At 35.4% G+C, this 72,089-nt stretch overlaps 1 long non-coding RNA gene across 3 annotated transcripts; it reads right to left on the bottom strand.

The window, feature by feature from the left end:
- Positions 1 to 18,167: 18,167 nt before the first annotated feature.
- On the bottom strand, positions 18,168 to 61,206 carry LOC136791467 (uncharacterized). Of its 3 annotated transcripts, none has more exons than XR_010833628.1 (6): positions 60,940 to 61,206; positions 47,358 to 47,512; positions 40,855 to 40,971; positions 24,785 to 24,880; positions 22,791 to 22,913; positions 18,168 to 18,518 (listed from the first exon to the last, which is right to left on the bottom strand). It is a non-coding gene; the product is annotated as an uncharacterized lncRNA (long non-coding RNA). The 3 variants fall into 3 exon arrangements; XR_010833627.1 differs by lacking the exon at positions 60,940 to 61,206 and adding an exon at positions 54,970 to 55,760 and having other exon boundaries at positions 24,781 to 24,880; XR_010833626.1 differs by lacking the exon at positions 60,940 to 61,206 and adding an exon at positions 54,970 to 55,759.
- Positions 61,207 to 72,089: the final 10,883 nt, after the last annotated feature.

Below are 72,089 nucleotides of genomic sequence, written 5' to 3'. Positions count from 1 at the left end.
ATGCAGCTGAGGCTGCTGCTCTAGGGAGAAAGTGCTCCCTCCACACTGCTCAGGTGTGATTCGTAAACAAGGGCTTTGGGGGTTGTATTGGGATTATTTTCTAAATCACTTTGCAGGGCTGATTACATTTCTCTGAGCCACACTGCAAGCACTACTGCTCCTCAGGTTTCTACCAGTCATTCAGAGTGTGTTCTAAACTGTTTATATCAGAAGGATCTCATTTTGTGTGTTCTTCCCATATGCCTGATCTCCCTGGCTCTCTTACATTAAGTCCCTGTTTTGGGGCAGGAGTTGTCTAGTTTAATATCAGACTAGAAATTCAACAAGCTGACATTTACTCCCACTCCCAGACTAGTCATGAAATTCACAAGCTTAAACCCAAGCCTGAAATGCCTTACAGGACATCTCCCAGCACAGCAGGGTCTAACACTGCCTGCTACTTGCATTCAGCCTGTTTCCAGAAATGAGTTAGCCTTGTACTAATTTAAATTACACAACCCAATAGGTTTTCAAGAGTTGTATCAAATCCTGGTTAAATTCAAATAAGCTATACCCCCTTCTAACTCGGCCCACTTTTCACTCAGCCAGGTAATACAGCCAAATTTATCTAACAAACTCAACTCATGAGGTCAAGCTTATTATTATTATTAAAAACTTAATTTTCACTTCCTGGTTTTGTTTCCCTGATAATTAATGGTGTGGTAAACTATAGTAGAGGGATCAAGTTAGCCATCCAGATTACAAATAACTCCTAGAAAGAAAGAAAATAGAAGCTTAAAGCAGGTTTTCTAATAGGTATGAAAATACATGAAACAGAGGTTTTGAAGAAGAGTGAAGACTAACAAGTTTTATTTTCGCTCCTTAGCAATTTTTCAAAGATGTAAGAAGAATTTGTGCCTTTGCTGTGTCTCAATATAAAACCCTATTTCCTTTAACCCTCCCTGACAAGCTCTCAGATTGCAGACAGAGCCCCACCAGTACCGTGCTCCAACCCTGAGCAAGCTCTACTTAGCATCTGCTTCCTTACCCTCATCCTCTGGCTTCCTATCACAGCATCTGCTTGATCAGCTCCACAAAATGTCTTGACCTGTGTCCCATAACCCACTTTTATAGCTTCCCTCATGAGGCACACACCTGATCCCACAGCTGATCCCAGAGAAGAAACACCAGCTTGCTTAGAGCCAGGGCATCAATTCTAGTTTACAGTCTTAGCTTTCCTCACCTCTGAGGCTAAACTCCTTCTAAGTAACAGTAACTTTCACATTTTTCTTTTAGATTTTTAAAAATATATAAGTATACATATAGATATTAGTTTATGACTAGAATATTTTTTTTATTGCTTTCATAGTCAGAGATTCATATAGAGTTAAAATTAATAGTATGGATTTTTCTGAGCTTTCCTAAAACTGCCTTCCCAGTAGTAGCATTTACACAGGAAAACAACAACAGTTAAACTGTGATGTGAGTCACAAGGAAAAATCCTTAATTCTTACTATCATTATTCTCCTAATCATTCAATATTCATTTTTATATTACAGTAACACCTGCAAGATGCATTGCTAGGCAATATGTAACCACGGACAAAATGTAGGAAAGAGGCTTGTAAATCCATAATGACATATATTTCACTTCTGTAAGGGGCTGTAAATCTGGATGTCCATCTAGGAGTATCATTTGTAGATGCTGAAGAATGCTACCTTTACAATAATGTATTGAGCAATGGTACAAGGTGCTAGATGTCTCTGGGAATGTTTATACGTTGCATTTCAATGTACGGTGTATTCTTACAGGACCTGACTCATGCATCAAGACAACCAAAAGCCATGCTAGTACTATGCCAAATCTAATTATAAGTTTGGCTTGTCATTGTGCTAATGGGGTCAAAGCATGTTTGCTCAATACAGTGTTGGCATATTGCAGAACATGATCTTTATCTTTCGTGATTCTAAAGATCAATCTTTAAAAAATAATAATAAAAAATAATAAAAAATAAAATAAAATAAAATAAAATAAAATAAATAAAATGCTCTACTATTTTTATTGTCTTTTTTTTTTTAATTATCCTCAAAAAAATATTTGCTATGCTTCTTCTGCATTAGGTATGATTTCTTACATTCTTTACACTTAAAATTTTTGTGACAGTGCATTCATATCTGCCTACCATTATTTATAATCACCTGTGGCACTCCCCATAATAATCAAAAATCCTCTGTTGTGCTATTTGTAACAGAAGGAGACTGGATCTTTAAGAGAATTGTTTCTGAGTGCAGTCACAAGCTGTTACTCTAACAAGCAGCACACAGGTTTCCTTGCGCTTTTCAACAATTCCTCATGTCAGCTGGAATTACGTGCCCCACAAACTACCCTATTTAAATGTCCTATTTATAACTGCATGAGAATGTCTGAGTGCTCAGATCTGTAACATAAATTCACTGTTTGTCTTTGTTTCTTCTATTTCTGATTTTAAAAAATGTTTTTTCTTCAACACAGTTGTTTGCTGTCACCCATCAAACATTTTTACCAATTTATGTTACTTTCAGACATTTTTCATGGTAATGTTTTTCATCATTTCTCACAATCTTTCTTAATTAAAACAAGAAAAGCTTTTCCATTTTTATTTTCTATGGGCTTTTTTGTTCCCATATTTGATTTTTACCTTCCATTTTTACTGTATTTGTTCATGGTCTTGTTTTCTTTGGTCAGGGAATCCATAGTTCCTCATGGTCTAGGTTAGGCTATTTGTTTTCTTGGGATTTGCATTGCTTTTTGCCTTACCCTACATTTCCCAATATTGCATGGATCTTTTGAGCTCTTTGTTGTCACCATGATTTATTTGCTGTGTCCAAGATAAAGGCATGAGATGAATCTGCATTTCCACATCTTTTTAAAATCAACCAATCCATGTATATATCACTCTATCCATCTGGTTGAGAGCACCTACACCGTCCTCCCTAAGCTTTCTGCCATCAGCCTCTTCCCTCTTTTTCTTTTATTCATGTTGCCATTATTCAGATTAATACATTTCTTAGTGAAAAGCACCATTATTTATGTTTATAGGAGTATGACTTGAATGCTATCACAAAAGGATATTACAGTAAACATGAAGAAAAAGGTTTCTTATTCTCGGCCTTCACCAGTCCATGTGTAATCCTGCTTCTGCTCTCTGGAGGGAAGAGTGGCTTCCCTAAACCCTGAGTAGATGAGCAGAAACTGCTACAGAATTAACTGGAACCCTCCCACCCACAGAGAGGAGTAGGTACGTTTATACATTTCCTGAGTAAAATTGTGCCTGAGATTGTAATGATGCCCAGTGTACTTAAGTCTCTGACAAACACCTGCAAATAATAGGGAAGTCATACTATATTCTTATAGCAATATATTATTTTTTTTAAAAAAAAGAGCACTGGACTTCATTCTTTTATGAAGCAATTTTACTCTCCAGCTTCTGCTGCTGGAAGTTGAACTGAAGGATGGTCCTTCAGTAACGTGTAATAGCTTGGGAGTTACGGCTGCCACTTTGCCTCAGCTGGGAAGGACCGCAGATGAATCAGCACCAGCTTCCCCAGATGAAAATAGCTGTATGTCTTTTAAATTTTTAATGGAGATTAACACTTTGTCATTGCAGTGCATCACTCAGTGTAACGTGTTGAATAATGCTCCGTGTTGAATAAGGGAGCATAATGGCACGATGCACTGAAAAGATACAGTGACAAATCTCTGACATAAAGCGTGTCCTTGTTTGAACTGGTATTTGCCTTCCCAAAATAATGACAGACACATTCCAGTGATGGAGGCCATGGGATGGCTTTCCATTTATTTGCTAGTAGATGTATAAATCCAAAGAAGAAAGTTAATTAGACTCCCAGTGTGCAAGGCAGTGGAGTACACTCTGATTGCTAATTATTTTAATATAGGTAAACAGCTATTGACAGTACAAGTAATTTTCCTCCATCCACAGTTAAGAGGCTGGCAGGTATCAGTATAACAGCTCAGAGCAAACCTAAGGCAATCTAAATTATGGGTTTTAATCAATATGCAAATTGTTATTGTAAAATACATCAATGGTATTTTACTCCAGCTGGCCCATCATTCCTCAAGTATTGCAGGTATTAGTTCAGCTCTGGATGTTAGTCACTATTCTTTATCTTGACAGCCTATGTTTCTAAGTTGATATTACTTTTTTTTTTTTTTTAGCTACATGTTCTCTACTAAGAAAATCTTTTACTTTGTATAGTTGCTCTGGCCAACTTATTTTGCAAGATGCAACGTGTGTGTTGTGTCAGACTGATGTTCAGAAGCGCCTAACTGTATTTGTTTTCTTTTGGCATTGACTCCCAGAGGTAGACTGCTAGTTTTATAGCTCTAGGCTTTTGAAGAGTATTTTAGCTCATCTACCCCAGCATCTATTTGACCTTATATTTTTCAATTTTCTTAAATTACCTTAAAAATAAAATAAATTTAAAAAAAAGCTTATTACTTGAAATTTCATTTGTGCTTGCAATTGTGTAAAAATACTACACAATACCTTCAATTTTAGTAAGCATATTGCTTTTGCAGATTAATCAGCATTACATATGCTTTCACTTCAGTGAAATTAGATATAACAGTGATTTTTGTCAATGCTAACCCAAGTTCTTTTCTGTTTAGTTTATTTTTAAATGTTTCTTGGGAGTGCTTGCCATTTCTGATATCCTCAGATACATCCAGCAGAGGAAAACACATAGGTCCTCCAATATTGCTCCTTCCAGATGGCATCAAGACCTTGTATCTGTGGCCATGACCAAAAATTGTATGGCTTGGATCAGCTTTGGATTAAGAAAGGACAAAAAAAATATGGTTTTCTTGCAGTAATTAATATTTTCCCTTCTGCTAGATAGCTACAGCAATTGGCACAGGGTAGCTGGGCATATTTTTCAGATCCAGAGGCATCCAAACTGCTTGGTAAAGTCTGGGATAAATACAAAACCACTACAAAAGAGCATGAGGCAGAGAAAAAAAAAAAAAAAAGAATTAGCCTAATACAAGAAGAAATACAGTGTAAGAAGGCCACCCCAGAAGACAGAAGAAAATCCTTTCCATCAGCCTGAAAGCTCCTATTTTGTTTGGGTGGTTGTTCTGGGACAGCAACTGCTGATGCTGGAGGTGGCAGCAGGGAGGCATCTGGAATAATTAACCTAATGGCATCGTCCACTGGCCCTGAACACAGCAAGGCAGTGGATCAAGAAAACCCTATGAGATACCACCTTAGCTGTGGCTGACACCAGAGACAGCAGAGGAGATTCACAGCAGGACTGTGAGACTTGGCAGTCCTCTAAATTCCACAATTAACCTCTGACCCATTCAGTAAATTTTGTAAGTCGATATGTTTATTACCCAAACACTACCTATCTCAGCCCATTAAATGTTATTTAGCCAGGTTCTGTTTGGGTCTCCTATCATTTGTAGCATTGTGGTCATCCACCTGTGTCAGGTAGGTCCTCCTGTTAACCACTGCAGAAGGTGGTGGTGACTTTAGGCATGGTTTGCTTAAAGACACTGGTATCTTCCTTTCCTTTGAAACTTGCCACTGGCTGTGTTCATGAAAACATAGCACAACTTCCAGGCTTTGTAGTGAAAAACAAATTGAAAACATTTAAAAAAAAAATCCCCTTGAAATAATTTTTCATTAATGTTAATATGCACTTGTGGACCCCTGTTCTTCAGCAACTCTGAAAGTGCACCCAAGTTCACTGCAGACACAGAAGTCAGTCCGTTACCTCTGAAACACCCAGCATTCCTTGGGCAGTAAAAAAATAAGTAAGAATAACATTGTAAAAAGTTGCCACTCTTCAGCATAGTTCAGAGAGGCCAATTCCATAGGGGTCTTTGTACAGTTATTTTTATGCATTCATTGCTCGTTGACCAGGATAATCAAATAGAATATTCCATTTGCTTCCTGCTGTTTAAGTGCCTAATTCAAAGCTAATTGAAGCCAATGGCAGATATTCATAGATTTTAATGGACCAGTCATAATCTTATCTCTACCGTTGTTGTGTAAGTTATTGTATTTATCCTGATTACTTTTACCTTTACATACACGCATGCATTTATGCATATTTATAGTTTTTACATGCATAATCATCATCTCTAAGTTGAAGTATTTGAAAGTAGTTATTAAATTAAAATATATTTCATGACAGGTATTTACATTGACTTATGACTACAATAATAGCTTATATATAGGTTCTAATATAGTATTACTTACTCTGATTTCCAGTATAACAGTTATCACTAGAAAAACATAGCTAAATGACAAGGTTTCTTTGTTACTTCAGCTACATGGGCAGAACTTAAGCTATTAATGTGATTATACTAACAGCCTATACATATTTATGCCCTAATGGCATAACTTTTCAGCTACTGTGAATAGAATACACTATGAACAAAAAGCTAAAGTATATGAGATCCTTTATCTCATGGGAAAAAAAAAAATATAGATATATATATATATGAATAATGTTACCTAGGGGAAAAAATGTCAAAAGCTATATAGTTGTTTTTCTATATATTAAAGTGTTTTAATTTAAAAACTGTTTTTCCTCCCATTTGTATCCACAGGTATTAATGTATTTCCATCTCCTGGTTCTAAGGCATCCAGCCTTTTAATTTTTCAGAATTTAATGAGTATTAGCAAATTGAGATAGAGATTTAAATCAATATCTTCTATTATGGTTGATATCTCACAAGGAAGGATTCTGGAAGCATGATGTGAAATAAGATAACCAATGATAGACACTAATATAATTCATATTCTCTTCTGTTTTCTCTGCTACCAATACTTTTGAGCATTCCTGAACTCCTTATGGTGCTGCAAATTCTAATGTCACTTCTTGTGAATGTCTGAAACTTGTGTGAAAAATTACAGTCTGCCCTTCTACCTTTCTTAGCGGTTTCTTTTCCTATGCTTATCTTTTGAGAAATGTACATGCTATAAAAAGTTACTTACCCAATTTGTTGTGTTTTTATTGTCAAGAAGTTAATATTGAATGCCTGACACAAAGCAGTCAAAAGACAAATTCTAAAACAGTAGTAGTGTAGGCTCACTGACACTCTGCTTTCTCCTGTATTGAAGCATGGCACTGAAAAAAAAATAAAAATAAAAATGAGGATTTTCTTAATGTAATATCTTTATATAGTACCATATATACTAATGGAAAGTCCGTGTTTTCAGGTATAAGCAGCAGTGCAACAGTTCTTTGTGACATGCTGTACAGCTGGGACAACACACATTTCTGATTAATTCTGTTTTGTCATTGACTTCTGTTGGAGTAAAGACAGGTCAGTCCCAAGTGTTTGGAAAAATTTTGATTTTTTTTTCCCCTTTCCATATAGTTAATTCAGCATATAATTACAATTCCAGATACACAATATTTGGATACTTAATAGTGTATTAAGCAAGTTACATTTAATGTTTTGATATAATTTAATCTTGCTATGTGTCAATATTTAGTGCTTAATTAATAGCATATTTACTTCTCTTCCATACGTTGGTGTGCCAATTATGAGCTTAAACACTCCTCTCCAGTTCAATACTCACGGTGGAAATTAAATATACTAAACTGAATTTGTCTATGATGTAGCTCCATCAAATGAATTTACTTCAAGTATGTGTTTGATCTGCTATATAATGCTAATACAATTTGAAAGTAGTTTATAGATTGTAATTTCCTTCTGTGATTGTAATTGCTTCAATGGGTATTGCACATACCCAAGAAAGAGGGAAGTGCGTTAGCAGTGCTTTAGTCATAATCTCTACTTTGCTATACATGGATTATTTCAAGTTCATCACACATCAGGTACTATAAAAACTGAAATTTTACCTAAAGCACTTTTTTTTTTTTTATGAAATGGATTAGTTAATAGGTTTAGCCAGTTATTTTTCATCATTTGAGGAAGAATTTTGACAGATATACATTTAACTGAATTGTATTCTGTCTCATTTTCCCTTTCTCCATGAATCTCTTGTAACATGCAAAATAACTGGGTTATCTAAAGTCTGTAAATAATAAATATTTTATCCTTTTTGTTGTTGTTTTATTTTGTTTTGTTTTGTTTTTTCTTGAATTGGGATCATTGAACTTTACTTTTACAGGCATTTTTTTCTTCAGATTTTTTAGTTTTAATGAAATTCCACTGAATTTTCTTTCTCTTTATAAACATATATATTCATCCAGTAATATTAAAAGTGTATGCTTTTAAAGTGGTAGATTTTAGTGAAGAAAAAATATGTCAGTGCTCTATGATTTTATATAAAATTATTTATTACTATATGCTATTATACCTGCTCATACCTTACTGTTATATTACAATATTATATTATTCCACTGCATTACCCAGGGGTTTGAAGCTTCTTTGGGCAAAGTAATCATACTGCTAGCCATCCATTTCCCATTTCCACAGCACTACAACCTTATGCTGCTATTTCTCCAAGGTAAGCCATAAGGCAAATTGTTTAGAAGAGGTAAGAGATAGAAGAGGCAATAGATCCGTATCGTGGTCAAACACAACGCTCTCCTTGTGCCATATGCAAGTGCCATGCCCTCAGCGACCTTCTGGGGAAGTGGGACTGGGAAGGAGGGTACTACATATACAGGGTTTTGTGCAATCCTGGGTCTTAACACATCTGCTTTGCTCAGGATATGTTTCTTAGGGAAGAATAAGCATTTCATTGCAGTCCAAGTACACCTTTAACGGCTGGTCTGTGCTCTCACTTCTTTTCTGTTCTTTCTCCACACACTTTACCAAGTACTCTGTGAGTCAGGGAACACTAGGGGAAAAAAATCACACTCACCCACACAACAAAATTATGGAGCAGATCACGACAGAGATCACGACTGTTCTGCAATGGAGCTGGCGCTTCAAAAATTGTGACTCTTCTGTTTCCAGTGTTACTGTTTCCCAGCAGCTAACTGAACATTTCAGCAATTGTACTGAATCTTCAGACACAAGGAAAGTAATAACAGAGTAGAGTCAGAGAAAATCATTTACATAGCAGAAGAAAAATAAATAAATGGGATCTTCAGAAAGTGAAAAGAAATGATATATACAACAGCATGCCATTTAACAGGAAACATTTACTTCATTTTATCTTACAGCTTGATAAACATAAACTATATTACCAAGATAGAATTCAGTTGGACATAGAGTAAAGGGAATTCAAGTGAATCCCAAATGAAAGATAAGATCAAATTATTTTTGTCATACAATTTTTAAATGTCAGTACTTTAAATAAAATAATGTAATGACTTAAATAGCTCTTTCTATTAGGATTAGAGAAAGCTTGAACGTAGAAGAAGCAAAGGAAGATGTATAAACTAGGACAAGGGAAACATTGCCACAGTAGAACTATACTTCTGTAGTTCTAAAATAATAACGGAAATGTTAGTGTAAAGGACTGAATTTACTCTCATTAAACTCAGAGCTAATGCTGCCTTTAGTAAGACAAAACTGAGTATAGAAGTGCATCCCACTTAAATCCACAGTGATTTCAGTTATTTCTGTTCATCCATGTGCTTTTTAAAATCTTTTGCGTAAGGAGAAGTAAGATACCACCCAGTTTTGTTGCTACGGGTTATCGGTCTGTCCCATTCAGCGTACTGCTGCTCCTCACCATCCTTGTTGCTAATAGAAAACAATCTTTATTTTGCATAACAGATGTCTGGTTCCGCTCTAGTTAAGAAGGAAATATTTTCTTCAGAAAAACAACATCCTCATTCACCAAGTCCCATATTTGTTTAATAAATGTTTCTTTTCTCTCTGCTGTCTTCCAGCCAGTCTCCTTTGGAGACATGCAGAAAAAGCAACATTCGGTAAGAGCCCATCACCACAAATTAACACACCTCAAATGCTAAATATCAAGAATCAGGCATGCAGTTAATTGCTGACAGTTAATCCACAGAGGAAAATAACTCACAAAAGTTCAATCTAATCATGAATGTATTCAAGGAAATTATAATCTACTCATGATGATTCCATGTTGAGAAACAGACTCTGAGCTCACTGAGTGAATTATTCATTGTGAATTGTTTGTGAGTCCTACAACAGCCATATATTTTTCCTGGTATGCCACTGAAAGAAATGCATTTCCTTGCAAACACAAATGCAAATTGCAAATGCAATTGCAAAATTAGATAAGAATTACGTCATTTTCACTGCACTTGATCTCTGTGGCTTAAAAACAGACTGCTTTTCTACAGGCCAACATCAGAAAAAATACAGTAAAACTTTGGCCTATGGCTAAATGTTCATCTTCAATGAAAGACTGCCAGGATGGTCAGAAATGCAGCTCAAAACTATAGCTCTTAGTTCACCTATTAATCACAGAGAAATTGGATCAATGGATTTTCATTTCTCAGACCTTCCCAAAAGGTTTCCCTGTGACCAAAGATGTTCTACCTTACTTTATTATTTCCTCTCACACTTTGAACAGTCAACTTTATATTAAATTCCTGGAAAACTATCCATCAATATCAAGCCAAAAAGTAGATAGTACCTCTTTAGAAGACCCAGCAACATCTCTAAAGAAAAAAGGCTTGTTTTCAAAAAATTAGCATCTATTCTCGTGTTCTTAATTTCAGAGAAAGAAATCCCTTTGAACCAAAATTTTTCAAGACTTGCAGTAGTTGCTGAATAAGTGGACAACATCAACCAAGAGTGTTCAGGGTATCTTGAATGCCTGCTGTCTGGCACTACTTTCTGTCAGGTAGGGATTTCTGTCGAGTGCAGTGTTGTTCTTTTAGTTAGGATGTAAAGGAGGGTTTCTAACATGTATCATATATGAAAAAAAATATATATATATGGCATGATGAAGGAAATATCCTCTGTTAATGATAGATAATATGCCACTGAAGTATAAATGCAAGCTATATTTCTTCTGGTTTTGAATCAAAAAAAAAATACATTGAGGAGCAATAGAGAGTTCACAAAACATGCAGACAAGAAATACTCCTTTCTCTAGTTGGTCTCAGTTCTTTTTCTTTTTTTTTCTTTTTTTTTTTTCCAGAGGTTAGACGGGGGTTAAGGCAGCACAGAAGAAGCTTTCAGACAAACATTTTAATGACTAGCCATTTCCACTAAGATTTAAATCGTCTTTCTTTATCCCAGAGGAAAAATAAACTAATGTCACTTTTATGGTGGAAGCTACTTTGCTTTCTGATTATTCAGAGACATCACTTGGGATCAAGATCTAGTCCAAGGTTCATTTCAAAATAAAATAAAACAAAATAACCATCAAAACCCAAAAAAAGTACTGTCACACTAACTGGTTGAATTCAAAGGCCTCAAAAACATACATATGAAACAATTTTTCATTACCCATTCCTGCCTGTTTATTTGCAACTTTTGAACAAGAAAAAAAAAAAAAAAAAAAAAGAAACCTTCTAATATAATGTATGGTTTTCCCAGATTATTTCATTTCCGCTGTCTATTTCAGCAAGAAATAAGGCACTGCTAGTCCATTTTTTTCTAAAACAACAATTTTAAATACAAATGTATAAAATATTCCTAAGTAATAAGGAATGAAAAACATCTATTTCATTATTTACCCCTCTACTTTCCTTTTCTATACTGTGCAGTAAAGCAGACTTGAGAAAGGGTACCTAGTCTTGAGGTTAATTATAAATTAATTAAGATTTCTGTTAAAAAAAAAAAATGTAAAATGCTTTTTCACCTATGCATTATGAGAGACTTTCTAAACCTTTTCTCCGGATAAGTTTCTAGAAGGAAGTTTGGGAATTTTCTGGCATGCTCTTCCTGGCCCCTCACTAACTACATCTTACATAGATTGCTCAGCACAGCCGCTGGGGACCATTTCTGTCCCGCTTACTCATATGAAGTATTTCTGTACCTTGCTCATGTGGAATAGTCGTACTGACTCTAACAGGCTGAATTGTCAGAACAGTATTCAGAGTGAATAAACAGGATTGGACCATTAGTGCTTTCCCATCAGGCTGACACAACAGTATATGCTTAAATCTAAGAATGTAATCTTGATCTTCCTACTATGAAATTTTTTAAGTTACTGAGAAATGCCTTCCCAGGAAACTTGGCTTTCCAGAATAGCTTTTCTCTTCTTCTTAGGATAAATTTAAATGGTCCAAACCTGGCTTGGGACAGTGTGACTGGATGCCAAAGAGCAATCCTAAACAGAGAAAAAGCTGGAAACAGCCTGAGGTACCTTAAACAGTATCCATAAGCCAATTGCCATTGTTAAATAACAGGAGACATAGACACAGCAAGGATGTTGTCTCATTCTTCTTTGGCTTCAGCATGCTCTATACAGGAGAAAGGGATGCTCGTCTCCCCAGGGATAGGGGGTGGAGTGCTGTAACTAGGATTCTGAAAGTGGGAACTGTTCTTGTGGCTAGTCCAATTGATTTATGTTTAATATTACTTATATTTTTTCTAGTATATTATAAATTTACAGTGTGATATACGTGATATAATACAATATCAAATATAACATAAACTTAATATTTTATAATAAAATAAATAAAATATATAAACATGTAAGTACATAAAATCCTAGCAATAAATGAAACTCTGGCCTGAATCTCTTCCAGCCTTTTATGTAAAAGATTTAATATTAAGAGAATTTACATTAAATGCATGAAATATTTTGAGACAGCAGAAGTAAGCAAATCCCACCATGTTAAAACTAAGACAAAAGTGTTCATGGCCCTCTACTGAAGGAATAATTTTAATTTCAAGAAGTATACCATGCCCCCTCTGAAAATTTTCTCCAGAATGTTCAAAAGCATAATTGCATATCTTTTTTTTCACAAACTTGCTTTGTTCAAGATGATCAGTAAATGAAGTAAAAAACTAAGAAAACAGGAAGATTACATTTCTGTGATTAAGCTATTAAATAGAGACCAAGAAAAGCTACAAAAATTAGACTTCTGATGAGATGTATCACTCTGGAAATACTCGAGGCTGAAAAAAACATTAATTCTGTGCTTCATTTTAACCTGTTTAGTATTGAACATTTCACTATTCTTTTTTTTTCCACAAAATGTCTGATTCTTTCACCTTATTTTCAGTCTGAATGGAGTTAAATGTCCTTCGAGTTTTCATTTTTTAATTAATTTTCCATTCTGCTTAACAAAGTAATCTGTATACTTAGAAATTTGAATTAATAATGTTTTCTCTCAATGGCTTTACCTGCTAGTTACTGCATTACCTATCATCTCTCATTCAACTGGTAGAATAAGCTAATTACTTCATTTGTTTTATGTATGTACTGTAATTCCTTTTGTCATTTTTTCATTTATAAAAACATGAATTTAATTATTTCACCATGTTCCAGTCTTTTTTATAAATATATTTTATTCAAAATAGCTAAACTGTACTTACATAGGGATCAAAACCAGCTTTATCCATTCAGGCTAATATTGATAGGCCATATTTTAACATAGACAAGCTGTGTCTTTCAGGTAATTTGAGGAATCTTTCTATAAAAAAGTGCAATTTCATTTGTCGCTGGAAAATATAAAAAAGTATAAGTGAGCTGAACTTATCTATAGTGTTTCATTGCTCTTTTTGGTGAGTATTAATCTAGTAGGATAAATAATGAAACAGTGATAAAACTGCCTCATAATGCTGTTTAGTGGATACAACCCACATGTGATTAAATAGTAACATTAAACTCCTGGGCTCATGTCCTGATTTGTAATTATTGGTAATCCAGTAAAAACTATCTGTTACCTAGAACTAAAATTGAAGCAAAGATTTTTCTCTTCTGCTGCTTCATGATGTGATGAGTTTCTTCCTAAATATGAAAAAATTATAAGTTATTTCTTATATGTTTATTTTACAATGAATGCACTAGTACAGTCGAGTCAGTCATTGATCATTTTCATATTGGAGAATTTTAAATTAAGGTCATTCTTATAATGTTTGATGCATAATGAGATAATTGATAAAGGTGGTTAAAGGCGATAAAATTGCAGATGAATTAGGTTGTACTTAACAAGGAAAAAATATCTCAAAAGGTTATAATGAATTTGTCAGAAACATAGCTAAACCATGCATCTTGCTTCTTAGTACTTTGAAACCTTTACTTGCAACAAGAAGGTAAAGAAAAAGCAGGAGGGCCACTGATGGTAAAATTCTTTAATTTATACTGCCTTTACACACAATCTTTTCACCGTAGGCATTTAAGTAGTTCCATTAACTTTCTCAAGATAGCTCTCTCAGAAATTGTGCTGAAAAATAATACAAGAGTAAGAAAAAGATCTGACTAAATGGTCTGCTATGGGGGAATCTGAAAAGATTCTGAATTAATACATAATTACAATCAAAAATGTAAAAAGAAACTTTTGCATACAACAGAGATAACAATATCACTTTATTTCATCCAAAACTGTTGCTATTAAACATTATTAAAACTAGTACAGCTAATCAGCACCAAATTTGCATTAGAATACCTGCATTAATTCTTGATTTAATGTTATTCCAAATTTTATTATTACAGTTTGGCATCAATGGAACTTGCAATACACACACAGTCTTATGAAGTTTCTTTCAAGGCTTATTTGTCTATAAATTCAAATGGGGCTTACGTAAACACGGTTATCATTTTTGGGAAGAATGGAACTGAAAACAAAATACCTTGCTTTTGCTGCTTTCAAATATATTTAAACAGTGAACTGAATTGTCTAAATAAGACTTAAGTAAGAAAAGAATAATAAAAGGTATTGTATACTTTATAAAGTCAACATATAGGGCTACTTTGTGCTGCTCTGATACTGCAAAGTGACTGCAGACTTCTCTAAGCAATTAAGGGAAAATAACAAGGTGATGTCATGCCCATCCAGGTCTCAGCAGCAGGGTAACCTGGCTAATGCAGCAGCGCCTGGTAGATACCAATACAGAGTCATTTTGTCTTCTTCATTATGTACGAAATATGTCTAATCTACATAAAACTGGAAATACAAATAGATATATATTGTTCGGCAACAAAAAGCAAAGCTGGATTTTTCTGTACATCAAGGAAGTGCTGGATCTATTTCTCTCTCTCTCACACACACACATGCACCATATTGTCATTGGGGACAAAAGGGAACAGTGTATTAAACGTTCCAGTTTTGTTGTTGAAAATGCATTTTGACACTTTATTTTAAAGTTCTTTGCAGAATTTACCTTCATTTCAGCCAGGTACTGAGGACTTTGAAAAATCTGACTAATTCAAGGAAACACACAAAAATGCTAGTTCTGTTATAGATCTATATCATAATAAAGATCAAATTGTCTGAGTCTTCTATCTAGTTTCTCTCTGTAACTGCAAAGGGTTCTTGAGCTCCCTCTTCCCACAATTACATTTGTTTTCTGTCATGCAATGACATTTTAAAAATTCTGTTCAGTAAAATATTTCTAGCTCCATTACAATAAATTTAGCCTGGTGTCACACCAACACGATTAATATTAACAAATGCCACAGCGGTTGCTGACTGCCTGTTGATTAGCTTCAAGTTGCCAATGGGGAATCTGCTTGACTTTTTGTCTCCTTCAGAGTTATATATCCCTGCTTTGTGAAAATAAAACTGACATAAAGATATAGGAAATAAAGATTTTGCAGTTAATCTGCTAAGTCTTGTCTCATTCCTGCTATCAGACAAGCAGTTTGCTTTTTACCTGCCATTGATATGTTTGACATCTGTCACAGAACTGCAGTGGCCTTTTTCCTTTTCTTCCAATAAAATCACCATCCCGAGGATGCACTGCTGGCACTCAGGCTGTTATCTCGAAGACCCACAGAATTTTTCAAAGATCTCTTAGGCTGCTCTTTCTTTTTTCTTACAAGCTGTTCCTATCAGAAACATACTTCTAACCATGAGGCAAAGATGAAGAGCTATGGGAAATACCCCAAATATACACAACAAACCACCTGACAAAATCTGGTGGTAGGAGTAAAAACCAAGAATAATGTGACAGTGCCTGAGCACCTGCTGTGTGGTTAAGTGACAAGGATCATGCTCACTCCCTTCCATCATTTTCTTCATCTGACACTTCTTTGGAGAAACCAGATGCTCACATTAGAAAAATAAGATCTTTTATTAATAATTGAGAAAATGTGCGCCTACTGGTTTGAGTTTATATTCCTTTAGTTTCCCCCTTCACACTGTTTATATGCTGAAGTTAACCGATTTCTAACCTTTCTTCCAATTAAATCAGTTTATTGGAAGTACCCCACAGATAAAGATACCTGGAAAAAAAAAAAAAAGAAAAAAAAAAAAGGCTATTTAGGAAGCCAAGCACTTATCTTACAAAATGTTTATGTGAGTGAAATATACCTGGAAGTAATTTACTACACAGAGTTCAGAGAAGTGCCTGCAAAGGGCATTGTGCTTTGTGGTTGCACATGCAACTGAGCAAATACCCGCTACAGGCTGCAGAGGAGCAAAGGAGGCCTTGGATATCCATATCTTCCCTGCTTATCCAACACTACTTCCATTAATATTTTCTGACCATAGAACATCTTTCTTGGAAGGGCCTTGCACTGTGCTGGCTGTCCATGAATGTTGTCAAGCTCTGTCACTCTGGGAGCAGACTGGAGTTTCTTAGTCATTATCTTTCCATGTGTCATGGGTCACATTCAGAAGATTGTTTCCGAAATTTATATATTTACAGATTTTCACTCAACATGAAACTTTAAAATTTATATTCCTGTTTATAAATAAACTTTATAACTTTTGACTGTATAGTTGCCATAAAAGTCAATTAAAAATATATCTGATCTGAATAATGCAGCTTTACCTCAGCAAACACTATATATATATATACATACATATATATATGATATGACTATTCAGGCATTCTATTGCTTTATCCTAATCAAAAGAAAGGTAGAGCTTTAATTTTTTTAATGAGATAAAGCTTAGCAGGGAAAAGGAATAAAATGAATAAAGCAACAGACCTGAATTAAAAATGAAAAGAAATCTCTTTTCTCTTAAACCTAAACCCTCTGGAGGCACAAACAATTTTTCATTCTACCCTTGTTAAAATAAGAGATACCTGTCAAAATATGAATGTTTCATAAAGGAATTTAGGCCTTTAATAGCAAATGAAAAAGTAAAGGTGTTCGATTTTGAAGGAAGAAGTAAGAAACGGATTTCTCTTTTATGTCTGCATTTGAATCTGTCCAACAATGTTTAAAATGTTTTTAGTTGTTCTGACTATGTCCAGGCTCACAAAACACAGATGGACAGCAAGCTCCAATACTGCAATACAATCTAGAGGCAGCATAATTAAAAAACAAAAAAATGTTATTATCTTGCTGTAGGACTTCAGACAGTAAACACATGTTCAGCATATATGAGACCTATATGAAGAACAGATCTCACATCTACCTCATAATGGCAATTCTTACCATGTAAATGACATACATCTATAGACTGAGAAATGTCAAAGAGAATAAAAGTCACAGATAACTTCACATATCACTGATATTTTACACTAGCACAAATTATCCTCTACAGTGGTACTCTACATGGAAGTCTTTTGCTTTGCAAACACATTACTTTTCTTCTTTCCCTGTTCAAATCTGTTTTTCCTCTTGCCTGGAAGTTCAAAGCATGGTACAAGCTGCCTTGACTGGGAAAGCCAAGTCCTTTCCAATCTCCTCTGAGCACTGCAGTTCTGTGCCTCTCCACTCTTTACTGTCACTTTCACATTTTTTTCCTCCTTCCCAGCTGTCATAAAAGTTGAGATTGAAAGCACTAAGGGACACTATGTGCAGCATGCTTCTTCCAGCCCCAAACAACTCAGCAGGGTTTTACAGGATGATTTGCACAGTCATCTTCCAAAACCCAGGAAGCTGAAAGTCTTTGTTTTATTGAAGTGTACAAACACTGAGACAAAAAAAAAATAATAGATAAAAAATGCACCATGTGCTATAAAAAAGAGGAAAGAAGGAAAGAAAAACACAATGCTGAAGAGATTCTTCATCATGACCAGCATCACTGTTCTCAGTCCTTACAAAGCCTGCCACCGCATGCCAAAACTTAACAGGGAATAAAATAATAAAAAAAAAAATCCTAAAGAAACACCCAAGTAAAACACTTTCAAAGTACAAAAAAGGATTGTTAAAGTTTTAAAACAAGCAAAATATAGTAAATTGGTAAGAGTCCTAGGTAGACTGCACGTTGTGAAATATGCAGTTCTTTGCAAATACCATTTTCATAAAACTCATTAGCAAAACACAGCTATGAAATGTAACACTGAAGGTTCCTGCTGCTAGGGATGAATATGATGTCAACAGAAACTATACTTACTGGTGTAGCATATAACTTGGCTCTTAATGATTTTTTTTCTTCAAAATTACCAGGTTCTGTGACACAATGTGTTGTATTTTCGGTGCATATAATTTCTTCTGAATATCCAAGCACACGTGTCAGTGTGGGAAGCAATCTCCTACTGAGACTGTGGGTGATATTCTGTCTTCATTTACTCCCAGTCATTCCCACTGGCACTGAAAAGATCTAAATGGAAGAAGAATACATTCTTTTTGCATTTAAGACTTCTTTTTTTTTTTTTTTCAATTATTTTTATTGCTGTATGGTTAATCATATATTTATTGGTTACCAGAGATAGAGTGCAGGAACACAATAAGATCTATCTGTAGTACAGGCTATATAATTACCATTTGTAATAACACGTTTATTCACTATCTGCAATAAAATTAACTTATGTGCCTACAGTCACTGGTGCAAATTGAAGTGCTTGACTTTCGGTGCCCATTCCTGCCAAATGTCCATAGGCTACTCTTGACAGATTCCTGGTTCCTGGGGCCATAGAGCAGAGGTCACCTTATCTTTTACTTCCTCGCTGACACAGCACTGGCTCTTGCCCTGTCTGACACTAGGTGACAACAAGGATGCAGAGGTACCCTCAGTATATGACAGAGGCTCTTCCTCTCACAGCACAGGGCACTCTAGAATCTGAAAAGGTTTACCATGAACTGGGACATGATCTTTTCTAGCTACACCTTTGTGATTTGACCTGACAGCTGGTCAGAGACTGGGCAATCCTCAGCCCTCAGAGGATCCTGTACATCAGTACAGAATAACTGTGGTCCCTGAATAAACTGCAACCCTAGACATCCTGGAGGCAGTTTTCTGCTTAGTTTGTGTTAAAACACACACAAACTCAGTTCAATCTCAGTTGAGCTTTGCTTTTTTTTCTGAGAGTGTCTGAGGAGATAGAGGGTCCCTGGAGCATGTGGGGATCCATTCCCCAATGTCCTCTTTCTCCAAGGCCAACGTGTAGTTTGTCTTGTTGGGATACAACGTGGACACACAGTTCAGGTAGTTTCAGTGCCTCTCACAGGATAAAATTTCCAATCTGCTCTCCTCATACTATCCTGACAGAATAGGAGGTATAGATATACTATGAAAACAAAGTTCTTGTAATCAGCTATTATGGAAGCCAATAGCTAAACTCCATTATCTAAATATAGCCGAAATTTCATGCTGTATATGCATGCATATCTCTGTTATAATCAGTCTTACAGTACGCTGGTCCTCCTGGAATCTTTTTGGGGGATGATAATCCTAACCCTGAACCAGATGGTAAAAGTGAAGACCAGAGCCCCTTCATCTTACTCCACTGGACGCATTTATTCTCAAAGCATTTCAGTATGCTGAATGCTCCTGGCGCCCGACCAAGACCTCTTCTTCATTCCTGCACTGTCAATTCAGAGCCATTCCTCCACAGGCAGCTGGGATATCCCTGAGTTACTTTGGTGGCACTAAGATGGGAATTTGTCCTATTCATTTTCTGAATTTGCATCCTGTGGTCACACAAACTAAATAGCACGTTGTTTCTAGTGCCCTGTGCACTGATCCCCCTCAGGAGTCAAGATGTGATATGTCAACTGTTTCTGCCTATTACCTGTGTATTACTTATCTCTTAATGACCTTTCAGAAGAGTGGAACATATAAAGTTTCTTTATCCAATTATTACTTGCAATATTTGAGTAGTTTCTGTGTGAACAGCATGAGGATCCTTTGAGGATGTGCACCTTCTTTTTGAGTGAATTTAATCAACACTACTTCTTCTATTAAATAGTTTTTTTGATTAAATGCAAGATTACTGAAATCTTTTTTTTTTCTTTATCTTGGCAAATATATCCTCTTCCTAAAATATATTTTCAAGATATTGAATCACAAAAAGTCATAGTGTGTTTCAAGGAAGAGAAACAGTGTGTATCTACATATAAAACTGTATGTTATATTCTTTGATATTAGGATTTTGATGCAATATAAAGATTAGATACAAATATGAAACATGAGTAAAAAACAATAATAATAATAATAATAATAATAAAGGTGATACAAGCACTACACGCAATGCCTATGAAGTTAACTAGATGAAATTCCATCTTTCTTCTTTTTTGGTAGGATAGTTTGTGAGAAGACTAATACCTAAATCAGTAATACCTAATCAAACCACTTTTCACCTCACATCCCATCTCTGATTGTCTGTGATGTACAGAAAATTAAGAGGAAGGAGATTATACACACAGATATTGGAATTTAAATAGTCAAATGGAGGAAGTCTCTTTTTGAAAAATGCAAACCAAAACACAGACTTCCACAAAATTTCACACAAGAATTTGGTGACTAAACTGAAAACCCTTTAAGCATTTCTTCATTATCAACATGTGCATTTGAGAGGACATAATATTTCCTTTTTTTGTGACATGAAAAATTTTGCAAATCTGTAGCGGACCATTGGTCAGTCAGATCAGAAGAGAAAACAGAGCTAAAAATAAATTCATAAGCAGGCATGAACATTTGGCCACTTTCAAAAAAAAGAATAAAAACGCTTGTGATTCAAAATTAGATTTCCATGGAGAGTTTCCTCAGTTACATAATTCATGACTGAACTCTTTTGAAAACTTTTCACTTGACAAAACGTGAATAGCCTATCTTCTGAACAATGCTTTTGAACTGCTGAAGTATATGGTATGGCAAATATTCTCAGTGCATTCTCCTTGGGGAAGAGGGAACCATGGGCTCCGTTCTGCCCCTACTGAAACTAGCAGGAGTTTTGCCCTGGACTTCAATGGAAGGAAGAGAAGATTTCATGTCTTTAAAGAGGGAAGAGTATCAAAGTGGACACCACACAATACACAGATGTACTAGAAAGTAATTACGTATTGTAAAGAGAGAAATACAGGCCACTGTTCTTCTCATGTAATTTCCCATTCCGTTTCATATCTCAGCATCTCCCACTTTGTTCCTGCATAATGAGTTGATGAAGCTTAAGTTGCCTTCATCACTTTGTGATCTGCCATTCCTCCTAAGATGTATTATGTATACAAATTATTATACTTAAGAAAACTTTTGTTCTGAAAAAACTCATCAAAAGAAAATACTTTTCAAATGAAATAATTAGTGATGCTATTTGATGTAACAGAAAATACAACTCTGCTTTGGTGTAGCCATTGCCATCTCTTTAATGCCTAAGGCCTTTTATACACATGGGTTTGGAAAAATTTGGCTTTTAGAACTTGTGAAGTAAGTTCTTAAGCTTCATTTTGAAGTCTCATCAATTTAACAGTTTTTTTCAAGCAAAATAATTGATGAATCTGCCTCTTTCTTAAGATTTCAACTACCAGAAAAACTTTGCATTATGACCAGGTCTGAAAGCAATGAAGTAAAAGTAAAGGAATAATTTCTGCGTGAGTTTAATGGATAGATGACTTACTACTTGGGACCTGAGTGGACAAGCTAGGGGGAGGGGGGGTGTTCTCATTTTTTTTCTCAATAGCACAAATCACCAAAAGACCTAGTGCACCCCACAAAAGATTAGAATTTTACTCTGCATCATAAATCTGAATCAGAATGATCCAAACCCAACCCACGTGATGTACACCAAGGGACTACAGACTGGAGACAAGCGTTAAGTTTTTTAACCAGACTAATAAGCAAACTATCAGGTCAGACTAAAATTAATATAATTAATATTCCCCTTATTTTACCTTATTTTTATAACAATCAGTTTGGTTTTCAGTTATTGTGCTTATACAGAAACCTGGTTGGATAGACAACTTAAATTTTGATAGTCAGCTCAACTATTGGTTTCTCTAAATCAGTTTGAATTACTCTGTAATTCAGTGAAGGTGAGTTGTGAAGATACAAAAACTGAATAGTATTTTCTGATATTGATTTCCAAGGATATAAAAGCACATTATATATTTAAGATATTTGAGTAAGGAAAAACTATTAAACTTTGGAATAGTTTAATAAAGGAGTATGCTTATTGTCTTAATGTATTCAGCAGTTTCCAAAGTGCTCATGCTTTTGGAGAATCAAAACAAGAACATTAAAGTTTCTCATGAAGGTCTCAGCACTGCAAGAACTGCTTCTTCACTTGAGATGTTAAAACTGTCACCTTTCAGGTGTCTTTTTTTTTTTTTTTCAGCTTCATTTTCACAAGGGAACTCAAACATTCAATCCCACGTTCCCTCGCAGCAAAGAACTTACACACTCTGTTGCTTTGTGATGACTGTGTTGTCAAAATAAATGACTACAACACTGTGAATGTATTTCAAACACAGAATAAATTCATTGTGTACGGCTAGTGTCACAGCAATGTGAAATCTTCATGGGAAATATACAGAAGAAGCAGGAGCGTATGTATAGCTGTTTCCTGGTTAGGTAAGACATCATTTTAAGAAGTCAGTTAAATTTTGATCAAGAACATTTTTGTTAAAGTGCAGTTAAGAGTAATGAATCTGAACACACCTTGTACATTCTTACAGCTCAGCTGATGTATTCAGGAACACACTGGACTGCACTGGGTTGCCATGCACTGGTAGAGGTTTGCTCTCTGCACAAATGCCCAGTGTTTGCACAGTCAGGAAAATACTGTAGAACCAACAATCAAATGTTTGTTAACATTTTCAATACGCTCTTGGAATTAATTAAAAATTCAGATAAATAACGTCATCAGTAGTATGGCTAAGCATACTAACTGCCCCATTTCTGTACCCCAAGAAGACAACGTGTCCCTTTGATAGAAACATAAGCATATGCTGCTGTATTCAGTGTCATCCACCAGTCATTTGGTGACAATAGCTACATGCTTACTTATTTAACTTTCACTTTTACTTAGATTTTACTTGACTTTGCAGTGATTTTCAAGGCAGCTAAGTTTAATGTCTCTTAAGTGCCTTTTTGCTTGCTGATTTGATAGTTCACATAGATTTAGTCATCCTTGCTATACCTCCACTGGTAACTTTGCCCTTGTTAGTTAGATTTGAGATTTTCTTGAATGTACAACTGGGGCTTTTGCTACTATTGAACTTCTGAATCCTGCTTCTGTCTCAGACTAGTCAAAATAATAGATTTCAGTTCCAAATTGATGACTCATTTGTCAGGCAAGCCAACTAAAGCAAATCATATAGCTGTTATGTCTTCCAATTCTATAGTGGATTTGGAACTTCTCAAACCTCTTTCTCCTTCCTCATTAGTTGCTGTTGTTGAAATAAATTGGCTGTGATCATTATTAAGATTTACCATCGGCTCTAGGCAATTGCATATTTTTTTTTCATGAATCAGTAGTAAAACCAAGATCTTTCAATACCAAACTTCAGTTCTCTTGAATACTTTTCATACCTTTAGCCCTTTCCAGTTAAATTACTCTAATATCCCGTCTTCTAATTCAAAATGAATAATTGTTGACCTCCAGCTGGTGCAAAATTTTACTAATATCACAATGAAACAAATAAACCCACATTCTTTCAGGAGGAATCATGCAATTAATATTATATCAGGGAGGAACAAGAAGAATACTTCATACAGATTTTCTGGCAAGTACTCTTACCTAAACATATGCTAAGCAAAAAACAAATGCAATTATAAACAAATCTTTCTTTCAGCATAGAAAGCAGATGAAACATATAGGCAGGCCAGATCAAACTTTCAAAAGTGAGTAGTATATCTATCACTTAACTCTTCAGAAAATATTTTCCTACTTGAAAATTCAGCCCAGATTTTCACCACATAAGTCCACTTTCACACTAAAATAATGCTACTGAAGACAGTAGCATTGTATCGGTACAAAGCTCAAGCAGTAAACTGTAGCCAATATTGGGCTCTCGTGTTTCACAGAAAGGTGGAAAAACTCTGCCAGTGATGCAGGTCACAATCTTGTCAGTATTACAACTGCTTAAGCAGGAGGCTTCAACCAGTCAGAACTACAATTACATGCATGACTGGCTGCTGGAAGAGGCAGCTGTCTTTGGATACGTAAGCAAGAATAAAGCAGGCACTGCAGATGTTATCCAATCCTAACCTCCACACATGGGGCCACATCACTGCTGAAGAAAGCAGCAGCAACTTTGTCGAAGTCATTTCAAAGACTTTTTTTTTTTAAAGGGTGTTACCCACACTGTGTAAATCTATATTTAAAAAATTACACATGTAGAGTGTGAGAACGAAGTTAACTAAAGACCTGAAATCTACAACTGTATGGAATTAAAGATGACATTCATTTACAAACACTTGAAGAAAACTTCTGAAACTTAATAGTTTGAAAGGGCTTAGTACAAGAGACAGGGCAGGTGAAAAACCAACACCCACTTGTTCCTTCATATGTGTTTAGCATCTGTCGATATGTGAACTTGAAATAGGTGTCATTTTCATTTCTGGAATAATTTTAAAATTCAGAACACTCTATGAAAAGTTGAGATTTTAAAAGTATTTAAACTCTAAATAATCCCCACACACTCACATACAGAGGGAGCAGTAGGTGATGTCTCCCAAATAAGCTTCCTCATACACAGAATAATTCAGCAGCTCCCGGTGTCCAACTTCTCTTCTTGGAAGAGTTGCTGCAACACATGGGAAGCAAAAGGAAATCAGAATTTGATAAGGCCACAACTTGCTGTATGTCTTCTTTGGAACTTGCAAATATAGCTCAGATTTTCTTTTGACTTTCAAGAAGCTATCTGAAAAATCTTTTCTCTAAAACCATCAGTTATTAAAAGGTCAAGAAAATGTAGCAGTCCTAGAGGGAAAGATCAATTAGGAATGCGTGCTGGTTAGGTGATTAAGTTTTAAAAGCTGTTCATGGTAAAATAATATCTTTGAGATAATGTATGCTATAGCACCCACCAAACTGTTTTAATTCTGTAGTGGCTCCATGAACTTTTCAAAAGGTTCTTGAAGGAAAAAAGAGTTAAACCCTTTGAAATGAAATAAATTAAAAATCTAATGAAGAAATTAAAATGTAAGAAACCCAGTTTCTTTTACCAGGCTCTCATCAATATTTTCATTCTAGACATTATATTAATACAAGGATAATGCTCTTTGGAATGCCCCAACTTTAATTTCTTCTCACATGCTTTCAGGAGTCCCTACTATCAGGGCACATGGATCGGTCCTTACTAAGGCCTCAGTTTACCAAGATGATTACACATATGCCAAAACTGATTAATCCGTTCACTTAATAGATGCTCATATTTTTGAGGAATTGAGAATTTATGTTTTAAGTTAAAACAAAACAACAAAACACACAAAACAATGACAAAAACAACATCAAACAAAGAGACCTCTCTGGGCCTTTATTTCCCTTCTTGGATAAAGCTGTATTCATGGGCTGGATTTCAACCCTGCTGACATCAGAATTCCCAGCAGTAGCAACAGGCTTTGTATCTAGACCTTAATCCTTCTAATTACAAGCCCTAGGTAGGAAAAAGAACAGGAGATTATAGAAACAGGACAGTAAGTAATTTCATTCTCTTACCAGTAAAAGCCTATTCTTTCCCTCTAGTTGCTGCATTACGCTGTAATATTTTCTTGTTTCTCTCTAAAATCTCTTTGTGCTTTAACAACTGAGAATATAGATGGAGGAAATCAAGGCAAAAGTAGAGTTTCTGCTGATATTTGATGGAGTAAACAATCTATTCTAAACTCCTCTTAACAGACAGCTCCTCTGAGATGTACTTGGCAGATGCTTCTCAATCCAGATAAAATATATCCCATTATCTTCTATTCATGTGGTAGTCACTCAGCTCCTCAAAGATTCATATCACTTCTCTTTTGGAAATATCTTACTCTATAGGGAAACGGCTTTTCTCAAAGAAGCAGGTACAGAAGAAGAACTCTAACAAAAGGATTAGAGAATTGACTCAAGGGGAATTAATACCTTCAAGACCTGAGTGAAGAGTGTGTCAGCTTCTCTGAATCAAAAACTGAGGATCTTATGCAAAGATTTATTAAAGTTCCACCTTATGTTTTATGATTCTACTTCTTATTCTGATATGACAAAAAATGTTATAATATCAGGGAGACTAGGATACCTGAGTAAACTATATGGATAAACTATGTTTAGTGGGCGATGGCTGAATAGAAATATTTTTTAAAAAGAAGAAAGTATGTTGCAATTTGAGCTTAAATTGCAACGAATTTGAGCTTAAATTGCAACTGGGATCAATAAAAAATAATTGAAAGTGTAGGCAAAACTTGTTTCTAGTGGCATATCTGGCGAAGAAGTTGATCTGTTCACCATCACTGTTTCCAGAAGGGTATTTTCTATTCATTTTTATTTTATTTTAAAAAGTCCTAACATCGGTGATAGAAATTACAACTGAAGTACCAGTGGCAAAAATGGCAGATTATTGACAGTTCTCAAGACTGAGATCTATCTAATCCATATGATCTTTTTTCTAAGTTTCTAAATCAACTCTGACCCCAGGAAATATGAGAGCAATTTGCTAGTTATACTGCTTTCAGAGGAATTTTATGTTCAAGGTTAAGCAAATTACTTATTGAGAACTGGGATACTTTCCAGAACCATTTGCTATAGTACTTAAAATTAGGCATCTGCATTAAGTTACGTTATGTATCTCTATGTATCTCTACGTAAGTTATGTATCTCTTGCAAATGTCCAAATGCAGTCCTAGTTGATGCAAAATGGATTATAGATGCCTATCTTAGATATCTAATACTGAAAGCTTGTCCTTGGGGAACTCAGACAAGCATAAAGTCATATTAATAGCTTTCTATCATCTTTTAGAGATGAAAACTCGACAAGCATTCCCAGGAAAAGAGGACCTGAAGCATTCAAGAAACACTTTAAAACCAAGATTAGGAATGACAGGTTATTCTCACAATTATCTGTCAGCTCTCTAGGGGATATTCTGTCTTCTGCTTTTCAAATCCATAAAAGATAAAGAATTGTAAATGGAAAACCAATAACCAGCTTTCCTTCCTTGGGCTGTGTAAATTAAAAGTAACTCCAGTTTACTAACCTGTTCTAAAAATGATAATGGGATTTTTCAATTTAACTGTATAATTAAAATTAAGGCATTGCTCATTATAACTGATATCTAATGCACACATATATATCCAAAGCTTTGGTTAGTCTTGTGATGCTACATATGCCAGAAGTTTAACTCAAACTAGAACTCTTGTTACATTATTGAGTCCCAAAATATTAAACTGTATCTACCACAATTTATTTAGTCTTTTAACCTCTGTGTCAAAACAGGTGCTTGTCTCTTGAAGTTCATCAAGCTGTGCAAATTATAAAGTTTTTCACATTTTAATATTAAAGCATTCATTTTAGAAAATGGAACACCTGTTATTTTATGTGTGCAAAACTTCAGGAAAAATTACCTTTCAGGAGTGGACACCACTTTTGATTGGGACTGTCAGAATTGCCCGTATAGCCCTCTTGCTATAATGGATGCAATATTCATACCCTAATTTCCATAAAAATAGATTTTACAGAGTAACTGTTCTGGGATTTGTTAGATTTTCCTGCAAAGCATTATAATTATCTCATACATCAACCATAACTAGTGCTTATTATAAATGCCAGTTGCAATCATTTCCTGATTTTGTTGATGTTCAAAGAATACTGGAGTTTTACTTCAGTACTTCAGTTTACTCAGGGAAAAAAAAAAAAAAAAAAGCAGCTCATTGCATACTGTGTGTTTATTATATTGTATTCAAATTAATTATAAACTTCAAACTTTTCATCATTTGTTTCACTGTCACAAAAGTATTATATATATTTAATATGTTAACACAAAAGAAAGATTAGGGTATTTTTTTACTCCTCATTGTTGATACTTCAGAAATGTTCATGTAATGCAATGTTGAAATCAATCAATTAAAGAAAAAAAAAATCTGTTTTTTTCCCACAAATATTTAGATTGAGATGAAAAAATGTACATTAATTATTTGAAGGAAGCATTTGGACTAGATGTCCTCTGGGTACTTTCAATTCTGAATTATCCTATGACTGGTTTAATGTTTAATCTTTGCAGAACTATACATAAACTCAGCTATAAGAGCATAGCAGAGTAAATAAGCTTGTAGTCAAGAAAAAAAGAAAGAAAGAAAGAGAGAGAGAGAGAGAGAAAGAAGAAGGAAGGAAGAAAAGAAAGATGCAGTTGTACAGCTCAAAATTGTGACAAACAGCTACATATTTAAAACTAATAAACAGGAAGAAAAAGCTAGTCTCGGTATAAAAAGATTAAGTTTTTCTTGCTAGAGAATTTATATAAGATACCCTGACATTTCAAAATTTTTTCTGTTTCCAAGAGCATTAAAAGTCCAATAATTTTGGAATACAGGGTTTTTAATGGAGGAACCTTTTCTCCATTCTTTATGTTCTCAGATGTCTCATTAAATCTTCTATAGAGACTATATTTTACTTCGTGTCCCATTTAGATAAAATAAAACATTTCCAGTATATAAACAGTTTACACTGTGTATATGATTATGTTACAGATACTTTTGGCATTTGGCTAGAGAGAGCAGCTATGTTAGTGGCTTAAAATAAATATATGCCCTTATTTTCCAAATATACATGTGTAAATACGTATTTGTTCTGCATACCCAGTTTCTAATGAAGACGTTATCTTGTAGTTTGCATGGACTCAAGTGTGTCAGTTGCAGTTGGCTTTCCATTTAGAACATCGGCTTCCCTTTACCCACTGCACCTTCCACTCGTACAGATCTAGTGCCAGTACCTTTTGATATCGAGTGAGACACTTAGGTTCCTATAAAGGATTTCTGTCAGTGAATTCCTCTCTCAAAAACTGGATTGTTTCTCTTGGGCTAGGAGCTTCCTTCACATGTCACAAATATTCAGAAATCCTCTAATAACTGGAATCCCTTTTTTGAGTTATATACTCCAGTTTTCACTTTTTGGGTGAGGTTGTTGAGTCCAGAATGACTTCATTATATTTTAGAGAGCTTTTCATATCAGTAATCTGGAAATTATACTTTGACTGTTTTGATATATGGTTCTGTCGTGCACACTTAGCTTAGTTATGTGTGCTTGCAAGGGTCTCCTTGCCTGTAGTCCTACTAGCCCGATAAAATGATGGATATTCCTGCAGAGCCTTACTGCGTATTCTTTGATCTTAGCTATTTTTCTACCTTGCTAGATTCTGTCCATGAAATGAAAGCACACTTTCTTGGCCCGTGATCACCTCCTAGTCAAATAGTTGCTCATAAGTGGAGTTACTGATCAGACTCTGAATGTGTGAACACCAGTTCAGGATTGAAAGTTTAGGCTTGTCAGTTATTTGTTCCACTAAACATAATATTTACAGAAGGATACTAGCTCACCAAATGAGCTAAGTTTAACTTAACCTTATAGATTTAAAGCTGATCTTTATTTTTGTTTATTTTCATTTCAGTAAAGACATACATTTGCAAATATTCCAAAAATTTACTAGAAAAACAAATAAACAAACAAACAAAAACAAACAAAAACAAAACCCTTTAGGGCATCTGGACCAAAACATAAAAATTTAAAACATCATCTTGTGTAGCTTAACCTTAAGACTGCTGCTCTGAGTTTTTAGCCTCTTACTGAGATCTTTATATAGAAAGCCAAATGCTGCCCCAACTGCAGATAGCTATTGAGCAGGTAGAAAGGGACATAAGCAAAAAACTCTTCACTGTGACAGTGATTAAGCATTGGAGTAGGTTGCCCAAAGAGTTGGGAGAATTTTGTTCTCTGGAGGTGTTCAAAATTCAGCTGAAAAGAAAACCCTGAATTTCTTCCTCTAGCACTGAAATTCACCCCACCTGGAACAGCAGATTAAACTCCAAAACCCCCAGAGGTCCCTTCTAGCCTATTTTTAAAATTACTAATTTGATTGCATGTTCTGTTTGAAATACCTCTGATTTACAGATTAGTAGATAATTCAAAAAAAACTTAAATTTAGTCAAATCATTGTTGATATTTATCTCACAAGACCCTGGCTGAAACAACATCTTTGGGTGAATGGGAGTTCATTAGTTACACTTCCTTAGGTTCCCTTCCTGAGATACTCACAAATTGAATATCCTTGTTACTATTATATTATGAGACTACCAAAATATGTTGTTTTCCAGAAATGTGCAGGAGGAAATAGTGATGGCTATCTCAGTTAGAAAGAAACATTGTCAAATATTGAGATTCACAATATTAGCACTTCCACAAGTATAGAGCAGAAGCAAAGAAAAGTGAAGAGAGAATTGGCCGCGATCATAACCTAGTTTGTGCTTCAACAAAGCAATTTATAAATACTACATTTCTATGAGGAAAGAATAGAGAGTTTTAGAACATCTCAGAGGTAATTAGCCAGACAGTTTTTGGCACTTGATTGATTGCTTTTTTTTTTTTGAAAAACATTAAAACCCCCAGAGCTGCAACAAAGTTAAAAGCTTAGGTCTAGACATGAGGTCATCATTCTTCATTATCACCTTATGTGAAGAAATAAAAAAGTGATGCGCTTGTGATTGAAACCAAGGCACTTATTGATATAGCTCTCCACTGTAAACCTCCCTTTTCCTCTATCTGCTATGTAACAAATTATGCTATTTACCAGATGGCTATTACAGATGTTTTATAACAGATTCCTTACTCTAGTCTGAAGTCCAGCAAATTGAGCAAATGCAGAATGTGAGTTTAATACATACTTGTTTGCAGAAACAGAGCTGATATATTATTATAAATTGTATGCTTCCTCAGTGTCCAAATAGTCATGGGTTATGAGAGTGCTAGATGCTTACTTGACATACAGTTATTTATGTCACCCAGTGCTGTGATCTCACTGTATCTCACATAAAAAAAAAATAAAAAAAAAATCTGCAATGAAACCTCCCAAGGCTACCAAACCCTTGGAGAAAGTGTTAGCAATGATTCATTAGACAGTGACATAACCTCCAAGTTAGTACTGCACCTATGGACCTGATGGATGTTAGCTGTTTCTGCAGTATTAGAAGTTCCCATCAGGTTTCAGATAGATGAAAAATATCACCTCTTAGTCATTACAAAATACGTATATATATAAAAATACAGATCTTGCAGGACTGCATAAAAGACTGTTCTCGCTGGTAATTTGCAAATACTCTTGTACTAATGACCACTTGGTGAATAAAACAAACTGTGTTCTATATGAATTCAAACCACAAATTCACCTTGGCTTCAATTTTCACAGCTATTTTTGCAAGCCAAAACTTATCTAAGAAAATCGTGAACGGAAAATAAAGCATAAATAGGTACTTGTGTAAATAGGTGCTTTGATCATTCAGTCTATCTTAAAATGTTCAGAATAATGAATGTTACTCACTATTAGTAGGGGTGGGAGAAATGTACTTTTACCAGATGAAGGTCTCAGTTGATCTTTCAGCACTGAATTTCCTTGGAAAACTGTTGATACAGGGTCATAACGTTGTATTTCCTGTAACCTACACAACGAGGAACCTGATTTCAAATTCTTGTTTGGAATCTCATACATCCAAGGAAGCCATAAAGACCTGATTTCAAAATCATTTAAACTTACTGATTTCTGCAGGTTTTGTATCATTTCAAGAGTGTGGATTTCACTGAGAACAGAGCATTAAATACCTGTGAACTCAGACTCATAGAATTCTAAATACCTGTGAACTTGGGGCCATGCATTTCACTGTACCATTGATAGTATATGGAAAAGGTACTGCTTACTTCACCATGCACAGTGACAATAAATACATAAAAGATGATAGAGCATTTAGATATTATTGAGTTAAAAATGAAAAAGATATTCATAACAATGGTTAGTGGAGATGATGTGTCTTAAAAACAGCAAAAATTGATCATGGAGTAGAAAAAAAAGTTTATAGTCCCTACCTCAGGCATTTGCATGATCTTCTTTAGTGTGAACAGTAGTAAGTGCTTAAAAACTTATTTCATTTATTTGTCTTTACTGCAAACGAGAGATAAGAAATAAGGGTAAATATCCAGCACAAAACACTAACTTCCAGAATGCCAAACTACTCGTCGGAACAGGAGCAATGAATTGTGTTTGGATCTCTTGGATCCCACCATCACGTGAGAATCTTTTTTCCTCCTGTTTCTTCAAGTCACTTCTAGGACACTTCAGCAGTTAAATATTAAAAGCTTTACTAATTTAAATAATTGTTGAGATGTTTACAGTTATTTTTATTTGTTCCTATGTGAAGACTATCAATTAGTGATCTTTCATATAAGGTTCAGAAAAATATTTGTATCCAGGGAGTTAAAAAAAATCAAATAATAATAAAAAAAAAATCGCTGAAACTGTCCTTTGTTCTAGTACAAATTAAGTGTTACTTTGCTAACCGTTCTGTAAAGCAATGTGTTTCTGTGATGTTTACAGAACAAATGAGTGTCAACAGATGAATATTCGTTAATATCAGTGGCAGAAGTGTTTGTATTTGCTAATGCATTGCAGCTAATAAACGCACTCTTTGCTATATAAAAGAAAAAAAAGAGTCTGCCCTCAGTGATGAGGATATTGCTAAAAGTAACAACAACAACAAAATCCTTTGACTTGCAAACTTTTCATAACAGAATTTTGTGATTGAAACGTATCTTGCAGATAGAATTTCTTTCTTGACTAAACCTGTTTATTCATTTTGGGTAGAGATGTCTGCCCTTTGCTTTGAAAATTGTGGAAAAAAATGTGTTAGATTGTGACGGCTAATTACAGATTATTTGAAACCTGCCATTTTCATGAAGGCTTCAAAGCGAACATTTCTTTTCCAGCTGCATCTTAAGATACAGTACAGAAGATGAAGCACTCTTTATGAGGAGTTTTAATCCATCTGTAGGTTATTCACTGAAGTTTCACAGTGTCTTATCAATGCCACTCTCCTTTTGGTTTGGCTGGGTGTGAGGTAACGGAGGCAGCAAGGGAAGTGATCTTTTTCATAAAGATGATACTATTTTCTGTTTACAAAATGCTTTCTAATGAGCTGCATTGTTCTAAGCCTTATTATTCCAAAATTATTTAATCAACTTCTCTGGGATAGTGTTTACCCTTGGTGAATGATTCACAAAAAAAGGTGCAAAAAATTTCAGTTGCAAAAGTTACCAGACTAATGTCTAGTCAAATCAGTCATTCAGCATCAGTTTCCTTCTTTATTTGAGTATATAATGCTGACTGGCACAAAATACATTTTGAAGTTTATATTTAGGAGTATTGCAATGCAACCTGCATTTCTGAATATCTTGTATAACTCAAAAAGATCAGCCCTGTGAATTAACAGGAGGTTTGTGGAGATATGAGGTTATTGCTATGCTATCATAACAGCTGTTTGCTGTACAGCATATAAGTGAGGTACTTGAGGAGTCAGTCTCTTCTCTGTAAAGCGCAGATATCCCAGTGGCAGGACTTAGGGAGTGAGATTCGATAAGAATTTGTCAGAAATGTGTTAGGAAAGCTGATCCTGCCTTGAACCCAGAGGGCAAACCTCACTAACTTCTAGCGCTTTCTCCAAGCCCTACATTTTCTAACCAAAATTAGTAATGGGATTCAAATCTAACCTTTGGTTAGATTTAAGTAAAGGTTATTCTTTTCCAGATTTATTGATTTATGCAAAAAGTTCATTAAAAATAAAATTATATATTATATATATATACAAAGAACTATATAATAATATCTGGCTTTGATAATAGTACATGAAAACCTGCAAGAAAAACACCTTGAACTCCAAAACTGCATCCACTATTTAAAGAATAAATGAAAGATCTGGCCTTGACTTTATGGCTGTTCTTCCAAGAAAAAAGAAGCATTCCTACAAGGACTGATGTAGTTGTTTCTGCCCACTCTTTTTATTATGATTTTGGAAAATTGTAATATTTCAAAATATCAGACGTGGCTTGATATGACATTTTACAATTTGAGATTGACATTAAAATAATAGAACCATGAAAGGTTTGAAGAAGATGCTACTTTCCAATTGTTTTGTTTTAGATAATGTCAGTGCCAAATATGCACTTTTACTGTGGCTTTCCTGTATAGTCTCAAAAGTTATGTATATGGCAGTGAGTGAGAGACAGAGATCAGTTAATGATAAAAAATCTTGATGTATCTCTGACCAGCACAAAATTCATCTTTCACACTTTTAAACCTATCCAGCTTCTAATTCAAATCCTGCTATTGAAAAAAAAATCTTGCAACACAGCACTAGGTCTCTGCAATACGGTACAGAGATACAATTTCAATTATTTTTCACTGCTCTGAGAAATATATAGTGGTGGATTTGTACATGATTAGACTATTAAATTAAAAAAAAAAAAGGCAACATTTTATTCCTGTAGAATTCCTTAGTTCTCAAGAGTGTTGTTTGTCAGTTTTTTCTTCACTGAATCCTCAAAAACCAACCAACCAAAAAAAGAAAAACAACAATTGAGACACAATAAATCTTACTACAGGTTCTTATTAAACGTGTATCTGTTACAAGTTTTCTTTTTGCAAGCTTCTTGGAATACTCTTGTGTGGAAAAACAGGACTGCAGATGCTTACTTTCTACTCATTTGCTTAAATAAGCATGGCACAATTCATATGAAAGATACACAGCTTGATTGATGGAAAAGAGAAGTAGCCAGCACTTATTAAAAGAAGGGGGGGGGGGGGGGGGAGCTGTATCTAGAAGTAAAGGAGAGAAAAATTCATAATTGCAATTTCTCTGAAAAATTCAAATGACTGTTCCATTTTTAAATGTACTCAGTTATCTCACTACACCTACCAAAAGAAAATTAATATGAGTTACCCCAATAGCTTGGGACTAGTGGACTTTAATTTCACAGTGAAGCTCAAGAGATACCAATTCATATAAATCACAGAATAGTTTAGCAGAGAAGCTATTTCCAGGTCTTGCCAAGATACGTCTCTTTCAAACTTTTGAAAACAGTATTTTACTGATCACATAAAAGTGACTAGAGAACCTGACCAAAAGCCCACCAGTTCTTTTGGTTGACTAATCATTAATACACAGTGCTATTTACTTTGATGAAAGCAATACATTTAATGCTTTAGACAGAAGGCCTATGTTTCTTCATATTTCATTTTATCACCTATTTTGTGCAAGTGGTAATAGCTATATTCAAATTGCATGAGACTTGTTTCTTGATAATGTACACTAAGAATAATTTCATCCATTCCCTAGATTTTCCTTTGAACAGCCATCATAATATGTGCTTGCATTTTCCATAATATCACCTTTTTATTTGTGTGGCTAACTTTCTTTCAAATGGCTAGCAGTATTTAGCTCTTCTCATAGAATAAATAACACTCCCATGTTAATGTTAGCCTGCCTGTCAAGTCATAGAAGAAAAATAGTTATATGGGAGTCAAGTTGATTATATGTATTGTAATTCCAAGTTAAAGAGTTGTGGGAACAATACCTTATGTTGAATCTCGTGCTCTGTTACAGCCTGCTTTCAACAAATCTTCAAAAAGCCCATCTAAAAACTGGCCCAATGGGTGCTCTGCCCAGGTAGCTTTTGTCTCTAAATTTTAACACAAATTGGACATGGCATGTCCAATGCCTCACACATATTTTAGTGTCTGCCTGGGGCTGCGTATTATTTGATACAGAAAAAGGCTTGTAAAAAGGATAGGACTCTGCTTTGTGCTCAAGGTCTATTCAGAGGCATATGTATATTTTAAATAGATTTGCATTTCCTAATAGGCACCTCAGAACTGAAAAAATAGGCAAGGAACATCAGCTATTCAAATTTTTGAAGAGGAAAGAGAAAAGGTTAAAGGAAAATGCTAATCCTACAGTCATTTTACAGTTTTGTAATACATCTTTCCCTCTTAAAAGGAACCTTCAACTTCCATATCTCTAATTCAGCCACAGTGTTACTCTTACAAATTTATCCAAGAGCTGTGCATTAATGGCAAGACAGAAGGGAGCTTCAGAAAACAGAAGCCGTTTTTCCAGACAACACTCAGGCTGTATCTCCGTGCTGCTGGAGCAGTTCTGTACCCTCTGGCTCCCAGTTTTGGGCAGGACTGCAGGATTCAGTAGTGCAAAGGAGCAGAAAAATGAGGGTTACACTTTTTTTCATCTGAGGAAAGAGATAATCCAACAGTGTACTAAAGCCCTTTCTGGTCTACAATTTGGCTTACATCCAAATTCCACTTATCACCAAGATTAGCTGATTGTTCTCACTGGGTGTAATTATGCAAGTCTTCCCCTCCCTCCCGCCCCTTTCCTTCATTATGCAATTTTATTTTTGAAGAGTTTTCTTACAGGTGACACCTGCTGTGATAGAACCTGAGACGATGATACATCTTTACAGCTCTGCCTAGTCTGTTGCTACAGTATATGTAAGCAGTTGTTCAAACTGTCCTCTGAAAGGTTTTGGAGTGTCTGCAGAAATTTGGATATGCCAAAGCACAAGACAGCTCTTTCAAGGTCACGAACAGCGAGAGGCTTTAAAAGGCCCTCATCATCTCTCAGCAATGTTGATACATGAGAGTTTAATTTGATGAGAATGGCACCTCATTATATTATAATGTGATGACTCCTTCAGCACTAATGCCATGTTAGAAGGTGGTATGAATATTTGGAAAGCTAACTGGAAGGGGTCTTCAGAAAGATACATTCTTATAGACTGTGATAGTGAAAGGCAATCAATTAGAGTTATAATGCAATTTATTATAAAACATTTTCAAGACATAGACATTTACCCAGTACTATTAAGACAGATGTAAAATAGCTGCAGGAGGCCTTTGCAGTCTCATAGGGATTATATTGAATGCTTCTAAAGTCTATAATACAGTGTAAGGATGGTGCTGCTAAACTATTTTTTTTCTTTGCTTAATCATGTCATAAACATTATGAGGTAAAATTGTGAATGAGCTTGGATATTGTATTCAAATTCAAGTTCATTAGCTCTGGAAAAAGTATAGAAGGCAAAGATCTAACAAAGGAGGAAAAAAGATTAATTTTTCTGGCAAAGTGGTAAAACTCAGATTTGCCAGGAAAAAAAAAATATATATATATGTATATCTATAAATTGTATTTAATTTATAGTTCAACAAAGATAAAAAAAAAATCATCCCAACATCCAAAAATATTACTGACATTTGAGGAAAAATAAGAAAAATTTTTGAAGAAAGAAGATACTTATTTGTATAATTTCCAGTAAAAAAAAAGACATGAAAAAATATATTTTCCAGTAAAAAAAAAAAAGATTATTACCTTTTCTCCGGTAGTAATACTCTCTATGGAGCTCGCAACAATCTAGTAAGTATGTGTGTTTATAAAGCCTTTAAGTACAGGAGCCATTCAATTTAATGACTATAAGTTCTCTGCTCCCAATAGATGGTTGAAAAAACATTCAAGACGGTTTCAGTGTGCACCTTCTGCTTTTTAAAGATGCATCATTTAATGAGATATCCTGGTTGCTTTGTGTGTACTAGCTACTGAAAAAAAAAAATCAAAAGAAAAAAAAATTCCTGGCATTGATCAAGCAATCAATTGATCAAGTTTCTCTTACAGAGGTGATCTAGTTCAGACATACTTCCATTTTCCTAGTACTCTGTAACATCTCTGCCCATTCACAAATACAGAGCCACTTTCAAAATTGAACAATAAGTCACTGACTCCTTTCTTACTTTCCTTCATTGTCAGAGTATTTCACATTATGGCAGTTCTTTCCAATCAGTCGGAATGTTTTCTCACCAAAAAAAAAAAAAAAAGACTCAAGTAAGTGAATAACATGAATAAAAACCAGTCCAGATATTAGAAACTGCTCATTCTCTGTATGTTAAATAACCTATTCCTAACAGGCAAAATTTGAGATGAAAAGGTCTTAAAATGTGACTTGAAATATGATATAAAGTTGTTGATCAGAAACATCTGAGAAAATTAATGTAAAGCCTCATTTAATGTAACAGTATTATTACCTAAAGGAGCTATTATTCCTAATTGTTTTATGATTTAACTATTGTACACTGCCTGCTCTTGATTCTGCTAGCACAGAATTTGAGGTAAGATTATGACTGATTGAATTTTAAATGTCAACCAATTTTATGAAGCAAACGTCTCCTGAATAAGAACAAATGTTAGTCAGAAATTTCTTCCAATAGGGACTACTTAGGGCTCTGTATTATTTATTTTTATTTAAAATTGGGTGTCTAAGAGGAAATGTATGAGAAAAAAAGCTATTAGGAAGACATTAAATGAAGAATAAAGATGAAGGCAGTGGGTGTGACGTTCCATCAACATCAGACCCCTGCTCCTGACTTAACATGTTCACTCTAAAGAATCAGCATACAAAGGAAAACAGTAAGAAGCTGATCTAATGCCTACCAAAACCAATGGAAATTCTGGAGAAAGAGATCATGAAAAAACAGTGGAAAGACCAGTGAAAAACGATATAATGCAGAGGTATTGCGTGCTTGCAGCCCAGAAGGCCACATGCGTCTTGGGCATCAAAAGAAGTGTGACCAGCAGGTCGAGGGAGGTGATTGTCCCCCTCCACCCTGCCCTCGTGAGGCCCCACTTGGAGTACTGCATTGAGGTTTGGGACCCCCAGCACAAGAAAAATGTGGTTCTGGTAGAGCGAGTCCAGAGGAGAGCTACAAAGATTATCAGAGGGCTGGAGCACCTCTCCTATGAAGAAAAGCTGAGAGAGTTGGGGATGTTCAGCCTGGAAAAGAGAAGATTCCAGGGAGACCTTATTACAGCCTTTCAGTACTTAAAGGGGTCTTATAAAAAGGATGGAGGGCATCCTTTACTCGGGTAGATAATGATAGGACAAGGGGGAATGGTCTTAAACTGAAAGAGGATAGATTTAGATTTAGAAACAGTGAAACTAAGCTTTGGTCAGAAGAAAAGCAAAGATTCTTCCCTCTCCCATATGCACATAGTCACAAAGGCCCATAATCTCTTGCACTAATTTATTATATTACTGTTCTTTGGAATGAATGATGAAGAATTAACTGCTCTGGTAAAAAGTTTTGTCTCACTTATGCCCAAAACAAAATCATCTAGAATTAATATTCATTAAACAAACCCTAAAAAACAAGTATGAGAAAAGAATGATATTACAATGTAATGCCAGTGAAAATCTATAAAAATTTAGACATCCCCAATCAAAGTCTTGTAGCCTGTAAGAAATACTTCACAGTGTAGTGTTATACACATATTACAAATGTATTTATTTATTTCATGGTAATAAAAGTATGATTCAGATAAAAAACAAATATGAGAGATGATTTTAGGCAGTATCTACAAGAGAATTTTAAAAATATTTTGCCTCAAGGACTAAGACCTAAGAAAGAGGGGGAAAAAATAAAGGAAAAAAAAAGGGTGTTTTCAACCTCTTCCTCTTCAAAGGAGTGTAAAAAATGAATGTCGTTTGAAAATATTGAATTTATAACCCATAGCAGTATAATCTATCATAGAACAGAATGTTATTGCATTTTCCAGTATAATTATTAACCTGAATTCAGAAATATATTGAGATATCTGAACAAAGTGGAGTCACTAACTGTTCCTATCAGTGCAATGTCTTTAAAAATTACAACTCTTAATCAGAAAATGGTTGTGGCTTGTCTACAATGTCACTTCTAATGAGACTGAAAGATTTAGAGCCTTTCACCTTTTACTGATACAAATATATTTATTTATTTTAATCTCTTGCTCTTTTTTTTTGGAATATTGGTAAGAGGAGAGGCATAGACATAAAATCAAACAAAGGAGGTCAGTCTCAAAGAATATGGAGAAATAACATGGAAAATGTAACCAGAGTTTGCCATTTCTAAATGTGTAGTTAAGAGCAAGAAAGTTTTTTAACACATTTTTTACTGAAATAAATAGCAAGTAATCCTACTCCCCCAGGAGCTGGGCTCAATGATCCATGTGGGTCCCTTCTAACACAGAATATTCTGTGATTCTATGATTTTTAAAGAATGCTTATTTCAAGCCAGAGACTGTATGTTATTTTTTAAACCTTCACGACCTTTAAAACCCTCATGACTCTGCAGCAATTAACACTTTGTTGACATCCATTAACTATTTATGAAATCTTTTAAAAGTATTTGTGATGAAAATGTTAATTACACTAGAAAATAGTCTGAAGTGTCAGGAAATAGTGCAGATTCTAGTGTACAGATCTGTCTAACTGGTTGAACCATCCTTGATAAACATCAGAGAACTATAGAAAATCCTAAAATTATCCTTCCATTTCTCTAACTTGAAAGCTTCCATGTGTATTAACACAGCATGATATAATTCACACTGAAAATGAAATACTTTGTTTTAAATTCCTGATTAACACAAACCTGTTTTGATAGCTTCACTGGATATGGCAGAGTACCCTTCAAATTCTGTGAATTTGGGGGGAAGAGAGAAAATTGGGTGCAATGAATGCACAAAATATCACTTACTTGCACAAATATTCATCTCCATCTTGATTCTTTTGGTCACATACTTCTTCATCAGCAAGGAGGACAGTTGTTCCATAGCCTCTCAAATTTAAGAGTCAATTACTGCCACAACACAGCAATGCAAAAGGTCTTTATCATATACCTGTCCAGATGCTAAATGAATCTTCCCTCTCAAAAGTCTCCCTGGCATCGCAGCATCCTTTTAAGTCTCTTTGGGCCATCATAGATCACTGGTAAACCACAGTGACTTCCAAGGACCCTGTTAACAGAGAAAGTATACAGGTACCTCTTACTTGGACACCTCCAGTTTATCAGCATCATTAATTCCTTGTGGTTCTCCCCCAATGAACACAATACTCTAGTTATAATCACAGAAAGGCTATGGGAATGTGAATTATTGCTTTTCTCTCCTCATGAGGAATGCACTCCAAAATAGCTGTGGCATTTTCCCCTAATAGCCTCACATTTCACTTATATTTAATTTGTTACCTGCTGTCTCTTGGATTCTTTTCTGCATTGCTGCTCTCTGTCCTGCTCTCCTGTATTTTATTTCTGCTTGTTATTCTTCTTTTCTGCCCCTTGAGAGAAATGCCTTGCATTTATCCACTTTCAACCACAAATTCCTGGACTTAATCCAATGTTCTGAACTCTCCAGATCTTTCTAAACACCCTCCCTTTTCCTACCCTGTGCCAGCAATATGCCTCATACGTCAGCTTCTCCAGTACAAAATCTGTGGGTTTTGTTGTTGTTGTTGTATTGTTGGTGGTTGTTTTTTTTGTTTGTTTGTTTTTGGTGGTGGTAGTGGTGGTGGTTTTTTTTGTTGTTGTTGGTTGGTTGGTTTGTTTGTTTGTTTTTAATAAGTTCAGCTGCTCAACCATTAATTTAACTGATCAGAAAGGAGGACAGAGTAGACAATGAATGCATGTCCAGTGGCAGGCATCTTACTGAAAATCAGATAAACTTCCTATTGATTTTGCTTTTTTTCTGGAAGTCTTTGCTCTCTTGTTATCAAGGGCAGCAGCAAACAGGACCAGAGGTAGTGACTCCTCAACAGGATTTCTGAGGGCAGCAGGGCCACAAGAAACAAAAAGCTTTTCCCAACTACTTGCGTTATCCAGCAGCCTTATTCAGGGAGAGCAAAACTCAAAAAAAAAAAAAAAATAGGTTTGGATGGAAATTCATGATCCTATGTTCCTTCTTATAGTGCTTAAAAATAATACATTATTCCCTTACTGCCCAGCTTATGTAACTTTTTAGGAACTGCTGGCACAGAGCTGCTTACACTGAAAACACAACAGGTGAGAGAAGACAGAAATTAACATGTTCAGATTCTCAATTATTCATTGTTCTCAATGATAATGATGTCAATGAGAGCCTTTCCATATAGTTATTAACTGCCAGCCTCACTTTCAAATGTGACATACTCAGACAAACCATAAACTAGGAGCAGAGTCCTTGATGATATCGGTAACGTTTATAAACAATATGAAAATAAAATAGAAAGCATAACATTTTAAATTTGTTTTACTAGCACCACTGGAACATTTCAATAACAGTTATAATAGAAATTAACAGTCTTTACTGTGCACAAAAGTTTCCTTCTTCATCACCTCACTCAATAGTTTCTAATGACTTTACATATAATTATACATATTCATATGTAAATATCAATGTGTATTATATTCACTTATGCGTGCTATATTTACTTTTGAAGTAAGTGGAATTGTCTTTCTTGGAATAATTATATTTTCTACTTTATAGAATCAGAAAATAAGATTGTGGACAAATTCATGTCTTATGGAAGAGTCATCTTTCTGAAAAAGTCTGCTTAAGTTTTTTTGTTTGTTTCAGAACTGTTTTTCTCCCCACTTATTTCCCATTTCTGAAGCAAATTTCAGGGTTGTTTATTTTTTGTGTTTGTGGTTTTTTTTTTCATTCTGAATTTTTATTGTGTTTATCCAGATATTTTAACTATCCCTGGAAGTGGATCTTAGATATAAAATCCTGCATCAATTTCCATGAATAGAGGGTCTTCCTGGCAACACTGGGAGTTTTCGTTAATACAGTACAAAGAAATTGAAAAATCCCATACTAATGAAAGCATTTTCTATTCATACTGAAAAACCTTGCAAGTATACACCTCCTGAGGACACGTGCATAGGAACAAAAGAATGACCATACAGGAGAGGAAGTCTCCTTCTTTGGAATCTGAGTGAATCATTCAACTTTTCTGTCAGCCTACAATAAGCATCAATAGAGTGTTAACTCCCTATTTTATAGAGTCTATAAAATGCTTTGACATACCAGTATATACTTATCTATAATCTACAATTCCCAATAGTTAAGCAACTCCCTGTAAAGAATAAAATCACAGAACAGGCATTTGCCCCCTTATGTAGTGAAAACTCTGCCATTTGTAGAAACTTGTGATGGTGATGCTCTTCAGTCAAGGATCTGGACAGATGCAAACAAACACTTAAAAACAATTATTATTACTATGATGCTGAGTGGAGCTCCTCAAAGAACAGAGAGACTTTTGTTAAAAAATAAAACCCATAAACACTCAAAGCCTACATTTTGGTACAAAGTTAAACAGCAGGTATGTATATTTTGCCCTAAATTTTCCACTGGAGACAGAAGTGAAGACTACCTTAATGAAGAGGAGAAAGTTACCCCCCATCTGAGGCTGCATGGGTTTGTATTTGTTCCTCTGCCTGGATCGTTTGTTTCTAAAGACTCCTCTTAGAAAGGAAAAAAAGATAAGAAAAATGTCTCCTCAGATTGATTAATAATACTGTTAAGCTCATCTGGCGACATTTTCTTCTTTGTAAAAGACAGCTGCCCTTTGCAAAGAAATATTCCCTTCTTTTTTTCTTTTCTTTTTTTTTTTCTTTTTTTCTTTTTGCAAGCTACTGTCTATGGGAAGAGAGTACTTTGTCTTAATGGCATGATTGTCTGGCATGGAAAGACCTGGAGAGAACTAAAGATGGAGATGAGGCAGAGAAAGAAGTTTTACTACTTTTGAAGGGCCTGAGAAAGGCTCCCTGCCATAACAGCAGTTGATTATAAAAGGATTGCTAAAGAAGTTCTCTTACTGCTGCACAACTTTGTAAAAACATCAGTCCTAGGACATACATGGTAGCACGGTGATTACTTCTCAGTTTTAGGGCTCTGAGCTGCTTATCCTGTTTGTATGAATAACCCCTCCACCTTCAACCAAGTCTGCAACCAAACTGCTCCTTCCCTGAGTGAAATTAATAATTCACAATAGAAAAGTGTAGGATGACCAGCAGGACTGTTTCAAACAGATTTTGGTCAGGCAGAAGCCTCAGAAATAGAATATGAGAAATTTGCTACTTGGAATAGTTAAAACCCAGGCAGAGAGCTTTGAACAAGTTGATTCGAGATCCAAAAAAAGTATGTTTTACGGAGTAAAAGGTGAAAGAGATTGTGTTAATACTTCTGTGTGGGCCATTAAAATGCACCAGCACACACAGCGCCGTGTAGGCTGCTGGCACACTGCTGCAGGACCACCTTCGATTGCTGCTGGCAATGAACTTTGGGGGTGCTTTTCAGTGTGAACTCATTAAAACCGTTGGAGCTGGCACTCATTTGAAGCTAATTTCTAAGAGGTACATTGATGCACGTGTGGCCTGTGACTTATCTGAATCTGTCAGGTTCTTAACTATCACTGACACTGCTGAAGCTTCCTTTCAGGGAGTGATAGATTTAGCAGGCAGCTCAAGAAAAAGAGAACAGCTCCTGTTTCCTCCCCTCATTCACCCTTGCACATCATACTGTTTGTGCTGCAATAAATGAAGAGGAGATTAAAATACCTCTTATTAATCTCACACCTTTCACAATTGATTTAATGTTTTACAAGATAGGGTAGTGATAGCTGATAACATGCTGGGTAACACGGAAGCTGACTTTTCCATTGCATTTAACACAATATTCTTTCAATAACAATGAACAACAGGCTAAAGAATAGTGTAAGCTATCAATATTTTCCTTATTATAGTTTAACATTTACTGCCACTGTTCAGGACATACTATGTGCTGTTCAGAGTGATCTCCCCAGCAAGTATAGCTGGCACACAGGCTCAGGGACTGCAGTACTCTCCCACTTTCTTCCAAAACAGCCCCATTTTGCCAGTTGTGTGGCAGAGGAGCTACCACGGAGTTGCCTTTCACACTAGAAGCATACTGCAGTCACGGCTGTGCAGCCCAGAGAAGCAGTGAGTAGCAGCTACCTGCCATCGGTGCAGCCAGCAGAAAAGTGGCCCTTCCAGGACAGCAGCTCAGAGGAGCTGCTCATGGGCTTCTGGATAGAAGTTGTAATGGGTGGAGCACAAGGGGTGCAAAGGAGTTACCCAACTAAAAGGCAATGTTGAGCTATCCGCTTCTTTAGAGCAGTGGCGCCTATGGAGAGATGCACTATGACAGAACCCAGAACCAGTAAACGGTAAAACTGTGGCTAGGAAAGGAAAACATTAATGATGTGCTCTTGAGGGCTGATCTCAAGATGAAGCAAAAATATTACCTTTTCAGGTAGCAAGAGAAACAGTTAAAAAACTACAATTGCAAGTAGAAGGGAAATAATAGAACAGAGACTACACAAACATAAACCATCCTTTTCTTGTATGTTCAGCAACTTCTTCCTCCTTTTCAATGCCTCGACAAGATCTACACCTCTGCTTTAGAGCTGAGAGCCTGAAATTGCCATCTAAACTGTTTCCAGCCAAACCTGCAAATGCTGTAGGACATGACAGGAAATGATGCATTAACTTTATCTAACGCATTGGTATTTATGGTCTGGTCTTTTGGAGTAGACATTATTTCAGCGTCTTTTTAAAAAGCAAGAGCTGTAGGAGTTGGTAATCTTGCTACTGAACAATATGAAGTGGCTAACACTGCAGGCATTCCAGAAGAATCAGCATTTTTGCCTTCTTTAGTGAAGAATTGAAAAACAAACAAGAAAAAAAAAAAAGAGAAACTTTACAACTGACAGCTGTCCCAGCTCTGCAGACTTCTTACAGTACAGTACCTATACCAAGCCATGAATACTCAGAATGCATTATGGGTTTATTTTTGGCCTCTTTTTACATAAAAGAGTACTGTAAGTTAAGAGTTCTGGTATTGAGCTGCACTCCTGTTTGTACTGCACCTGTAGGTCCCACCTAAGATCTATCATGTTAGGCATTGTGATACCTAAATATGGGATATGGCTTAGACTATCCTTGTTTACCTGATGTCTAAACCACCCTCACAAAGCATTGTAGGAGATTGCGAACTCAGATTTCCATGATCCAGCTCTCGTATACCAGTCACGGACTAAACTGTTTTTCTGAGCCTAAAGTATGATCTTCCTCTAACGTAAGCCATTAGCTTGAATGTAATGTTTCAACAAGATTAGTCTCTTTACCTTACTCTCTGATGCTTTTTCTTTTTTTTTTTTTTTTTTATTTTAGAACATGTCAGAGAAAAGTGATGTACAATTACTGTTTGGTGAGGTGAGTATGCAGTGTTTCTTCAAAGAAATAATCAAAAGCACTCCTTCTTTCTCTACTACTGATTATGGCCAGATTTCAAGAAAGTAATGAAGCCTATCATAAGCAGTAATTTGTGCAAAGAGGACTGAAAGTTAAAAAACACAGTTTAGGACCTTTCTGAAAGTCCATTTCAGTTAGATTTTTCGGCTATAAGGACAAGGAAGCAGTAGTCTCTACATGCCCAAGCACTCTGTTGTATTGCCATTTCTTTTTCACAAAGACCGTGATCTGTACCTGTGATTTCACCTCTCCTACGGATGTCAGCAGGCATCTGTAGAGTACATTCAGTATACACAAAAAAAAATATGGTTGGAATATCATTCTGTCCATCATTGCTGAACATTTTGTATTTTTATATTTAAATCCCTGAATGAGGATGGAGATTTGATAGTAAATAATTTCAACTGAAATTAAAAGAAGAGTTTTAGACCTCATGCTTCTATCCTAATATCGGAGTAGTCTACGATACAGTAACATACTTTGCCTTCAAAATTATACCACAGAATCATAGGCTGGTTTGGGTTATGCTCTGTAATCTCACAAATGCAGCCAAGTATACCATGACCAGGACTGGCACCTTTCCAATCATGTCTGTTTCTCTAAAGATCTTAAGCTGTTTTGAAAGATATGTGTCAGTGTGCTACTAAACAGTTTTAGCATTTACTCAGGAACCATTATAACAACTGGGAACAAGAAGGAGAGGGAAGAAGACTTGCTCACAGACTTATCAACACAGAGCGATTTGTCATTGTGTTTTTCATTGCAGCATACTGACATTACACCACAAATCACAAACTTAATAGAATGGATGTGTCAATATTCTGGATTTAAAGTTTAGCACAAGGGAAATTAATATTATTATCTACATTGAATTAGTAGCTCCATATAGCGATTTAATGTGATGGAAAAAATTCAGTCAACAGAATGAATAAGCACAAGGAAAAATAAAACTGAATATTGAGGGCTTTGTATTCTAAGTAGAGCCTTCAAGAGCATTTGTGCTTCTCTTAGAAGTAATCTAACAGAACCTAAGCCAGGTTTAGGATAAAAGGAGAGGAAAATAGATTTAGGAGATAATTAGAAAATGCTTACCAAGAGATAGAGGTCTCCATGTAGAATCATAACATAATTCAAGTGGGAATGGACTTCTGGGTCATTGGCTGTGCTCCATTCTCTCACTCAAACCAAGGCTAATGCCAAAGTTAAATCAGGTTACTCATGGTCACATCCAGTAGTATTTTGAATATCTGCAAGGAAAGAGATTTGTCAGACTTTGCCTGTTCCATCACTGACACCACCACCATAATGTAGATTTAGTTGCTTGTTCATCCCATAGAATTGTTGGGTTCAGAATGGAAAGCAGCATTCAGGGACTGCTGTAAACTTGAAATTCCTAATGATCAGACATTTCTCAAAATTCCAGTGTCAGAGTGAACAACGTAAGACTAAGAAATGCAACAACTGGGCAGACAATCATGTTTTTTCACATTTAGCAGGAAAATAAAGAAAATTCTAGTCTTACAATGTTCAAAGAAAAACACAAACAAACATAAAACGCCTTGCTTAGTTGAATATTATTTTCCTAAAAACATTGCTCCAGAATTGCAAAAACACTTATTAAAAAATATATTATACCGTGAAAAAAAAAGAAAATATGGTTCAATAGAAAAGCATTTAAATAGGTAAGGTTATGCAAAAGAAGCAGTAAAATGCTTTTTTTTTTTTAAAAAAAAAATAGACTCCCTTTTACTGGTTAAATTTTTAAAGCTTAGATGGTACAAATAACTGATTTTCAATAACAGCATATATCTTTCCTGTGTCTGATTAGCTGTTACTGTTATTTATAGCCCTGTGCATGTGATAGAAACATAGAGAAGACAACATGAATCTTTCTGCCTCTGTTGACAGGCCAGCTAATCCATTACTAAGTCTCCTCCATTCTTGTTTCACTTACCTGTAAACCAATAGTGTCAGTGCTGAATTATTTTTGATATTGAAATTACTGAAGAATTGCAAAGATTAAAATTAAAGTGTGATTTATGTTGTGATCAGCAGCACGGTGTTAGAGCACCAAGTGGTCTGTGCAAAATTATAACCATAAATACACTCGAGTCTTTGTTTTAGAACCTCTGCCAAACAGCTCTACATCTTTTTTTGTTTGTTTGTTTGTTTCATTCTGTCTCTTTTTCCTGTCTCTGATTCTGCAGTAAAAGAAATGCAAATAATTTGCTGATAAAGATCATAAGCTCTCTGGTTTTGATGACTTTTTGAGCAAAAATATGTTACTCTGTTTCACTGGAGGCTCCTGAAATGCTGCTTCAACCACTGGAGGAAACCTTTAGTGGTGAAGCATATATTAAGTTTCTCATTTGATAGAGGCTACGGTTTATAAAATTCCTGCTATAATTCACTACAGCTCAGTAACATTGGACATCTCTACTAGTGTGAAAAATATTTAGCAACTAAAAGAATTATTTACCTGAACTGGAATAAAAAGTGTCCCTATCTACAAGTCTTTGCTTGGCTCATGTAGGTATCAGGCTTTCAGCTGATATGTACAACAAAAGAGAATGGCCCATTTGCCATATACAAGACAATTGCTTTGTAAGAAAGCATTCCTAAATAGTTTTCTGTTCCTCAGAAAAAAAAAATGTTACAAATCCTGAATATTATCCTATCAATATTTTCCCTTTTTTTTGTCTGTGTGTGCTTCAGGTTTGGCACCAATAAGTTCAAAAATAAAACAGGCTAATCCTGCAGATCTGAACCTTCAGCCTCAACGAATAACAGTCAGAAAAAATGTCCTGTCTCAGCGTGTCTCTCACTCCTTTTTGCATAACAGACGTGAAATTCAAATGCGCTTTTCTGACTGTACCAAAGCACATATCTGTGGCCAATTCCTCTGTGATGCAGTATCAGAGAACTGTGTGGCCTCAGTGTGCAGACTACAACTGTTGACAAAAGCGTTGGAGAAAAGCAAATAGCAATTTCTAGTCCCTTTCCTTCCCAAACTTGTGCTAGTTAAAATTTGAACAGATAGCATAGGATAAAACATTGTGAGGAAAAAAATGCAAAACTAGTACTTCGCATAACCTGGACAAAGGTGTAGCAAAATGTTTCATTAGGAGTTCTTTGCAGAATTAGAATGACCTCAAGTCCCAGGCTGTATAATTCCTGAATCTGCTATTAAAGGACACTTTTAATAGTCTAATCCCCATGATGCTGAAAGTCAGGATTTCCTGTAGTGAAAAGCACAGCAAGCGACAGGCATAGCGCCAAGCATGACTCCGAGGGGCTAGGAGAGTGGAATTTCTAAAGCCCTGGCTAAAATCTTAAAGAAATCTCTCTCCTGATATTTGCATTCTTTCATCTTGCTGAAATATGTATTTGACTTTCCTGGAGTAATTTAATGAAGAAACAACCTCTACTGGAGAGTTACCCAAAGGGTAACATTTGTTAGCATGGTACTGTTTTAATTGGTTACACAGAGATTTTGTACTTCAACAGCTCCTGTACAAAAGGTAGAATTGGTGACAAATTAATAAATTCAAACTAAACAAACATTTGGTTCTCTGTTTGCACTTTCTAGTCACAGAGCAATGCCTCATTTTGGTAAGCCTTCTTGCTGGATAGAGTTCAAGAACATTTGACAAAGGATGGTGGCATGTCTATTTTCACATGCGTTGAATGCCTCAACCGATTTCAGAAGAATGCTTGTGGAATAACCCATTGGTTATGGAAAGTTGCCCAAGCAGAGGATTTTCACATCCCTTCTCTGAGGAGTGCCAGTATTTCCCAAGACAGCGTTCCAACAGTTGTCAGTGAACATCTCTGGGACTCCCACTTACATTAATGAAACTGCACAGCATGAGCAAAAAGCCTTTTTAGTCCTATTCAACATTTCTTCCAAGAGACTGAACATATTGTGTTCACTTTGGAGCAGCGTTTCATTCTGGGGATTCATTAGAGACATGACTAATAATTATTATCCTGTCCGTATTAAAGAGAATATTTTAGGTAAAGAGAAAGATTATAAGCACTTCTCAAAGTTACATCCAAATGAATTTAGTTTGATTTAGCAATTGATTTCATCTCAATTCACTGGAAATTTAGCAAGCTGCCATTTGGTTGTCATTTATGTTTTGTTTTCTTTTGTTTTTATTTATTATTACAGGAGTTGTGAAAACAATAGCTGAAAGAAAGTATGTGAAAAGCAATATTTTACAAATATTCATTTTCAGTTGTAAATCCTTCTCACTCTAAAAGAGGTAACTTCTGTTCTCTTTTGCTATGAAATAAGGATGAAATTGAATATGAAATAAGAATAAGCATTCATCAGAATGTGGCATCGTTACATTAACAAATTAATATTTCTCTTCTGGATGGTGATGATTTGTGAGAAGGATGCCCAGTAAGTTACACAGAGGATAAGAGACCTCTTTTCCCAGCCTAGGGTCAGGTTGTGTCCATTTTAACATTTTCTCTATTTCTATTATTACAGAGATTTGCTAGGGAAAAGAAGTGCATACACTAGCTGTTATCTGCTCAGTTACACATATATCTGAGATCAGACATAATAGAGGTATCTCTGGTGGTATGATTTCTCTACCAGAAGAAACGGAAATTTGAATTACACAAGTATCCATGGTTTAAATGTAATATTATTTATAGGAACTTCCTCATATGTAGGCCCAGTAAAATAAAACAATTTAAAAAGTGAACAATGGTGTTTTTTTTTTCTAAGTTGCTTCTTCAACTGCATTGATCAGCAATTCATCATTTTGTTTAAAGTTCAATATTAACAAAATTGTAATGTATCAGCCTTATTCTGAAATCAATTCCATAATCACAGCCATGCCGTATTATGAAGTAATGGCAATGTTAATTTTATTCTGCCAAATGTAAATTGACTGATTTATCACATCATTCTACAGATCATTCAATTTGTTTCCAAAATAAAAGGAACAAAAAAAGAAAGCCCACTGTAATGACTACAGTTTTTGTGTTAAATATCACTGAGAACAGACAACCAATCCATATGAACTGTAACATATAACTTTAAGAAAAGAGTCAAAAAACAATGTAAATCACTCTGGTCTCTCCGACTTCAGTCTTACTCATGGCTTCTGACATTGATTTTTTTTTTTTTTTATGTCAAGTGAGAATCTAGCCTTCAATTTCTGTTTCATTTCAGGTAGTGATTTCATAATTGTGATGCAGAAACATAATAAAATAATGGAATAATTATAATGAGTAACAGAAGACATAAGATTCTGTTCCTGATTCAAGATCAATTTGACATCTTGACAGCATGGTCTCTCTCTATATAATCTCTCTTTCTTTATGAGAATAGGATGTCATATGAAGACGTTTTAGGAATTCTTTGAGATTTAACCAAAAAAATCTTGTAAAGCAGCCGCAGATTTCTAAGTGTAGTTTGGTATTCAGGGAGATTGTCATCATCATCCTCTTATTGAAACGTCTGTAGACCAAATATCATTCTTAGCAGGTCCCAGTAACCTGATGGCACAGGCTTAACCAATTGGAACTAAGTTAGCAAACCCAAAGCATGAACAAAACAGACTTTGGTTGAATCAGAGGCATTTGCCAAAACAAGAGAAGAAAAAAGAAAGCAAAGCACAATTACCAAAGCAGCCAGTCACAAAACTGATTTAAATGGTTTACAGCCAGCTGGAAGTGTGGCATAGATAAGGCTTTGCCATGCTGAACCAGTTTGCACTCAGTTGTTCCTAAAACCTGCCAGTTATAAATCCTTTACGCAACACAGATCCCCGGCACTTGAAATATCAGGAAAACTCCTTTGGCTATGAGCAGCAAGCTGTTCCAGTCATTTTCACCAACCACCTGCCACGGACGTGATTCCACCCGCAAAGTGGTATACAGCATTGGCATTTAGAAAAAAGTACTTTGCCTCAATTAAGTTCTAGAAATAAACCATGTTTTTTCCTGTTTACAAAACACTTCTCCTGCTCCAAATTTCAGCAATTGTTAATTGCTGTTGTGAATAATCTTTTACAGGCCATTTTCATATTCTGTAAATCTGTCTCTTACCCCTACTGATTGCATATCTACTTTATTGTGAACAGAAGACGCTAATAATATTACATCTGCTAAAGTAGCTGAGATGCATAAAAAAAAGACCAGCCACTAATGTTTTGTATTATTTAGCTTTTTAAGGTTTTGACTGTTGGTGTTATGCAAAGTACAATCATTATAGTCATTGCTTCGGTAGCTGCTAAATTTTCACAAGGACATGCTACTTGGCCTGGAGCACCTCTAAATAATGATAAAAAAAATCAAAATAAAAGTATTTGGCATATAATTACATACGATGCACTGTAAGCTAGCCTCAAGTGATAACATACATTAAACTTAAACAAGACCCTAGATTCTTGGCAGAAGCCTCAGGGATTCATGTGATGTGAAAAACAAGCACAAGGGCAATTATAAAAATGCTGCAAGAACTATTTATTTGGTTATAATGTTGGCCGCGTGTAACTGTAAAATGTACTTTGTAGTAAATTGCTTTTGCACACCGCTGCCTCAATGGTTATATGTTCCATACTTTGTGTTGTTTCACTTTTTATTTTTTTTTTCCCATTATAGCTTTCTGACAGAAGGCATGCCCAGTCTACAGAAAATACATAATCCATGATCCAATATGCAGGAAGACTTTAGAACAGCTCGGGAAAACCTGACTTTGACATCTTTGAACCACAAATAAACACACGGGACTGTGAACACTGAGTAGTTATTTTTAGAAAACTTTTTGCAGTGGATGTGTTCAGCAATTTTGCAAGACCTTTGTTTTAACACTGGTGCATTCTTTGCTCTGGACTCTGAAAATAAGAGACACAGCAAAGAAATACAGTATATGTTTAAAATGTGCAAGTAAGGACAGCAAAAAGCAACAAATTAAAAGTTTCGTGAAAAAAATATCCAAACAAAATTACTAATAAAAGGAAAGAAAAGCAGAAATAAAACTGGATGTGTTTTTTTCAGAACATAACCCCAGCACCTGCATTTCTCTGATATCTTTCCAAAAGCTGCTTTCTAGCAAATTTATCAAAAATAAATATTTTTTTTTAAAAAAAAGGGGCACTTTTTTTTTTTCTAGATTTTCCTAGAGCTTCTGTGCATTAGCAATTGGACAAAGAACTGATGTGACTGGTCAATGGGTACACTGACTGACTGCTCTTCATATCCTGAAGCTCTACTTGCAGCCTCTTCCCTACCTCTTTCCCTCCTCAGATATTTGAGTTCTCTTCAAAAATGACTGACCTTACCAGAGGTTTTAAGAGATAGGAAACCTTTGCACTATCTGCATTTGCTCTCTGCTTGTATATCGTTCCTGTGATGGAGATCCAATTTAGTTTTAAAAGCAGTAAATCCATTATTATATGCCAATAGTATCTGAAACGTGGCAGGAGACAACCTGGTGAGATTTATGGCAAGCAGATGAAAAAATTTCCTATGAAGCTGACTCTATTTTATAATATCTCTAGAAGTTAGAGCTCATCCGCTAATCTACAGTAATTGACTAAATGAATAATTCTGTCTCCATGGTGCCCTGCAGGTCAAAATTTGCCCTTCAAGGGTAGTCTTTTCTTAGGGCAAAGGGGAGCATGGCTGGTGCACACACAGACAGTTCATGCCCTAACTTAATCCTTTTGTGAGTGGTGCCTTACTGAGTGACACTTTAAGTGCACAACAATTCCTCTTATTCTTGCAAATGATGAATTCAAATGATCCGAGGTATTTTATGAAAAAGCTATAATGTTGTCTGCAATTAAAGAGCCCATTTATTTCCATATTCATTTGTTTTGACCTTACTTGAAAACCACTTCATAAAAAAAAAAAAAAAAAAAGGAGGTGCTGTTTATCATACAGTGTTCTGGGAAGTTAGACAGAAATATGAAGTTGAAGATAACTTTCCTCTTTGGTTTGTTTGCTAACACACATACCAGCAGTCTCAAACTGTGTCATGAGTCACTCAATGGCCTACAGCACATCTACATGATGAATATACTGCTCACTGCTGGACTGAACTTAAGCCTCTTCATAATACCTGGAGTCTTTCCATCAGCTTTGATGGGAATGGACAAGGTCTATACCACTCATTTCCAACCATCCTATTCTGACTGAAATAAAATAAAATAAAATAAAAGTTACCTTTCTACCAGGTCAAGTGATCATGACTAGATAGTAGGTGGAAAGACTTGCTGTTGACCAGCTTATTTGCTTCTGTCAACAAGGGAATTATTCACTTCACTCATAAGAGAGAAGCAGCAATATATTTATTGAAGAAAATAGGGATTTAGCAGGGCTTAATCGTGAATAAGACAGTGACTTAATAAAGCTCTAATGGTAAATGCAACATTAAGCAGATTCGTGATGGCTAGGTCACTTGATTATTTACTGCACAGAGGACAGGGTCAGACTAAAAGCATCAGGGAGACCCTCACACTGAGTCACGAGGTTCAGAACAGAGTTCCTTTTGTCATCCAAACTCCAAGGAGTCTAGATATGACTGTATCCTATCTCAATCCCAGACTTAACAGTTTGTGCCTAACGGATTATATACACAATCACTCCTTTATATCGCTTAGCTAAAATTACAATGTTTCAGCATGCATAGCAAATTACTCGCACAGTTTCAACAAGCTAGCTTTTAGTCACTTACTGCGTATCTGTCACAGGTAGAGGAATCTCTCAATAACGAGGAGCAACCCTGAGACACATCCCTGCTCAAGGGGAAGATCCTGGCATGCAGCCCACTATAGTACTAATGGGCTCTGGGCTGTCCCCTATTTATGGGATAAAATGATTGACAACTACTCGTATTTGTGTACTGCCTTGTTTGGTTGGTGCGTGCTCTATTAGCCCTTGGATTTATCTCCCCCAAATCCACCTTGAGCCCAATTTGGCTATCACAACGAGATGCTTTCAGCTGGCTGCCAAACGATCAGCACTGATCTTTATCACCCAAGCAGGGTTATGAGTGAAGGAGCCGGCTAGGGGGGCATGGGGGAGTACACCGCCGCAGCTTCTAACAGCAAGCAAGCAAGCAATGACAGAGTGAATAAGATTGATTAACTGAAGAAGTTTGGTAACTGAGGCAAAAAGCATTTCAGGAGAATAGAATTTTGTTGCCAAAAATATAGCAGTTGAAGTTACTGAAGCTGACGTTACTCCTTATGGTGCATTCAGATAGCCTTTTGAAGGGTTAATGTTAGCATTCTGTATTTCTGATATTAAAGTTCTTCCAAAGTCGTAAAGCGTAATGTACCAAAACAGCAGCCCTTAGTAATTCACAGTGATATTTCTATAGAGGTTGGAGTCCATCACTTGCAAGTCTTGGAACAATGCACCCAAGGATCAAACATTTCAGCTAGGTACTAGCACTGCCTCATCTTAACTTAACAAAAAAGAATAATAATAAAAAAGAATAAAGAATCATGAAACTGAGAGTCTTAAAAAAAAAAAAAAGGAAAGAGAGAGAGAAGGGAATCTGAATTGTTTGACAAAATTGTGTGAAGATGTTTTTCTCTGAGATCTCTAAAGATGGCAGCTTTGGAAGAAAATATCCTAAATCAGCCCTGAAAGCAGTGGATATCACCTAGAAAACCTATCACAAAGTTGTAGATCAATATTTTAAACTCAATCTGGAAGAGAGATTAGTGTGCAACAAAAATGTACAGTGGCTGGCCACGTGTTAGTGCATTGCTAGCACTCAGATGACACCCTGACAATATGCCATGAAAGACACAAATCTGAATAGGGTGGTACAGATTGTGTGGATGCCTACAGGAGTGTTAAAATGACAGCCCCACAGAGATTCACTGGTCATCAGCTATGCCTAAGCTGTGTGGTCCTAAGGCATTTCCACCAAAGTCTGAGTGATAACTCATGTCAGAATAAGCCCAGGAGATTATTCGGGGGGAGAGGGGTGGGAACACAAAAACCACAGTGCTCTACAACCATAAAGTGTGTCCTAGAGTTCAGCTGTTCTGCAGGCCAGTCTCTGGCACTACTGAATTGAGCATGATGTAAACACAATCTTTCCCTAACATTAAAAGGAGCCCATAGGCAAACACTGCTCTGTGAACCAGCCAGTGAAAATTGGTCTGCAGTGCAAGTCCACGGGACTGTGGGAAATACAGGCTCTGTTATTATGAGCAACCACAGAGAAGATGCCAGCGGTCCTGTTCAGAATATGTTCTTTTCTTTCCTTTTCTTTCTTTTTCTTTTCTACTGGAACTTAGTTGGAAAATACCCTAAATGTCATGTAGGGCACATGTTTGCCTGCTCCAGCAACTATTCATCCCTTTCCTACAATTCCAAATGTTAGCAATAAGGTAGCACATTTATTTCCTACAAGGCACTAGTTACTCATAAAACCACGCTGCCGCTGCATTAACTGGGGATGACTGAAGGCACAGCTACTGCATTAATACTTTACCATCGACAAGCTTTGATCCTCAGCGGCTGCAGTTCACCGTGGACCTGCCCATCTCTCTGGGCAGATGCCAATTTATTCCAGCTGGATCCATGCCTACAGGCTAAAAACACATAAGCTCAAGTCTAATGCACTTTCAATGGTTCCCTTGAGAGTATGCCTACTGACACAAACTAGTTTTAAACTAACTCATCTCCTGAGAGAAGGATAGGCAGAATACACCATTTTCCCTGTTGGCTATTTAACCAGATATTTTTTCTGGCATCCAAACTGAATTTCCAGTCAGTCAGCTACAGGCTGTCACCATCATATCGCTAAATACTCGCATTTTATTTAGACTTGGTTCAATTACACATAGCTGACTTGAAGTCCTGTTTCTGGATTGCAGTACAAGCATAGTGAGATCTGCTTACAAACGTTGGAAAATATGAGTGCATATATTCCCCAACTTATCTGAAAAGCTTGGGGGCCTATGGGGAAAACTCTGTGAAATTTTACAAAACATAACCTTCCTCGGGCTCAATTGCTGTAATTCACCCTTAGCTATTAACTCCCTGGAATTGGAGTAGCAAGCAGGCACACTCTATTTATATTTAATCCACAAGCTCCTGAATGTTGATATGTGACAGCAAATCAAATGTAAATGCAAGGTAATATGTAATCTTTGTAAGCTAAGGAAAATTATCAACTGACATACATTACCATGTGAAATAACTAAATCAAGCACTATTCCTTCCAAATGAACAGAGATAAGTGCACTGCACTGAATTTAAAAGGTCTAGCAGCTCAGCAAAGACTCTGTTAATGAGTCAGAAGGCTTATCCAAGGGGATATTGAAATAACCCATCTCAGCAGCCTAGGGTTTCTTTTATTTATTTCATTCATTACTTTGTTTACTAACTCTAAAAGCCACTGCACTGCAAGTTGGCCATGAAGAAATCAAAGACTGATTAACGGAGAAAATGAAAGGAAAACATCTAATCTGATTAACAGGAAGATAAACATAATCCCTCTTTGTTTTAACAAACTGCCTTGAGTTGAAATGAGACTCAGAAATCCTGACTAGCACTGCTCCCGTATTTTAATATACCCATCTTGAATCTTGCCTCTAATTCTGTGGTAGAATTCTTCAAAGGTGTTACTATTCATGTATTATTTTTACATCTTTCTGTTAGTGGTTACAACAACTCGATTCTCCATTGCTAAAGAGAAAGTAAAAAAAAGATGTCCTAGCAGCTCTGAAAAGAGAATTTTGAAATGTCATGCTTTTCAAAAAGCCCACAGTCTCACACATTTTGTGATGGTTTCATGCAGTGATGGAAACTTGTGGTGATGCTTATAGTAGGTCAAGGCAAGAGATCTGACTGTGCATGTTCTGTACAAAACCTACTTGCTTGATCACAAAATTACTAATGGTCGGGCTTTCATTTAACAAAATCAGTGTCTGCAACAATATCTGAGTTTCTAGGCTTCTTCAGAAATTAATTCTACAGGCTGAGCAAATGCTGCACAAAACACAGTTCTATCTCCTTCAGCCTTTTTAAAATAGCTGAATTTGCTAACATTCGGATACTTCTACCTGGGTGCAACTTTAGAACTTCATTCTGCACAGAGTTAGGTTAGCACTACAAGATTAAGGGTGAAATAAAGTGCTCTAACATACTCATTGCCTTTTTATGGAGTGTTAGCAGTTAAAGCATACTCCAATATAAATATTGTACCCAGATTCTAATTCTTTTTTTTTTAATTCTTCTTTTTTTTTTTTCTTGCAGATGAAATGACAACCAGACCATTCAGTAACTGCATGAACACCAAAATACTTTATCTCAATTTAGACATCCTGAAAAGAGTTTAAAGGATATTCATTTGGTCTGTGGCAAATACAACTGAAACAATATAGCTGTACTCATACTGCTGTATGAGACCCAGAGAAAGAACATTCAGAAGATCTAATCTGTTAACTCATTCAGAGCATAAACACCAAGAAATTCAGAAATGTCACAGCTTGGTGGTGCGTTTGTGTGCTATGAGAAAGAAAAAGAGATGTCTTTAGGACTTTATTAGCAAAATTCAAATACCTCAGTATTTTCATTAGCAATGACAGTGTCAGTGATTTCTAAGAATTAAATTTAAGTGTTTTTAAAACTCCACAAATCCAGCTTTTAAGCCATGGATGTTTTTGAATATGCTGTCTGAATCATCTATATTTTTCAAACCATTGCACCTTCTGCTTGCTGTAATCAAGGGCTTCACAGAGAAGCTTATCTTTAACTATGAATCAGCAAAAAGCTTGTTAATAATTAGTGACTTATAAGACATAACACTTGTACTCAATAACGCTAATTTGATGGATTCATGAACAGCTTCTTAAGTAATATCATTATTTATTGTCAAAGTAGAGGTGAGTTTAAGTAAACCAGCTGCATATTTTCTCTGCTTTGCATGCTGCTTTCAGAGAGGAACACAAAAAAAAAAAAATCAAGAAATTTGGCATAACTCACATTATCAGGATAGATTTACCAATCACAGCAAACTGAATTATACCTATGGATGGAATGGGTGCTTTGGTATTATTAACAAACAAATTCAATATTTAATATAAAGTCAACCTAAAGGAGAGAAATATTTTTGCAATATAAGCAGAACAGTGTAGCATGCAAAGGTACAATTGCTTTGAAAAATTGTTTTCATGAAAGTGTTGTTTATAAATAGTACTGTGTCTAGGGTGAATTAGACCTTTCTCATTAAATTTGACACATGAAAGTGTTGTAAACGATTTAATTAATTCAAAAATTATTTTCAAGGAAAAGATGTATGCTTCTCTGCCATTTAACTAATAATGAAGTCAGCGTGATGTTGCATTTAAACATGGAAAACCTTGTGCTGGAAAGATCCAGATAGCATGGTAAGAGTTGTTTTGGCTGGAGCCTGCATCATTTCAGGTTGCAGCCAGACCTTGCAAACAAAAATTCCAGCTAGCACATCAAATGACCTGTCACTTTCTAATGATAGACTATTTTACCTCACAAAAATCAGTGCAAAATTAAAGACTTTCCTTTCTTACTGTGAATTTCTCTTTTTCTTCCTCAGCAGAAATCTCGCCAGCTACCTATTAAGCTCCAGTTGTGACCATTGCCCTACCTAATGCTTGCTGTCAAGGTTGAATGAGTGCTTGTGTAGGAGTCCTCTGGTGTTCTAACCTCTGCTAGTGTTGTGTTTCTTTTTGTTTTTCTGTTTTTCCTGTTTTTCTTTAAGCATTCATGTTTGATTCAATGTAATTGACAGAGCTGTGAATCATTTTTAATATCACACACCCATTATGTATTTTTATACATATTTATTTCTAAGAGGCAATATGCTAATTGAGGACATTAAGGGATGCAGAAAGTGGTTATCTTGAATGAATCTGCACTGAAGGTGTTCTTCAGCATGGATTTTACCAGGCTGACTGGTTTCCTTGCTTGAGGCTTACTTGTTTGTAAAAAGCCTTCCTTTTGCTTTGTGGGAGTCTAAAATTCTGAAAACATTCAATTATAAAAGCTGCCAGTGTGAGAATAGGGTTGCAAGAAATCTGCCCTGGCTGAATTATAAAAAGCATGGGACAAAACCTACAGGCTTTATTCAAAATCAGAATCACTGAAATTCTGCTCTTAATGACAGTGACCTCAAGATCTGACCCCATACTTCTGTACAGTAGATTTCACCCTTAGTCCTGCCTGAAAACAAAACTTTGTATTTTGAATCTGGTACAAGCTCAGAATCATCTCTTTGAACAAAATTACAAGAACTACTGAAAAGTCTTTTTTTGTGACTGATTACAAACCTGGAATCCAGATGACAACCTTATGGCAAGAGGCAGCCAGCTGCACCCATGGGTCCAGCTTCCCTTCTTTCAGCAACACAAATTTAGACTGATGTTTGAGGCCTGATGTAAATGGTGCCCATCGCATCTCAGGACTTTTATCAGTGATTAAACCAATTCCAGGGACAAATGAATAAAACTTTAATATCTAGAGAAAATTATAAAATTGGGAAACCTGGTAGGTAACAGTGTTTCTTCCATCTCCAAGTCATGCACAGTTTTATGTGGATGCCAGCCAAACAGCAAACATCTGCACAGCTACAAATTCAGATCCCTCTAGCCTAGGCGGAGAGCTTTTGTTAGAAAGTTGCAAGGAAGTAGGATGCACTTACTCATTTAGATTCTTGTTATCTCCAGACCACCACAGCTCAGTATAATTTAGTACAATTTGGTAACATCTGCCCAGGTAAGACCCTGCAATGAGATTACAGGAGAACTGAAGGTCAGTTCTGAAGGGTATCATCAGAAGCAAATGCAAGGTCTACCTGCACTATATTTATCTCTAGTAAATGTTGTGCAACAAATAGGATAAAGCTGGAGGTATATAGTGGGCAGAGAGATAACATTGAAAGCAAAATGTTTGCTAGTTAGTGTACAGGCCAGGGAAAATCTTGCCAGCTTGCACTAGGCAGACCTAGAGCACTGGGACTCGGTACAGTCACCGTTCTGTTAGCTGTTGCCTGAACATGGACATATTTTTTTTTTTAAGATTAAAATAATGTTTAAAGTAGGTTTTTTGTTTGTTTGTTTGTATGTTGTTGTTGCTGTTGTTTGTGGCAGAGGATGAACGGTTGCATTTGAAAACATATGGGAGAAAAAGCAAAGGAAAACAAAGCAAAGCAAAACAAAACCAAACAAGCAGACAAACAAACAAAAGCCAGCAACCTTACAAGACGTTTAGTAGAATAAATGCTATTTGGACTAGGGATTCCACTTCAGCTGTCCAGCCAAGGATCTCCAGACCTGTACTAGGAAACAGAGTATTCCAAGTATATTAGCAAATATTTCTGCTGCAAAACAGGTTTTAACTGTAAGTGTAAACTAAATGCTAAATTACAATGGCATTTCTATGTAACCTTGTGCTCTTACTCAAATTTTCTCATGAAACATATTTTACATTGAATACCATTGTGATTTACTTATGACTCACTATGAAGCACGTTACCACTCCTTTTTGCAGTTAATTTATCACATAACTCTTATCTTACAGAATAACCAAGGAAAAGTCACTGAGTTATAAATTACATTCTCATTTAATCTTGTAAATTTTTCAGAACTGATTTTACTTCAAACAATAAGGGAAAAGCAGTACGTTCAGCAGTTTATAATCTCACAAAAATACTCCTTATAAAATAGACATAACTCAGAATGTGTTTATATACCTATAATAATTAATATTCTTAGTTTCCTAACAACTCTCTCCCCAGAAGAAAAGAGAAAAGAAAACAACAAAGGAAATATTCCCAAGGCACAATATTTCTTTTGTTTTTGAACTCTCAATTTGCATACTCATGTTCAATGAGTAACATCTACTGACATCTCCACAGCTACCTTTTCACAGCAAAACATCATCTTCCTCTGAAAGTCAGAAGCCACCACCTTGTACATTGTCAAATGATGTATTCTAATCAAAGAATTCCAAACTGTGACACATTTCTTAATCGGAAAATATTTCCAGTTCCTATTTTGAACATAATCAAAGACTTCTAACACATCAAAAACGCCTGTTCCTAAGGGGCACAGAAAATTTAATATCAAATACGAGGAAAAGTTTTTGAGCACCTTACACTTTTTACCAGTATTCATTGACTAATTCAAATGTTCTTTTAGCAGCCAAACATTGACAGCCTGTTTGCTGTTTGATAATCCATGAAAAATTAGTTCTTCATTTGAGCTCACTTTCCTTAGATAGCTACCTACACTATGAAAACAAGAATCACAGTTATCGTTTTTAAACTTTGTTAAATGAAAGATCTACCACTCTGAAACAAAACAGATAGGAAAAATTAATTCTTACATTCTTACTTTTTTTTTTTCCTATCAGTAAGACAAACTATTGGATGCAATTTCCAGCAGCTACAACTATTATAGCTATTTTAATAATGCACATATTTATTAACTACTGTAATATCCTGTGGTGTTCACAATTATGTTCACTGTGGATAGTCTGTTGACTCTGCTGTACCACTGACATTATTTCTGTCTTTCCAATGAAAAACATGACTGAGGATAGCCAGATAGTAAATAATGTTACATTTAGAAAAAAATATATATTTTGTAATTTAGACTTCTTCTATATTAGCATATATTAGCACAAAATAAATAAATAAAAAGTCACAATAACTGAACAGTCTCGATGTAGGGTCCAACTCAAGCACAACAACATGTAAAACTAGGACATATTCCTGTCTTGTTCTGGAGAAGTGAAAATAAAACTGTAAATTTGGCAATTCTTAGACAATGTTTAGGTAAGAGAGGAAATAGTACAGTCAAATCAAAATAATTTGTTCCAGTAAAACAAATGTCAATAATTTAGGAAACTACTAGATAAGATTCTAGAGGGAGGACAAATACATATGCCCTGAAACATATATCTGTAACAAGAAAAGACAACACACATGGACAAGAACGTGTAAGGAATGACATTCTAAAGATAAGACAACAGACAAGACATATCCGAAGCTCTTTTCTAACTCTATTTCCTACTGTTTGACCTAAATTCTGCCTTTCAACTACAGTTCAGCAACACAGAATGTTATACACTATGAGACAGACAACAAAGATTAAACTCATTTAACTGGTGGAGGGGGATATCCAGATCTAATCAGAATGTGTGCCAGTATCTGGTGAGTCAAGGACAGGATGAAATTTTAGGGCAAGAAGGCAGAAGCAAGGATAACTCAAGGGAGACAGAGAGTAGAGAGTGTCAGAGAAAAAATATAAAAGGTAGTTTGGGAATTAGCGGTATGCTTTGTCTTGCACATGCAGAAAGAGGAAGACCCCACCCCTCTGAGCCAAGGCAATGTCTGACTGAGAAGGCAGATACGTATGGAAAGGAAAAGTGAGACAGGAAAGGATGAAACTTTGGTAGTTGTCAGTACACACACATCACACATCAACTGTGTTATTTAGATTGATCACTGGAAGTTAGCAAGTAACTTACTGAAGATGAGAAATTTAGTCTCAAGTAGTCATAAGCTTCATCTAGGAACATCAAACAAGAGACTGGTTGTCTCTAGACAATATTGTGTGAAAATCTGGATTATTAATTATGAAACAGATGACAATTAAAGGCAATACTGTGTTTAGAAAGGATGAATCTGAAAACTAAGTGTTTTTATCTCCCAAATAGAAGACCCGGTTGTATCTTTAAAACAGATTCTAACAGTGTTGAAAGGAAATGAGTCAAGTCAAAACAGGCAGCAAAATATCCACAAAACAAACTTTTATTCCTTATATTTTCTTTCAATTCTTGCTCAACTTGAGCACTTTTCAATAGCTCAACAAGTGAAAGATGAACATTCAAACGTACTATTTGCTCTTTGATCCTTTCTTCAGAAAACAAGTTACAGATTTTATTGCTTCTGTTTTTAGAAAACTTATTTTACTTTATTTTTCATTTATTGATTTTGTTTTAGGTGGATGGATCATGCTGTTCAACAGGCCCAGAGACCGAAATATTTTGAAGCTGCTATTTATTACTCCAAATTTCAAAAAACTGTGGCACTTCCTTGTCCTTTAAAATGTTGGCAGCATTCTGTGATTTTTATTAAAATATCTGTAATGGTTCTTTTTAATTTGTCAAACAAGGGACAGCACAGGTGGTAATGCAGAACAGGAAGACTCCTCTGAAACAGAAATAACCTCTAAGGACATTACACTGCTGTCAATGTTTATTCAAAACTCCTACCGACTTTTGTGAGTTCTTCACCGCTAATGAGGTTGAGTATCAGTCCAGTTTCTCTTCACCTCTTCAGGAGGTAAAAATTTCATCCATTCTGATAAATTCACTTTGTTTTATTTGCACCTTGCTTAGGGATAGCCGGAAGAAATAAAAATATCCACTCAATTAAAAAATGGCTTCATAAAACTGTACCTTCTAAATAACTCTGCAAGTTAAAACAGTATGCATTCATGTTACTAACCATAAGTAAACAGTGGGAACCAGCCGTAAAGATACCGGCCAAAGATGTGAATACAGCAGACAGACCACATCATAGTGACCTAAAACAGTAGTCATTCTTTGAAAAGGCCAGCTAAACAGCTAGCAGAAAGGTAGATATTTCAGGTAAATAAGCACAATTATATTGAGTTGGAAATATATGCAGACAGAACAGAGAAGAAGCAGATAGAACAGAGAACTCCTCATCACAGTTTATATTGTGGGAATTATTTAGCTTTATGTCACGAAATTATTTTTTTTTTCCTTGCCTAATCAGAATGCTTGATAATTATCAGATCAAACCTGGTAGTCTTCAGTGATGCTTCAGCATTTATGTATTTATTTATTATCTTCTTAATAAGTGTAACTTTTTTTTTTTTAATAAAAATGAAAATTGATTTCCTAAATGTTCAAGAAGAAGGGAATTTCTTAAGAATTTGGGAAGTTTGTCATGAAACAGAGGCATTCCAATAAAGAATTTGTCGTGATAAGAAAGTGTGAAGTCTCATTTGATTACACAGGGGTTTTGTTTTGTTTTTAAAATTGTACATATTGTGCACATTGGTTACATATTGTCCTTCCATGTACTTTTTATACCTAAAACATTGTTAAACTGTTTTCCAAGGTATTTCTCCAGAACTTGGGAATTATGAAACCCATTGAAAAGAGTAAGGAAGGTAGGAGAAAAGCTTCATTCATCAGCAGCATGCTATAAAATTTTGCAATTCATTAGATGCGCCTAGAAGATAAAAGTAATTAAGTTATGCATGCTGATGAAACATCATAGAAGAATATCATATTTTATTAAATGTGAAGAAAGTAATGTAAGATGTTAAAGTTTAAAACTCCTCCATATTCCAATTTGTAAGTCTTTCTGGCCAACACTCATGCAAGCCAATTCCCATAACAATTACTTAATTCATAACTCCTGAGAAGTAATTCTCCAATCCAATACAGACGGCAGAATGATTTAAGATTTTAGTAGTTATTTTAGTAGTTATTTAGTAGGATATTATGTTATATTCAAATCTATATATTGGGAAAAGGTGCTTCACTTAGAGGGTGGTCAGGCACTGGACAGGCTCCCCAGAGAAGTGGTCATGGCACCAAGCCGCACAGAGTTAAAAGAAGCATTTGGACAATGCTCTCAGTCATATGGTCTGATTTTTGGGTGGTGCTGTGTGGAACCAGAGGTCGGGCTTGGTGATCTTTGTGGGTCCCTTCTGACTCAGGATGAGCTGTGATTCTATTCTTTGATTATTATTAAGCTGAAGACTGTCAAAGAAGACACAACCGCTTTCATCAACCTTAAAGAGTGTGCACATTCAGAAGGACAGGAGCAGCTGGCCTCATTGCCAAAGAACAGATGAACTGAATGGTTAACTTTAAAAGGTTAGTAAAATGGTCAATGTGTTAAAGGACTTCAGCAAAGGAAACCCTAGTGCCTAAAGGGTTATAGGAAAACAATAATAAATAAATAAATAAACAAATCCAGCAATGCTATATATTTCCAGAACCTGCTCAAAGCAGTCAGAAGTGGCACTCTCCTAGCAGAAGCCAGCTGCCTAACCAACCTAAAAGGAAACACAGCCCTCATTTGTGCTCTTTGCCATTTTTCAGTTACTTACTTTAAGTGGAGAAATCATCAAGAAGATGTTACCAGTCAAATTTCTGATGTTCATTAGTACTTGCAATTACATTTCAGCAGTTGAGTTAATAAGTACTGTGTGATCTGCCACCCACATATTTGACCTTTTATAATAATCATATGCAGTAGTTCAAGTATAGTAATTCAAGTATTACAACATTTTGGACAGGGTAGAGGTATTATTTAAGACACTTTTGTTTGAAAGTTCATGTGCATAACTTGTAAATTTTTAGTTGCTCATTTACAAGAAAAACTGTTTTACTAACTTGAAATGGGTGAGCTTTAACTCTTTAGAATTTATACTGATATATAGCTATATATACCTCTATACAGCTAGGGGCTATCATATGAAGATAGCTACTTACAATTTGGATGTTATATGAAGCTTTAGAATAATTTGATTGCATGGTAACCTCCCTCTTATGTCTCTTTAATATAAAAATAAACACTGTACTATAAATATACCTGGAATTCAAAACCTTCAAGACTGAGTTAATAAATTAGTGCAGCCGATTCAAGTGAAAAAGAAAACCTACTTTGGTTGTCAATACAATTCACAAAATGAATTTTTGTCCTCTGTCAAGGGAGTCTTGGAGTCAATATTTGTTGCAAATAAAATGTCAAACACTATGGAAGTACAAAGCAGTGTTGCTTGTACCACTGGTCTCAGAAAGGTGACAACTCTTCTGGTTTTAAAATGACAGCAATAGCTTGGAAGTTTTAAGAGTTTATTCACATTGAAGAGTCAGGAAACATGTTTTTCTCCTCCCTATCTCCCAAAAAGAAAAAAGAAAAAAAAAAGGAAAAAAAAAAGAAAAAAAAAACACCAGCTGCTGTGGTATGACTTATAAAAGCTGTGCACAGCCAAGGGAGCAAAAAGTAGCTTCAACACAGATTCAATTCCAAGAAATACTTAAAAGAAATTTAATTGGAGAAATATGTTAAGGTGTTATTTTGTCTGCCGTATGTTGTTAATGCAAGGAAACACACTGTTAGATTCCTGGACCGAAACTTTCATTCACAGGGAGAAGGGTGTAGAACAAGAACTATTATGACCATTCATCACTTTCTAGAGGATGAACTGTGCAAGAGCACCTCTACAGTAATGAGAATACCACCCTACTTCATTATATATTTTATCATATGAATAACAGATTTGCCACAGAATGTCCTGAATTTTGTTATCTGTTAATTTAACTTTATCTTTCAAAATGTCGGCCCTATTTTATGCTTAAAATACTCATAAAAATGCTTTCTAGAAAATGTGGTCTATACTAATTATCTTCATATTCAAACATATACATTAATCTTTTATTTACAGTCTAATTTTGAAAATAGACATTTAACAAAATTTGGCAAAGTTTCCTAAACCAGTGAAGACAAGTAGATATGACTGTCTTAAAATCTAGAGGTTATTTTTTATTGTTTTTGTTTGTTTTTGAAAGACTAAATTCTCATTAACTCCTTTAAATTACGTGGTAACTCTCACAAAAACTGCAGTGCTACTTGTTTTTCTGGTGTAAACTATTCCACAACAAGTGGCATGCTCTCAGAACTTAGCCATAATAATTAATGATTTAAAACCATGTTTCTGAGTCCTTTTCAAGAATGTTTAGTTTTGCCATTTATTTGAATGTAGAAGACATTATTACTACAATGCTCATAATTCAACCTCAATTTATTTGCTAGCACAAAAATCCTTCTTTATTGGCAGGATCCGGCTTTCTATTGATTCTCATGAGCATGTACTTATAGCTTCCACAAAGCAACATCTGTGAGGAATTTTGAAAATTTTCTTAGCTGTGTTACATTTTCTTTTGCAAGCTTCATTCCAGTTATTAGCAAAATCCAGAGTCATCCCTGTTAGGATAACCTCTATCAGCAAACTGTGAATGATTAAGTACATGTAAGTAATTCATACCTCAAAAAAATACCCTGTTGTGTGCTATAAATGCCTATTACGCATGTTACAAGGGTCTATGTCATTTCTTTCCGAAGTGTAGGTAGGCACTTAATGACAGGTACTCCCGAGATAAATTGCAGTTCTTTAAATCTGGATAGCTTAGATGATATATCATTTTCCGCTAAGAAATTCTTGCATACATCTTATGATACAAAGACTTATCATTTGCTCAGCACATTCAACACTGTGCTCTTAATTCTGACTAGTATTTCTGAGTGCTACAAATGTTATATTTGTGAATATTAAAAGTAGTGCTTAATGTAATTGAATAGAAACCCATACTTCATAACTTCTGCAGAATAATCTCTAGGATTGTGTCATTAGAATTCTTCTTTCTGGGAAATGTATCCACTAAGAAATCTGGTCTGCAGACTTCTTCTGCAAACTTCTGGTCTGCAGACTCTAAACTGCCTCATGCAAGCACAATTTATCTGAAAGCAAGGTGCAAGCCTCCATTTTCTCAGAAAGACTAAGGTTCTTATATTACTTTCTAGCCCAGGGCTTTCCAGATCATTAGATGTGACAAACATTTATCAATGTGTTTTTCTTCATCCTTTCCTCTTTTCTTCTTCACAAAAAGATACAAGGGCCAGTCCCACAGACTAATTATCTGTCTCACTAAATTACACTGTTAGATTAGTTCATTTTGTCCATGTGAGTGTTCATGGTTCATGGTTCACAACAAATGTGAAGTAATTCAGTTTAATTTAAAGTCAGTGACTTTAGGTCAGGTTGCATTACCTCATATTTGTCTCAAATTAAAACTATGCACGTGAGCAAATATTGCAGAACAGATGACTGAGCTGAAGTAACCTGATGTACATTAAAAGGGCACAGTGTATTTAAATATCCAACTGCATACAAAGATGATAACATTTCTAACTTTTGCACAACATAAATAACAGAGTCATAGTTTTATTTGTCTGTCCATGATTTTGGGTCATAGTTTTCTACAATGCCTCATTCACTACCGCTCAGGCAGCAAGTTTTAACTTGTTATTAAGAGTGATGAACAAGAGAAATAGAGAGGGACATTTTTTCTTGCCTGGCCAGGTAGCAAAGAAGGTTACAGTTTCCCTGTTTGGACATTAGAAGAAAGAAGGGGGTGACTCTGCACAAATTGGGTTTAGCGTATACATTTTTAACTTGCGAACATTGGCTTAAGATTTTCAGGTTTGGGGTAGTTCAGGGGAATGAAATAGGAAGCAATATTTTTCATCTTTACCTATTTGAATAGAGGCCTGGGAGGCTACGCTATATTACTGGTGATTTTAGCTCAGTTCAAAATAGTATGACATCAGTAACTCTACAAATGCAGCTCTCCATATGAATGACCAGAAGGCAAGTATTTCATTAGCCTGGATGCATTTCATTTCACTTAGGTGACACTTGCCTGTCATCAGTGAGGCACATGACTGAAGCTGGAATACTTTGATCTGGTCCAAACCTCAGCTGAAGAAGTTTTTCTTTAGCTTGAATAATGAAATGTGATGTTTTCTGTGCTGAAAAAAAATAAAATAAGTTTAATATAACATAATTTGTTGAATGAAAGACCTTAATATTGTGTATTTGATCAAAATTATATTTCCAAATAAGTGATGTGACTTTCTTTTATAAATTCTGCTTTGAGATGGTACTTCAAACTTTGGTCAGTGACACTTTGCTTACTACGTAATATTTTATTTCATTCCAGTAAGTTACATAAATAAATAGTGAAAGTGATCCTTAAAACAAGATACTCTATAGTAACAAAGTATATGAGATCTGAAACATATTTAAACTGATTGTCCCAGCCATACTCTGTTTGGTGGGTTGGTATTCAATTTCAATTTCCTCCAAGTCAGTCAGAAATATGGACTCCGGGTCCCTCATAAATAGAAACCAGAACTTACCAATAGCTCAAATAGCAGGAGTCACCAATTGTAAAAATTATATAAATATTTACCTTCTCCAGCCCCTCCAGGCAAATATTTCTCCTGTGAAGTCTATTTAAATAATACAGAGAAAGAACATGACTATTACAATCTGAAGAAAGAGATTAACATAAGAACATGAATATCTGTACTTACCCAGGAGCAGGGGTAATGATCCTTTTGTTAAAAAATGACCTAAAAAGTGCAATTTAATTTTGATATATTAGAATCACTTCAACTAGTTTAAAAAAAAAATAAAAATCTTATACTATTAGATTTATTTATTGGGAATTTTAAAATGCTAGACATAAGAAGTAAAATAACGAAACCAGGTTTAAAAAATAAAAATAAAAAACTTACCTTTTTTCTTTTTAAAATAGTGTTCTGCTTCTCCACATGAAGATACCCACCTGCTCGTCCTTTTCTGTTCATTCCCTTCCATCTCTTCCCTTCTTCACAGTGCTGCACTACTCATTGCTGTCAAATGACACCTACCTAGTCCCACGTATCCACTCCTGCCTCCCAGATCCTGCTGTCTACAGCAGAACCACATTCACTTCACTGTGTCTGGAAGTCTCCTATAGAAAGTCTTCCTATTATTAGTTAAGTGCTGGAAGAATTGCCTCAAGCAATTAAAATTAGGAAATCAAACAGAACAGTTATTCAGCTAAAATTTACTAGTCTCCACTACAGTGAGAATGTTAATATTTCTTGATGGGTTTTCACTTAGAAAAAGGAAATGAATTACCAAATCAGAGAAGGCCCATGGTTCTACCACAGCAAAACCGTATCTGAACACACACAGCAGAAGCAAATAAATCATGCAATATGGCATTTTTAAAGGTCACAAAATAACAAGCAGTTCAAGACTAATTGATATTGGCATACCTATTGTAAAGAGGTGGAAAAAGTGATCAATGATCAAATAATAGAAAGAAACCTACAAAATACATACATCATAAAATGATGAGAAGTTCAGAGTAGTGACCGCCGACATAAATAGATGAATCCAAAAACAGAGAGTAGTGTAATATTTTTGAGTTGGAAAAGAAATTTGGAGTGGGTTTTATAATGATGAAAAAATACTTCTAAAAGTCATTTAGTGAAAGGGGTAATGAAAGGAAAAAATCTGAAAACCTACAAAACCTGAAGTGCTCAAAAAAAAACCTATCTGGAATGCATGGATAAAGAGAAAATACTGTTGAAGTATTATTAGCTCATCGGTGAAGTCAGAATTAGGGACATCTAAGTCAGGAACGTATAAAGACAGGTTAGAGGTGGTCATGTGTCTTATGATTAAAAACTGGTTTTCAGATTCCAAATCTCAGTACAAATTCTGCATGGTCCCAGAACAGGCATCACATGCAGCACCCAAGCAGACTAAAGTAGCTCCAGCGTTTATGCAGTTGTTTCTATCTTCTTGTTCACCCAGCTCGTGGGCAAGAGATCTCTTAATAGTGGTTACAGTGTTAAGTGCAGAAGTAAATTCTTAGGGATGTTGATAGAAGAAGGCTATTCTAGTATATAAAATAATTAATATAACAATAAGCAGTTACAGTATCTACTGCTTTTATCAAATAATTTCACTCTTGCTAGCAAAGAGTTAATTACTAGTCTTTCTCTATGTTTCCTTTAAATGACTAGAAGAGTCTGACTAACCTGATAGGAAGTCCCTTTGACATGTACCACAGTGCTAGGACTTGTATAAGGATTAAAGATTTTTTCTTTGAGAGAGGGGTGGAGGAGAAAGCTCAAAGATTAATTTATTTCTAGACAGATACCACAGCCATAAGATT

This window comes from Anser cygnoides, chromosome 9 (genome assembly GCF_040182565.1).
Source record: "Anser cygnoides isolate HZ-2024a breed goose chromosome 9, Taihu_goose_T2T_genome, whole genome shotgun sequence".
Classification (NCBI taxonomy): Eukaryota; Metazoa; Chordata; class Aves; order Anseriformes; family Anatidae; genus Anser; species Anser cygnoides.
Note: the sequence above shows the minus strand (reverse complement) of the source record. Positions and strands in the feature narration are given on the sequence as shown.